This window comes from Heteronotia binoei, chromosome 12 (assembly GCF_032191835.1).
Source record: "Heteronotia binoei isolate CCM8104 ecotype False Entrance Well chromosome 12, APGP_CSIRO_Hbin_v1, whole genome shotgun sequence".
Taxonomy (NCBI): Eukaryota; Metazoa; Chordata; class Lepidosauria; order Squamata; family Gekkonidae; genus Heteronotia; species Heteronotia binoei.
This window is the reverse complement of record NC_083234.1, coordinates 45,207,358-45,279,446: the sequence shown is the minus strand read 5'-3', so window position 1 is coordinate 45,279,446 and position 72,089 is coordinate 45,207,358. Positions and strand designations below refer to the sequence as shown.

The 72,089-nt window shown below is 45.4% G+C and overlaps 1 protein-coding gene across 1 annotated transcript; it reads left to right on the top strand.

Annotated features, from left to right (window-relative positions):
- Positions 1-51,101: 51,101 nt before the first annotated feature.
- On the top strand, positions 51,102-71,805 carry PLAT (plasminogen activator, tissue type). Its single transcript, XM_060251203.1, has 13 exons — positions 51,102-51,243; positions 52,174-52,213; positions 58,747-58,878; positions 59,996-60,109; positions 62,445-62,619; positions 63,095-63,186; positions 63,801-63,972; positions 64,857-64,942; positions 65,319-65,514; positions 68,481-68,617; positions 68,725-68,865; positions 69,483-69,631; positions 70,690-71,805. Exons 1-13 carry the CDS (start codon positions 51,175-51,177, stop codon positions 70,846-70,848), a joined length of 1,662 nt encoding a protein of 553 aa, XP_060107186.1. The 5' UTR covers positions 51,102-51,174; the 3' UTR covers positions 70,849-71,805.
- Positions 71,806-72,089: the final 284 nt, after the last annotated feature.

The following is a 72,089-nucleotide window of genomic DNA, read 5'->3' as shown; positions in this document are numbered from 1 at the left end:
AAAGTTCAAAGAAAACTGAGAGCTCATTTGAAGATCTTTTAAAAGATTCTACATGAATAGCATTGCATGGAAATTCCAAATTAAATTACTAAATTGAAGATACATTGCAAGAGGTAGAATTATTGTTGAATACAGGTGCCCAGAAAGTTTGTGTTACTTAAAATCCTTTAAATAGAGTGTTTATTCAACAGTGGAGACAGAAATACAGGAAATAAGAATGACTGCATGCCAAGAAATTAACTTTTAGAACAATTGATATGAAGGTTAATCAAGGAGACTTGGGAAGTCACTCAGAATTCTGAACTTCCCAAGAAAAGGATTGCTCAGCTGAAAAATATACAAAGACAAACTAGCTCTAGAGATCTAACAATCAAAGTATAAACCTAAGAAGATGAGCAGTTTGGACTATTGTACTACTAGAAATACTGTCATACCAAATAAGCTTGGTAAAAGGCTTAGTTAAGCTAGGAACCAGCGGCGTCACTAGGGCGGGGCCAAGGGGGCCATCGGCCCTCCCCCAGAGCATTCTCATTGGCCCCAGGAAGGGGCTGGCCCTGGACAACGGAGCCTCCAGCAGCCCGCCGCATCGCGGCGTGGCTGCCGAGGAGATTTCCCCCCCTCCGGAGGAGAGAGCGGGCAAACTAGCGCGCTTTTGGCAGGGGGCGGGGCTTCTGTGTTCCTTTGGAAGCCTCCGCTGGATATCCGTCCTGAGGCCCGGCGCACCCCCGCCAGCGCGGCCCGGCCTAGAGGTGTGAATGCTGGGAAGCCGGCCGTGCCTCTCGGGCCGCAGCTGCATTTCCGGTCGGTATATCCTCTGATTGTGTGCGGCACGCCCCTGGGGCCTGCCGGGCCAAACAGGAACCCCGGGAGCCGAGAGGGGTTGTGTGCGGAGGGGGTGACGCAGCCCTCCAAAAGGGGTGATGCCCAATGGGGGGGGTGACTTTAATCAGTTACACCCCAGGGTGCAACACACCCTAGTGACGCCTCTGCTAGGAACATTAAAGACAAATGGTACAAAATCTGGAAGATGTATAATGAAATGAGTGCATGTTTACTCTGAATCCTAGTAACCTCACTTTTCTGGATTAAAGAAGATATATAAGTATGGTTTACAAAAAAAGCCCAGCAGGAACTCATTTGCGTATTAGGCCATACTCCCTGACATCACCTTGTTTTCACACAGGCTTTTTTGCTAGAAAAAGACCAACAGGAACTCATTTGTATATTAGGCCACACCTCCTGACACCAAGCCAGTCAGAACTGCGTTCCTGTGCGTTCCTGCTCAAAAAAAGCCCTGGATTCAATAATGTTCTAAGAGTTGCTGGCAGTCCTGCACGTGCTGTGGTTAGAGGAAGAGTACCTCTAGTTCTGAAGGTGTGGTTTCCCCTACCATCATCAGCATCCCCTCACCTTTAACCCAAGATTCCAAGTTCAGTGCTCACTGCACGGTGTTATGTCAGCTCCAGTTCAAAGGTCTGGCTTTAAATCTCTGATCCATTCATGTGTTAACTGTTTTATCTATTACTCAGTCTCTACAACGGAACAATGATGACACAGAAAAGCAGTCACTGAGGCAACTCAAAGATCAAATGTTGTGTTCAGTGAATCAAAGCACATTAAGAGAAAGAGCAACACCTGATAAGTCTCTGTACTCCAGTGGTTGCTAGCTCTGTAGTCAAGTGGCTTGGAATGTGGGAGGTAGAATACAGGCAGCTTTGTACTTTGTTTCTGCTTTCCATTATTCCTTATCAGGAACTTTATCCAGCCAATGACTGCATCAGTGCTATGGAGACACAAAACCAACTGTTTTCCACTACAGCAGCCTGGCGCTTATTCCGCCTCCCTGATATGCAGAAGCAGCCCTCCCACAAGATAAGGTGAAGTAGCTGAGAGGCTTTTGCATGTACAAGAGTGAGAGACAGGCTTGACTAATGGGGCATAATCTCCCATAAAATGTTGCTGTGCAAGCCTCAGGTGCTGAGCAAATGAAAGCATTGGGTTCACTGTTCAAAAGCAGGTCATTTATTTTGCATACTAAACAGAATCTGAAAACAGAGTTGGAAAGCCACAGAATATAAAGCTGCTGTGCTTCTCTTACAAAAAAACAAGACGAATGAAGGGGTCCTCTTTACCTCCTCCAGTAGGCCATTCCATAGAGTTGGTGCCACAAATAAAATGGCACTAGTCCTAGCAGAGGAGGATTGTACAATACCAGGAAGGGGAAATCTCAAGAAGTAGTTGGTTTAAGTAATGCAAAAAGCATATAAATTAATATAGGGAAAAATGGTCCTGTGGATATGTGGGTTCCAGGTTTGTAGGAGCTTCAAAAGTAAAAAAAAAATGGCAGTTTAAATTGAACTTTAAAACACATAGCCCACCAGTGAAGTTGCTTCAACAAATTCTACAGGAAATTACATTTTGTATGTTGAAGCTTCCAAGTTGTCTTTAAGAGTAGCTCCATATAAAGCTCAACCATGAGATTACAGAAGCAGGATCAGTGTAGCTGGATCAGCAATTCTCTTGCTGAAATGCAAGAGAATTGGTGAAAACAATATAATCAATCCTAGGCATTTTTAGTAACAGCAAAGGTGCTTTCCAAACAAGGTTTGGTCCCAAAGTGCCCCCAAATTTTTATCTGATCTACAAATGATAATTTCTTACCCCATCCAGGGTAAACTGACCATCCCCTTCAGAAAATTAGCCTTACCAGCTTTACTAGTTAGTATCACATCCATCTTGTACAGATTAAGCTTCAGTTTGTTATGTATTAGCCATGTGACTAGAAGCTTAAGGCACTGGTTCAGGACTCAAGAGCAAAACAGCAGCTGCTAAGGGCTTAATTAAAGAAACAGAGTTGGATCCAGTGACTGTGTTCCATGTGCACTGGACAACCTCCACTGTGGAATGTGCTTCCTCTCCTGCTAGCACTTCTGCTTGCACAAGATCAATGTTTTTCAACGAGCCCATGTGCAAGCAGAAGCGTCAGCAGCGAAGGAAGCACACTCCACAGCAGAAAGTGTCCAGTGTGTGGAAGATCCAAACCAATGAGCTGATGGCATTCAGCCCTAAAGCTCCAGATTATTTCCTTCAGCAGCTTCACATAAATATTAAAGATCACTGGCAACAACCCTAAACCCTGTGGATTCTCACAAATCATATCCCAAATAGTTAACTGGCTCTTTGTTCTAAATTCTTCACATCCATCCAGTTTTCCCATTGAAGAGGCTCAGTCATCTCTTAGGGATGCCAGCCTGCATGTCTCTTTAACAGACGCCTTATGTGATGTTATTTCCTTTCATGCCATGAAAAGCTTCACTTGCCCACTTCTACACATTGAGCTTCTATTAAAGGGAAGGACAGTTTTCTCCAGGCCTGTTGGCAGCTATAGACATGGTGTGTGGGGGAAGAACTGAAAGCATTGTGAAACCTTCTGCCACTTAAAACCAATGCCATTTTCAAAGGTATGGGCAGAATGGATTTGTCATTGAGTCAAAGGCCACAGACAGATCCAGTTGAATCAACAAAAGAACCACCATTATCAAGCTGTAAACATTCATCATAACAACCAAAGATGTCTCTGTTCCCAGACCAAGCTTTAAGCCTGGGTCTGACTAAGCCAAAGTACAAAGCTAGTCCAGTAGAGAATCAAAGGACTCAGTGACTGATCAATAGTTCTACAAAGTGGTAAGCAGAAAGTCCCAGGTTCAATCCCTGGCATCTCCAAAAAAGGGTCCAGGCAAATAGGTGTGAAAAACCTCAGCTTGAGACCCTGGAGAGCTGCTGCCAGTCTGAGTAGACAATACTGATTTTGATGGACCAAGGGTCTGATTCAGTATAAGGCAGCTTCATATGTTCAAGTGCTTATATCCCTAAATCAGGCCTGAAGACAGGTGGCTTCATTAGTTTAGCCAGGGAAGTAGTTTGCTCTGCTCAGCTGGAGTTGGGATCCAGTCTTGGAGAAATGTGTTTGTTTTTGGTTACTCTTGAAGTTCACATTGTCCAGTGGGAAGTGTTCAGGCTGCTGGTTGTAGACCCATACTGCAGAGCAAGCTCTTTGTCATTCTTGGGGCTCAGATGGAGAACTAAGTGGCTTGCTAGCCTGATGTGGTGTCAGATAAAGGGGGCAGGTGAATCTTGCCACAACCCTTCTCCTCAATGGCCTCTGAACAAGTGGATCTCTGCAGGTATTGGGGCTTCCTGCTCCCAAATCTTGATCTTGTTTGGACTTGACAGAGATGCCAGATGCTGAACTTGGAACCTTGTGAATGGAAGGCATGTGCTCTCCCACCGGGCTATGGGTCTTCTCCCAAACAAGGGGGAAGGTGATTCATGTTTCATTCTACTAATCTTCCATGGCACTGCTGGTTTCCTAGGAGAAAGGTGGGGAACCTTAACATAAGAACATAAGAGAAGCCATGTTGGATCAGGTCAATGGCCCATCCAGTCCAACACTCTGTGTCACACAGTGGCCAAAAAAAAAATTATATATATACACACACACACACACACACACACACACAGTGGCTAATAGCCACTGATGGACCTCTGCTCCATATTTTTATTCAGTCCCCTCTTGAAGCTGGCTATGCATGTAGCCGCCACCACCTCCTGTTTGGTGTAGTGGTTTGTTTGGACTCTTATCTGGGAGAACCAGGTTTGATTCCCCACTCCTCCACTTGCACCTGCTAGCATGGCCTTGGGTCAGCCATAGCTCTGGCAGAGGTTGTCCTTGAAAGGGCAGCTGCTGTGAGAGCCCTCTCCAGCCCCACCCACCTCACAGGGTGTTTGTTGTGGGGGAGGAAGGTAAAGGAGATTGTGAGCCGCTCTGAGACTCTTCGGAGTGGAGGGCGGGATATAAATCCAATATCATCTTCTTCATCTTCTTCTCAACAGATCCCTTTGGAGTGCCTCACAATCCTCTCTGGTTCTCACCACCCTGAACAATTTAGTGTCATCTGCAAACTTGGCCACTTCACTGCTCACTCCCAACTCCAAATCATTTATGAACAAGTTAAAGAGCATGGGCCCAGTACCGAGCCCTGCGGCACCCCACTGCTTACTGTCCTCCACTGTGAAGACTGCCCATTTATACTCACTCTCTGCTTCCTATTAATCAGCCAGTTTTTGATCCACAAGAGGACCTGTCCTTTTACTCCATGGCTCTCGAGTTTTCTAAGGAGCCTTTGATGAGGAACTTTATCAAAAGCTTTCTGGAAGTCAAGGTAAACAACATCTATTGGGTCTCCTTTGTCCACATGTTTGTTCACCCCCTCAAAGAAATGTAACAGATTAGTGAGGCAAGATCTTCCCTTACAGAACCCATGCTGAGTCTTCCTCAATAACCTGTGTTCATCAATGTGCCTACTCATTCTGTCCTTGATAATGGTTTCTACCAACTTTCCTGGTATTGAAGTCAGATTGACTGGCCTGTAATTTCCCGGATCTCCTCTGGAACCCTTTTTAAAGATGGGGGTGACATTTGCTACCTTCCAGTCCTCAGGAATGGAAGCAGATTTCAATGAAAGATTACAGATTTTTGTCAGAAGATCCACAAGTTCAACTTTGAGTTCTTTCAGAACTCTTGGATGTATGCCATCCGGACTTGGTGACTTATTAGTTTTTAATTTGTCTATCAGTTGTAAGACCTCCTCTTTTGTCACCTCAATCTGACTCAGGTCTTTCAACACCCCTTCCAAAATTAGTGGTTCTGGAGCAGGCAAACACTTTTCATCTTCCACAATGAAGATGGAGGCAAAAAATGCATTCAGCTTCTCAGCCATCTCCCTATCCTCCTTCAGTAACCCTTTGACCCCTTGGTCATCCAAGGCTCCACTGCCTCCCTGGCTGGTTTCCTGCTTCTAATATATTTGAAGAAATTTTTATCGTTGGTCTTTATGTTTTTTGCAATATGCCCCTCATAGTCCCTTTTTGCCTGCCTGATCACAGTCTTGCATTTGATTTGCCACAGCCTGTGTTCCCTTTTATTAATCTCACTTGGACTGGTTTTCCACTGCTTAAAGGAGTCCTTCCTACCTTTTACAGCTTCCATTACTTTGTTTGTTAACCATGCAGGCCTTTTCTTATACCTGTTTGTGCCTTTCCTAACTTGTGGTAGTTAAAATCACCTATTACGACACAGTTTTTACGTTTAGCCGCTATCTTTAATCCTTTCATCATATTATAATCGTACTCTATCTTTTGATTTGGTGGGCAGTCAAATTTCCTTTTGGGCCCTCTATTTCAACCCAAAGCATTTCTAGAAGGGAATCTAATTCTCTGACCTCAGTCTTACTGGGCCGTATATTCTCTCTGACATACAGAGCCACCACACCTCCAACCCTTCCCTCCCTATCCTTCCGATATAACTTATATCCAGGAATCACCGTGTCCCACTGATTCTCCTCATTCCACCAAGTTTCTGAAATTCCCACAAAGTCTGTTTTCTCCCAACACTAAACATTCCAATTCACCAATTTTACTTTGAACACTTCTAGCATTTGCATACAAATATCTATAATTTCCCAGGCAAGATAGGCCTGCAACCTTCCTCCTGCCGCCTCGAGACTTTGGCAGATAGTCCATACTGTTTGTCACCATCACAGTGGACAACTCTGATCCGTTACCCGGTAGAAAAGTAACAGCTAACCCTTCATCTCTTTGAGATGAGTCCTCCTGAACCAGAGACATTTCATCTCCTGTTGGCTTTCCACCAAGATTTAGTTTAAAAACTGCTCTGCCACCTTTTTGATTTTAAGTGCCAGCAGCCTGGTTCCATCTGGGGACAAGTGGAGACCGTCTCTTTTGTACAGCTCCCTCTTGTTCCAGAAAGCATCCCAGTGCCTAACAAACTTAAACCCTTCCTTCTTACACCATCGTCTCATCCACACATTGAGACTTCTAATTTGCGCCTGCACGTGGAACAGGTAGCACTTCTGAGAAGGCTACCTTGGAGGTCCTGGCCTTAAGTCTCCTGCCTAGCAGCCTAAATTTTTCCTCCAGGACCTCACGACTGCATTTCCCCACATCGTTGGTGCCAACACGCACCACGACCACTGGCTCCTCCCCAACACTGTCTATCAGCCTATCTACTACACACGTAATGTCCGCTACCTTCGCACCAGGCAGGCAAGTCACCATACGGTCAGTATGCGGTTTTGCCACCCAGCTGTCTACTTGCCTAAGGATCGAATCACCAACTACCAAGACCCCCCCTCTCTCCCTGCCCAGGGATGGTTCTTTGGCGCGAAAGGATTCCTGCTCACCAACTGAAGAAAAGGTCCCTTCTGAGGGTGCATTCCCCTTATCCTCAGCACGGTGACCTGTTCCCTCTCGACCCTCACACTCCCTGGCAGCAACGGGGCTGCCACATTCAGAGCAGGGCTCATCTAATACGTCCCCGAGAGTCTTCCCCGAGTGCCTAACTGACCGTCTCTGCTTCTCCAGGGCAGTCACCTTGGCCTCAAGGGTACGAACTCGTTCCCTGAGGACCAGGAGCTCCTTGCATCGAGCACACACCCAAGACTTCTGTCCTGTGGGCAGATAGTCATACATGTGACACTCAGTGCAAAACACTGGAAAGCCCCCACCCTCCTGCTGGCATTCTACCTTCATGATAGCTTTTTTTTTTTAAATATACAGTCCTCTTTAAATCCTGTTTGTTTAAGTGGCTCCCCTTCTGGAGAGTCAACTTACCTTATTGGGAGAACAAGGAAATTAGGGATCTGGGTTCCTGGTCCTTACAGAGCCCCCAGGCCAAGAGCCCTTTAGCTCTCGCCCTTCGGCTTGCGCCAAAAACAACAACTATTACAGGTTATAAAGTGCCTTTGAAATCAGAATTGGTATTGTTAGACCAATTATTGCTGTGAAAATGGTAACTGCCAATAACTGGAAATCTCCTGGTCCTCTTCATATAAAATTTTGGTATGCAAAAATATGGGAAGTTTATGCTATGGTTAAGATCTTGGGTAGTATAAAAGCAAGTTTGTCCTAGCAACTCTATAGATTTATTATCCAAATGGGAACTCTTTCTTGAATAATCTTTTAACCAAAGTTGTAGTGCACAATCATTTATTCCTAGTCATTATTATGATATTATTAACCTCAAATGAGGGTTTGTAAAGTCAATTATTTGTTGTTGCATGTCTTTGTGTAAGGAACCCAAAATGGAGTATGTTTATATTTGAATCTTTTTATCTTTGTAATCATCTATCATTCATGCTGCTAATTTGTTTGATGTTACAATTTTTAAGGTTTTAATAATTTTTTTTAAACTGAAAAAAGTAAATCTTCCCCCACCCAGCCATGTTTTATTAGATTTACAATGGAAAAAATACAGATACCTGATGTAATTTGCCTCACATGCAGCTTGGCTCTCATATACAGATTGTTGTCTTTTTCTTCTTATGGCAGGGGCTTGTATTAATGGGAAGGGCATCTCTTTGATTTTTGCCTGTGTCCTTATCATTGCACAGCAGTCTTTTGCTCTCACATTAGCAGGAAGGTTCTCACCATGCTTCCAGCTGTGATTGTTTGCTTATTCTCCCTAACAGCTGCACTGAACATTCATGCAATTTCATTTCCAGTTAAAGTCTCAGTCATCTGAATCCATACAAGACAGAGAGGTAATGGTGGTGGCTGAAGCTGATATTATAGAAGGGACTGAGTTTAATACCTGGATAGAGTAGAACTGTCTAGGAGACTCTTGTGAAAGATAAGTTCTTTAAGATCCAGCCTTCTTATTAAAGAAGCAGGCTATATTGATGGCTAGGGAAATTTCCTAATGGGCCACTGCCTTAAAGCACCACTGGTGGAGAAGGATAAGCAAAATTACAAACACCAGCAATGCTGCCAATGCCTGAGGAGCTATTTGTCTCAGATCCTCACAAGCAGCAATGATGACTGGCATCAGCTCACCAATTGCCTCTTCCTGAACTGCCACCAATTGTAGCAGGAGGCAATGGGCAAATCATTACCCATGGTTGATGATGCTGAACTGAGTGGGCTCCCCAGGCTGTGGCTTAAAGTGCAGCAAGAAACACTCAGTTTAGCTTGCTCCAGGGCTATTTTATCTTCCCGGTGCTTCAGGCACACAAATTATATCTCCCCCGTAGGGCTTAACTTCATGATACACTGTGAGTTCCAGGAATTCAGCTCCCACATATTTCTTCACTCAAAAATAAAGTATGCAGGTCCCCCTTCTGATATGGACTACTATGGTATAAGGGGAAGGGAGTTTTCCTAGCTGGAAATGGCCCCAGGAAATGGCTGTTTGCCTCAACACTGGGAGCTTTGTTCACCAAATTCCCAGCATCTCATATAGTCAAATTGCTAGATTCAGTTAATCTAGGCATCCATACTATTGTATCTTTGAAATTTGACTATTGCTGTGCACTTTATGTAGGATTGCTTTTGAAAACAGCTTAAATTTCAGTTAGTGCAAAATCCGGCAGCTTGTTTGTTGTCTGGAAGTAGTAGTTAAAATACCTGTGCTGAAGTACATTAGTAGCCCGTTTCCAGGTTCAATTCAAAGGTGCTGGTTCACAGCTCTTAAGCCCTTCATAACTTGGGACTCATATACTTGAGATCTTCATCTGCCAGAAAGTATTAAATGGCATACAGGAGGTCTCCTCCTCCCTCATGAATGGGATGTTAAGGCCCTTAATGCAGGGGTGGCCAACGGTAGCTCTCCAGATGTTTTTTGCCTTCAATCCCCATCAGCCCCAGTCATTGGCCATGCTGGCTGGGGCTGATGGGAGTTGTAAGCAAAAACATCTGGAGAGCTACTGTTGGCCACCCCTGCCTTAACAAATCCCTCAGAAGTAATATGACAGAATGGCAATTCCTTGTAAAGGAAAGGGGGAGGGGTGGATGGGGTAGTATCATTGTGGGCCAATATCCAGGCGTTGAAAAGCTGGGCTAGAAACAGCACAGATTGGCAAGCAGGAGGCACAAAATTCTGGAACTCAGGGCCTGAGGGAAATCAAGGAGTTAGGCAACTAGGCAAAACACAGGAATGGCACAGTCAAGGCTAGCTTCTGACTACTAGTTGACCAAACCTGACCCAGAAACTTATATAAGCCTACTTTGTTGTTTTACTGTCAAATCACAGCTGACTCATGGCAACCCTATAGGGTTTTCAGAGCAAGAGACACTCAGAGGTGGGTTGCCATTGCCTGCCTCCGCCTGGTATTCCTTGGAGGCCTTCCATCCAAGGTAGCCAGGGATGACCCTGCTTAGCTTCCAAGATCTGATGAAATTGGGCTAGCCTGGGCTTTCCAGGTCATATAGCTGTACTAGGACAGGAGAAACCAATGAAGTCTGGATGAACATATGAACATAGGAAGCTGCCTTATACTGAATCAGACCTCAATCCATCAAAATCAGTATTGTCTACTCAGACTGGCAGTGGCTCTCCAGGGTCTCAAGCTGAGTTTTTTTCATGCCTATTTGCCTGGACCCTTTTTAGTTAGAGATGCCAGGGATTGAACCTGGGACCTTCTGCTTACCAAACAGATGCTCTACTACTTAGCCACCATCCCTCCCCAAATGAATTAAGTCAACCTGGACAATGTGAACAATTGAGAATGCAGTCTGCATTCCTGAGTAGCACAGAGGCTCCTCCTACCAGGCTTCTGGGTTTGAAAATTTAAAAAGAAAATTCTGAGGGGCAGAAGACATTGAGGAGAAAAAGACCAATCCTGGAAAGCTAGGTGGCTGAGTGTGGGCATTAGAAGTTGAAAAATAATGCTAATTAAGGATGGGTAGGAGCTGTGACATTAAAATCACCATCCAATAGGTCTGTATAACACTAATGTCCATTACTCTCATAGTTCTTTAAGTGTTCAATAGTCACACAAGCAGATGTGGAAACACCATTTGTATAACAACTCAGGTTTGTGGCTTAACTGTTGGCAAGCCATGATTTTCCCCAAACAGATCTGTTGGCAGACATACAACTTGAACATTTGAGAAGCTGTTATATAATCCGTATACAGAAGAAATGGTTTCTGGAAAGGGCATCGAAGCTGGCAGGTTTCCTGTGTAACTATAAGGACCTATTATGTTGCTAAAGTATTGAATTAGGATGGCCTTTTCCTGTTACAGAAATGCAGAGTCTTTGTGCCTTGGTGTGATGTAGCTGACACACACTCTGCATCGCTTTCCACCAAGCATATGACAGACAGCCTCCCTATGCAGATAACTATCGTGTCCCTGATGGCCTGTAGCATCCTGTACAATCCCATTTTTGTGCAAGTGTAGTGCTTTACAGGAGTTTTTCACATGGGGACAGGCATGTGTAGTTCCCCAGTCGCTACTTTGGCTATCAGTATAGTGCAGCAGCAATGAGGCTTCCTAAATAGCGGATTTCCTCCCTGCCTTGCTCCCCCAGCAGCAACTGATTCTTTCCCCATCCCCACACATCATCAGGACTTTTCCAGTCCCCCTCCCATGGGCATCTGAATATCATTCTGAATATAAAATGTGATAGAATGTGTCATGGATTGTTCTGAAAGAGCCATGGCTCAGTGATAGAGCATCTGCTTGGCATGCTGAAGGTCCCAAGTCCAATTCCTAGCATCTCCAGTTAAAAGAGGTACTATTGTGAAAGACCCTGGAGAGCTGCTGCCAATCTGAGTAGACAATACTGACCTTGATGGATCAAAGGTCTGATTCAATATAAGGCAGCTTCATATGTTTAATGAATTTTCAGCTTTCCTTTTTAAAAAAGTATCTAGCCTTTTTCGGTGCAGAAATATGCCTTTTCCCCAATATCCTCATGTGGATGGGAAAGTGCACATTTTTGAAATTGCCCCCACATCAGTGCCATTTTCCTTGCCTCCCCCCCCCCGGATAGCTTTGTGTGGGGGCCTTTTAAAAATTTGTAATTGATAGGTCACTATGACATTATAATGATTCAGTGATCGTATTGCCATGACCTACTAGTTCCTCTGAATTCCTAGCTTTAATTGAAAAAAGGAGTCTCCATCTCTTTTTAATTATAGAAGTATTCGTCATATAATGGGTGGGTATAATTTCATATCTACCAGGGAAATGTCATCTCAGATGTGTAGTGCAGAGATAAAATGTCTTGATGTCATCATGTTGCTTAATGGAACGGGAAGTCCTAAAAATATCCCCCCCCCCCCCAAGTTGTCCTGTGTTATTCTCCAAAAACAGGAATGGTTTCAGGATAAAACAATGACAACTGAGCTTGACAGTACAGAAATTCATTGGTAGCAGTTGATTGGAATAATTAGAGTTTTAAATGCCTAGTAAATTAGTACTGATTAGAAAGTTGGGAGCTGGAAGCAGAAGGACACACTGGAAGAAAGCTCTGGCTTTTAATTAAGATTAGAAAGTTATATTTTTTTAGTGGGTGGAAGGACTTCTGTCTGATCTTTGGAAAAGGGGTAATATAAAATGTAGAATAAGGAAGCTCATCCGTTGACTCAGACCATTTTCAGTTTTATATGAGAGTAGGCCAAGGGTCTCTAGTGTCATGGCATCCACCAACACCATTTCTGGTGCCCTCTAAGTGTTTTTAGGAAGTGGGCAGGGCCAGTTAGGACTTTTCCCCAGCAAGTCTTTTGACTGGCTATGCAGATTTTTAAAAAACCGTTGCTTTGTTAGCAGCTGCTGACAGGCTCCTTAGCAGCTGTCCACAGGCTCAAAAAGGTTGGAGACCCCTGGTGTAGACATTAGTGCACAGTAACACACCAGTGACTCCTTGAGATGTATCAACTAGAGTGGTGTAGGAACAAGCCATGCCTGATGTTGTTGACATTGCTGCTGATAAATATGAATTAGCCCTAAGAGGGAGCCAGCAAGAATTCTGCTGTCCCTGGATAGTACAGGAACAACTTTGTAATTCTAGATAAAGCAAGAGTGGGTAAAAGGTACACCACAGCTTGCTAGTAGAGTGGAGATTGTATACACAGAAGCCATTGCATCTCCAGTTAAACATTCAGGAGTGGCTAGGGTTGCCAGCTCCAGGTTGGGAAATACCTGGAGATTTTGGGGTGGAGCTTGAGGAGGGTGGGATTTGAGAGGGAGGGACTTCTTTGGGATATAATGCTATAGAGTTCACCTTCCAAAGCAGCCATTTACTCCTGATGAAAGTCCTCTTGTGAGCCTGGATGGTATTACTGAGCTAGTTGGACTAGTGATCAGTATAAGAAACCTGCATATTCAGTAGACTGCTATCCATTTTCTAGACGACCACTTAACACTTGCTGGCTGCTGAATCTTTTAATGGGCAATAGAGTACATGTACTTCTAGATGCACTTCTGATGTTTTTAACCAAAAGTGTATCCTCAGCATCATTTCACACAAATTAGTTGTGTCAACTATTATGTGATCCTGAGCATGTCATCTTCTTTGTAAATGTAAAACACACCAGTGGATGATGGGAATTGGGGAGGGCGGGATTAGACAAGACCGATGTTAACCTGAGTCCATTCTTGGTATAATAAAGCAAAAATGCTAAGTACAAGCAGCTTAAGCACCAAATGCCCAAAGGCTTATTGATCATCCCAGTGCTATTACCCTCATCAACATTGCTTTAAAAAAAAAAAAAAATAGCAACAGCAGTGTCAAATTTGCTGAGTATCTGGATAGAATGCTGCCTGCACATTTCCCTCAATATCTTACTGAATAAAAAGACTAGAGACTTTTATTAAAATGAAGGTTGAAAATATAAGAGAGTCCTGCACTCCTTAAAAGATCTAGGCTTGCTTAAACAGAGTTAGCCTTAGTTGTCCAAACCCAAATAATATTGTCATGAAAGTGTAGCTCTTAGGGTTTTGGAAGGGATATTAGGGTGACTGAGCAGGCAGCATCTACATGACAATGTTGACATTTTCCTTCCAGACCTTGGAGGATACTGGGCAGAAACAAGTCCAAGCCTTCTTATGGTGGTTATCCTCAACAAGCCGTTCCTTCCCCCATCTTTGAGTCTCTCCTCCTTCCCTCAGCAGAATTTCAAATGGACAATTATTCCATTAATAGAAATTAACTTGCATTTAATAGTATAAGTCATCTCTTACTATGCTGTTTCTTACTGAGCAAAAAAAAAAGTTTTTCTTTCCTTTGCTCTCTCCTTTACTTTGTAAAAACTTGCAGTACAAACCTAAGTATGTATACTGTGAGTTCAATAGGACTTACTCCTTAGTATGTACAGTGGCACCTTTAAGACTAATTAAGTTTTATTCAAGGTATGAACTTTCATGTGCAAGCACACTTCTTCAAACTAATTTATCTGAAGAAGTGTGCTTTAGGGTTCCCATTTCTCCACCCCTGGCAAGGGTTTCCCCGATTTTGGGGCCTCCAACCAATTCCATGGAACTGGCCAGCAGAGGGAGCTCCACCTCCAAAGAGCACCAGCACACCCAATGTGCCCGGCATGATGTCATCACCTGGAAGTGACATCATCATGCTGGGCACATTGTATGGGGGACGCTCAAGCATTTGGAGAAAAACTCTGTGGTTATCATTTTCACCAAATGATAGAGCATCCCCCGCATGACTGTCAAGTGTGATGGCATCACTTCTGGATAACATCTTAGAGCTTCATGCATGGTCCATGCATGTCAGTCCTGAGGCCTCATCACAACACTGTGATATTCAATTCCTCTGAAGCAAATGGTCATCATGATTCCAGCTAACCCCAATAAAATACATTATCATTACCCTTAAACAATGATGATACTATGTACCTTCCAAAAACTTTGCTTTAAGACTGCAATCTCAGTGTTGTGATAAGGCCTCAGGACTGACGTGCAGGACCATCATCCCCCACTGGCAGCTGGGTAAGATCTGGCAACCCTAGTGGGTTTGCACATGACAGCTCATACCTTGAATAAAACTTTCTTAGTCTTAAAGGTGCCACTAGACTCAAACTTTATTCTAGTGCTTCAGACCAACATGACTACCCACTGGATCTATCCTTAGTAAGTACATTTAGGATTGTAGCCTTCCTTTCATGCCTCCCACATTTATTTGTCCATCTTTCTCCAGCTCCAATCCTTGCCGAATTCTCTGCAGGTTTTGAAAGTGCACTGAATCATTTCAAAAGGTCTATTATTTGAGCTCTGACATTTTTCAAAAGCATGTTTAAAAGTCAGAAAACTATTCAAACAAGAAATGGAGTCCTTTTGTTTGTTTACTCCCCTAACTTTTCATCAACAAATTTCTAGTTATTCTGCACAATTCCTCTGAAGCAAATGGTCATCATGATTCCAGCTAACCCCAATAAAATACATTATCATTACCTTCCAAAAACTTTGCTTTAAAAACGCTATCTCAATGTTGTGATAAGGCCTCAGGACTGACGTGCATGGAACGTTAGAAGGCTGCGCATGGAAACTGTGTTGCCTGTGGCAATGCATCAGGATTTCCCCCAAGAAAAAGTTGATGAGTGACATTCTGATCTCAGGGCACTGCAACTTTTCTCTGATTTCCTAGATGAGTAATTGATTCGCCATTTCTGCATCACTGCTGAGATCCAAAATATGATATAAATTTGAATCAGGTTTCCCGTCCCTCCAGTGAGGTTATAGCACTTATCTCATAACACTTATCTCATAAGTGAAAAGTTGGGTAGGAGAAGCAGGTCCTGCTGTTGAGGAAGAAGCATCTCTTCTTGGCAGCTTTGGATACAACACCGGCAGTGCCTCCCCCCAACACTTCCATCAATACACAGGTGAGAGGGATACTCTTGTGAATCTCTCTTTTTGCACCATCCCAAAGATGAGTGCCTGAATTCTACTGCACTCCTGCCCTATTTACACCTGACAATCAGTTTCAGTAAAGAAGAATAGACATTTTTGCAAGAAGCAGCAATGGGACAAAGGATGCACGACTGTTTCCCATTTCCCACTGCAGTTCCACGTCTGTCTGTCTGTCTCTTGAGCTTCCAGATATTTATGCAGGTAGAAAAAGAAGTCTGGCAGGAATGGGTTGTAGCAGAAAATTTACAAGCAGAGGAAGAGATAAACACACCACTACTCCTCAATCCTTTTGGTTCATTAAACCTGACCGTTGAGGGTATTCTTTGCCCCTTATTATGGAACAGTCTGTCTTGACTGGCTTGACTGACTTCTGGCTTCTGCAGAAAAATGCATTGACAATCAGAGCTTCCTTTCAGACAATTAGGAAAGTTGAATGCCATGTTTAATCTCATAATGGAGTTTGTTGTGCTTAATATAGAACAGCTATAATGCAAACACATTCAACAATATTTAGTATCCACATTATAATATAGTGGGTTCTATACATTAATAAGGCGAGGTGGTAGTGAACATAGCTCTTTTATTGAATACAGCATGGTATAGCGCTGCCTACGAAGACTGAAAACTAGAGCTGCGGGGCCCACTATATATACACACCCAAAGTTCCTGTGCTGCCTGTGACTGGACCATTCAAACCAGTCAGGGGCTCCTGATTGGAGCAGGGCAGCAGGATTCTGCTGCCTATTGTTCCCGAGTCCCCCAAGCTCTGTCCTTCAGGCCCCAGTGAGCCAGGCAAGAACTCCAGCTTATAGATACAATTCTAAGCACATATACAACATCCCTCCCCCCTAAGTTCGCAAGCCTAGCTGACGTAGTCATTGAGGCAGGCTGGCTTGCGATGCTCTCTGGTGGACCGCCTGAGCCCCGGAGGGGGTGGGGGAGTGGACGCAGCTGCAGCAGCGGTGAGTGGAGGGGCTGCTGCTGCATCGCTCTCAGCTGGCGGTTTCCAGGCCTCCGTGACCGCCGGCTCCGCCTGAAGGGCGGAGCTCTGGGCCCCTGCCTCCGCTGCAGCAGTCGGGGAAGGAGTGGAGGTGGTGGTCTGGTTGTCAGGACTGTAATTCTTGACTTCTACCTCGGGGCTCTCGTGGGACCTCAGCTGGTCAATGTGCCTCCTTATGGTGGACCCCCCCCCCTCTGTTGTAACCTTGTACATTACAGACCCCAGAACCTTGGCAACTCATGCTGGAATCCAAACGGCCCCCACCCAAAGTTCTTAGCCATAACCCAGTCCCCCGTATCTATCCCCCGAGGTGTTTGAATTGACTCTGGAACCTCCTGCAGGTCGAGGGCTCTGTTTGGGTGCAATTGGTCTAGTAGGGTGGCTACCCGGCGGCCCATGAGGAGTTCGGCAGGGCTGCGGCCCATGGCTGAGGAGGGAATACTGTGCTGTGGTAGTAAGAATTCTGCAAGGCGGCCCTCCCAGTCTCCCTGGATGATGCGGCGGAGTGATTCTTTAGTCATCCGCACCATCCTTTCGGCCTGGCCGTTGGTGGCTGGGTGGAATGGGGCTGACCTGATGTGCCTAATGAGATTGCAGGCGCAGAAGTCCTGGAATTCTCCCGATGTGAAGGCTGTCCTGTTATCCGAGACCAGCGTGTCCGGGAGACCATGTGTGGTGCACACCCGGTGGAGCCTGCCGATGGCGGCCCAGGAGGAGGTGGATGCCACCGGGAGCACCTCCAGCCATTTCGAGTATGAGTCCACAATTAAGAAAAACATTTGTCCCTGGAAGGACCCTGCAAAGTCCAGGTGCAACCGGGACCAGGGGTTTCATGTGGATTCCTAGTGCTGCACCGGAGCCCGGGGAGGCGCCGGCCGGGTCTCCTGACAGGGCTGGCATCGAGCGACCCAAGTCTTGATTGCATCGTCCATCCTGGGCCACCATACATAACTGCAAGCGAGTGCCTTCATGCGCACAATCCCCGGGTGGGTTTTTTGCAGCACCGTGAGGACTCGGTGTCTCAGAACCAGGGGCACCACCATCCTGTTCCCCCATAGCAAACACCCCTTATGGACAGAGAGCTCCTCCCTGCGGGATGCGAACCCCCCAAACTCCGGTCCCACCCAGCCCGTGGGCCATCCCCTCCATACCGAGTTCAGAACTCAGGAGAGTATTTTGTCCTTGGTCAAGCAGTGTGCAATGTCTTTCACGTACACTGGGCGGTCCGGGAGGGACTCTAGAAGCAGGATCTGGTGTGTGGGGACCAGATCCGGATTTTCCGACAGCAGTGGCAGGCAACTGAGGGCGTCCGCATGGCCCACGGCTTTACCCAACCTGTACTGAAGACCATACTGGTGCCCCGCCAAGAAAATGTGCGTTCCTGCTCAAAAAAAGCCCTGACTCTATTCCCCCTGACCCTATAAGAGTCTTCCTCACTACACACTCATGAGTAAAGGAAGTCCTCTCATGAGGCCTCCTCAACAGCAAGACAAGGCAGCTAGGAGATCAGGTCCTTATTGAATGATACCCTCAAGTATTTCTGCTGCCTGTTTTAGAGCAGAAATAGGGTTTATACGCATTTTTATCCCTGTTTTAGAGCACATTCCTACATTTTTATGACCGTCTTCCTATTACTTCAAGTTGCATAATTTGTCTGAAAATAGTTTTATAAAAATGCTTTTGGGAATACATGTTGACCCAAAATTATACTAGCTGAACAAGTAAGCAGCACTGAAACCAAAATGCAATCACTTAACAGCATCCATCAAAATGGAGTGGGGGTGGACGGGAGAGAAAACAGTTTGAGGAAGGTGTATTTTTGCCTGCGCATTCCCCCATTTTTATGACAGTCTTCCTGGATCACTTCAAGTTGCATAGTTTGTCTGAAAATAGTTTTATAAAAATGCTTTTGGGAATAGATGTTGACCCAAAATTATACTAGCTGGACAAGTAAGTGGCTGTGAGACTAAAATGCAATGAATTAACAACATCCATCAAAGTGGAGGGAAGAAAAGTTTGAGGAAGCTATATTTTTGCCTAAGCATAGGGACAAGTGTTTTTGTCCTTTTCTGCATATCTAATATAAGCTATCTTTTGGCCAGTAACTGGTACAAATGTTTTAAGGGCTGCCTCATTTTTACATCAGTCATGGAAGAAGTGCTGAAAAATGTTCTGTGTGACACATGCAAAGTTAACTTGAGTACCATTAAAATGTATCCAGTACCCACATTCTGCTGAACAAAAGAATGCTACCACTAAAGAATGCAGGTGTGTGAGTATAGCCACTTGCCAATCACAGCTTCCTCAAATTAGCTTTCATTTTAAATATAGTCTGTACTGCATGTCTGAATAGCCTCCAGGATAAAAGTCTATGTACATATCAAAACAGCCTATCATTGAGAAGGTGAAGCTGAGCTCTTTCCTTTTATATTCTAGTTTTCTATATGCAATAATTCTTTTTGACTCCACTGTTTATCCTTGAAACATATAACACTCCACTTGCAGCCACATATGGTGAAGAAGTTTACTTTTTTGTATAAACCAACAGCTAGGTATGTTTAGCCTTGCATCAGAGTATGTTTATGCTTTTTCACACTTATCTATATTTACATAAGATAAATATATTCTTGATGCCACAAAATCTAGATAAATTTTCAGAATTTCAATCTTTATACATTTTGTTTAAAGCAAAAATATGGTTGTTTCAAAGTAAAAGTACATAATTGACGATAACAATGATCACAGAATGGGTAATGACTACAACTCATTTTAGGAAAATCAAATGGCCATTAAAGATGACCACAATTACTAACGTCACAGGAACAGCTGACTGTTACAGTTCATGTAGGGCCACAGTTTTTACAGAGTTATTTGATGTATAATTCCTCTCTCAACTATTTTGTAATCAGCAGCCCTTAAAACATTTGTACCAGTTTCTAAACGAATTAACAACCATGCAGGAGTGTTCTGACTCCAATCTGCATTCCAATCATCCTGAATTTTACAATGTATGTATGCTATTCAGTCTAAAATAAGAACATATGAAGAGCCTGCTGGATCAGACCAATAGTCCATCTAGTCCAGCACCCTGTCTCACACAGTGGCCAACCATTTCCTCTGGACTGCCAACAACAGAGCATGGAGGCCGAGGCCTTTCCTTAATGTTGCCTCCTGGCTCTGGGACTCTGAGGCGTTGTGCCTCTGAATGTGGAAGTTCCCCTCAATTACCATGGCTAGTAGCCATCGATGGACATCTTCCATGAATCTACCTAATCCCCCTTTAAAGCTGTTTATTACTTTGGGCATCGCTACATCCTCTGACAGTGAATTCTTGTAAGCTGCTGGGGCACCTACTGCCCATCAGCTTTATTGGATGCCCTGGAGTTCTGGGATTTTGGGAGAGGGAGAAAAATTTCTTTTTGTCAACTCTTCATCCCATCCATAATTTTATAAACCTCTGTCATGTCCCTTCTTAACTGTCTCTTTTCTAAATCCCAGACTCTTCAGCCTTTCCTCATAGGGAAGGTGCTCCAGCCCCCTAATCATCTTGGATGCCCTCCTCTGCACTTTGTCCAGTTCGGCAGTATCCTTTTTGAGACTTTTAACTGCTCCAGGTTGTGAGCTTTCTGATGTGATAATCCTCCCCCTTAGTTTTGGACTATGAAAAGGGGGGAAGTAGGCTAAGAAGTATATATGCTAGATTAGGGCAGGAAAGGCTATTTCCATGATGCAGATTCTTCCCTCTCTGTGGTTTGTGCTCCGCATCCTCTTGAATGAGTGCTATTCCTTCCCTTTTTCAAACCAACATGCTAACACTACAATGAAGCCAAGAAGCATTCCCTCCTCCCAATTCAAAACAAAATCTGCTGGATCCATCAAATTTAAACCTCACCTTGAAGCTGAAATTTGGAAATTCTTAACAACAGAAAATTAAGAGCTCGCAATGTCTCCAAGCAAGGCAAGTCTGCAAAGAACAGGGTTATTGGAACACTGCCTGGAATCTTTCACAGACCATCCGGCCTATAACAACAACAACTTCCGAGATGACTGTGAATGGCCATAACCATGAGGGCTGCTGAGAACTACAGCATTTCACTTCTTCTTGTGTGGTCAACATAATATAGTCTTAGTAGAACTAGATGCCTACATGATCTGATAAGCCAAAGAAAACCCTTAGATCAAGCCTGGCAGCGCCAGCTTCACCACTTCACTTTCTAATCTGCCACAATGCCCGTGGAGATGCAATTTACTTATTTATTGAAAACATATTTTAAAAACCCCACACCAAAGGTGCCCCAGCAGCTTATAGGAACAACAACTTAAAAGATCCAAGTGGGCAGCCGTGTTGGTCTGAAGCAATAGAACAAAGCAGTAGACAAATGCACCTTTAAGACCAACTAAGTTTTATTCAGAATGTAAGCTTTCGTATGCTCTTAAGCAGACTTCATCAGACAAAATTCCACTTTGTCTGATGAAGTCGGCTTAAAAGAGCATATGAAAGCTTACATTCTGAATAAAACTTAGTTGGTCTTAAAGGTGCATTTGTCTACTGCTTTGTTCAACAACTTAAAAGGTTACAATACACAGTCAATGTCCTCAGTAGACAAAATCATCACAAAATGGACTTCTACAAAAGTACCACCTTGCAGACTTTTCTTAAGTGTAGAGATGCTCCTCCAGGGGGAGCCCATTCCTCAAAGGTTGCTTTCTAAGCAGGGGTGAATTTGATCTCATTGCTGCCCGATGTGATGCTGGGTTTGGGCAAAGTGGTCCGGACATTTGCACCTTCCTTCCTACATTTTCCCTAAGCAAGCCCAGTTTGGATATGATCTTCTAGGAAAGATTGTACTAAAAGCACATTTGGGAAATATAACAGTGAAGCTAGTGAAAACCCAGGAGGCGGATAACTGGATGATCATATTGTGTGGAAGCCCCTGGAAGAACCACTACTGTTAGGAAGGATGATCATCACCAAGACAATAGGTATATATAAAGTTGCCTTATATTGAATCAGACCTTTGGTTCACTAATGTCAGTATTGTCTACTCAGACTGACAGTGGATCTCCAGGTTCTCAAGCAGAGGTCTAGGGACTGAACCTGGGACCTTCTGCACACAGTACTGTTTCCTAATTCCAATCCTTGGGGGGTGGGGGGAGGAAGGGAAAAGGAGAAGCAAAGTTTCTTATTAATCCTTCAAGAGCCCTGTAAGGCACTGGGGCTTACCCAAAGCCTGCTACTGAACTTAGCAGGGTATTTAAATTTGGGCAAGTTCTGTGGTACACGAACCCCAGTCCTTGTCATTTAGCTCTTGTACTACACTTTTCTGCCGTGAAAACGTTGTGATGCGACATCACTCCAGAGTCAGAAACGACTGGTGCTTGCACAGGGGACACTTTTTATAGCACACTTAAAGCTGCCAACTTTCTTTTTCTAGTTTTGCTCTTGTGTCCTTTTGCACTAACACAACACTGAAAATTATAGCAACTTTTCCACTCATTTCTATTCTAAAGAAAGTCATAGATGGTTCATTTCTATGCATCAGACTGCTGTTCAGAGGTCAAAGGAGTTGGGAGTGGTAATGAAAACAAAAGTAAGCAGTTCTTTAATGGTAATTTCCCTCCCAGAGGACTAGCATATTGCCAAACTCAAGCCCAGAATGAATCTAGGAGCATTTCTATGTGGTATGTTTTGCCAGCTCATTTCCCTTGCTCCTTCTGTAGCCCAGCACTACAGACAAGTCACAAATGCTGCCTCTCCAGGGATATTTTAGCTTCCAAGTTAGACAAGACCAGAAGGATATCTCTGCTGACACACATGCTTCTGATGGTGGCGCGCTATGAACCCAAAGGGCATGGCTTTCCTGTTTGGCAGTTAGTCTGGACAGTCTATATGCCCCACCCGGCACACCAAGAATGACCTTTAAGACCCTTAACTTACGAAAGCCATTTTCATTGACCAGTCACTTTCAAGGTTGTCAAGAGCCACCATACTTCCTGCCCAAAATGACAACCACACCTAAAGCCCTCTCCCACTGTTGGACCATCCCTACCAACACATACAAAATTCTTGATTAGAAAACACATGCCACTACTTACCCCTAATAGTGCCCTTTTCTCCCTGAGACTTCAGGGTGATCCAGGCCCCTGCAGTTTTTTTTTATTATTTATTTATTTATTTTTATTTATTTAGGATTTATATCCCACCCTTCCCACAAGTGGCTCAGGGCGGCTTCCAAAAATTGGTCAACATAAAATTAAACACTTTTAAATATATAGGCAATTAAATATTTAAAACAGTTAAAACCTTAAAACCAATAAACATTCCAGTTACATATAAAACAGACGTCTGGTAAGCTGCATTGAGTTCTCATCTTAGCTAGGTGTAGGCTAACCGGAAGAGGGTCGTCTTACAGGCCCTGCGGAACTGAACAAGGTCCCGCAGGGCCCTCACCTCCTCCGGCAGCTGGTTCCACCATGTAGGGGCCATAACGGAGAAGGCCCTTTCTCTGATGGATTTCAAGCGGGCTTCTTTTGGCCCAGGGATAGTGAGGAGGTTTTATGTTCCCGACCTCAGTGCTCTCTGGGGAACATGTGGGGAGAGATGGTCCTTCAGGTAGGCAGGTCCCAGGCCATATAGGGCTTTAAAGGTAATAACCAGCACCTTGTACCGGACTCGGTATATCACTGGAAGCCAGTGCAGGGTCCGAAGACCCGGCCGAATGTGTCCCCACTTTGGGAGACCCAATAACAGCCGGGCCGCGGCATTCTGCACCAGCTGTAATTTCCGAGTTCGGGACAGGGGCAGCCCCATGTAGAGGGCATTGCAGTAGTCCAACCTCGAGGTGACCGTAGCATGGATCACTGTTGCTAGGTCGTCGCGCTCCAGGAATGGGGCCAGCTGCCTTGCCCGCCTAAGATGAAAGAACGCGGACTTGGCAGCTGCTGCTATCTGAGGCTCCATCTTTAGGGAAGGCTCCAATAGCACCCCCAAGCTCCTGACCCTGCCCGCCGCTATCAGCAGCGCACCGTCAAAAACTGGTAGGGGGATTCCCCCCCCCCCCGGGCTGCGGCGACCCAAGCAAAGGACCTCTGTCTTCGCCGGATTTAGCTTCAGCCCACTCAGTCTGAGCCACTCAGCCACGGCCTGTAGTGCCCGTTCAAGATTTTCCGGGGCGCAGACCGGCCGGCCGTCCATCAGTAGATAGAGCTGGGTGTCATCAGCATACTGGTGACACCCTAGCCCGTACCTTCGGGCAATCTGGGCAAGAGGCCGCATGTAGATGTTAAATAACATCGGGGAGAGAACCGCCCCTTGGGGCACACCACAGTCGAGTGTGCACCTCCGGGATAGTTCCCCCCCAATTGCGACCCTTTGTCCCCGACCTTCCAGGAAAGAGGAAAGCCACTGTAAGGCCAACCCCTGAATCGGCGAGGCGGCATGTCAGTAGCCGATGGTCAACCGTGTCGAACGCAGCCGACAGGTCTAACAGCATCAGCACCGCCGAGCCACCCCGATCAGATGCCGTTGAAGGTCATCCACTAGGGCGACCAACACCGTCTCCGTCCCATGTCCCGGGCAAAAGCCGGACTGAAATGGGTCTAGGACGGAAGCGTCCTCCAGGAAAGTCTGTAACTGCATCGCCACTGCCCTCTCAATAAGTTTGCCCAAAAAGGGCAAATTTGAGACCGGTTGATAGTGTGCCAATTGGGCCGGATCTAAAGATGGTTTTTTTAGGAGGGGATGGACCACAGCCTCTTTGAGCGGCGATGGAAAATGCCCTTCCGTCAGGGATCTATTTATATCCCGTATAGGATATCTGAGATCCCTCTGGCAGGATTTAATAAGCCAGGAAAGGCATGGGTCCAATTTACAAGTTGTTGGGCGAGCCGATAAGAGAATCCTGTCAACTTCCTCCAGGCTGAGGGGGCTAAAGCCATCCAGAGTATAATCCAAAGACAGGCTCAGGGCCTCGGTTTCGCTGACTGTCTCAAAACTGGCAGGGGGGTCAAGGCGGAGTGACGCGATTTTATCCGCAAAAAATTTCGCAAAAGCCTCACAGCCTATTTCCAATTCAATAGAATTTGGTCTGCCTTGCGGCAGCGTTGTAAGTTCTCTAATTATGTCAAACAATTGTGCCGGGCGCGAAGTTGCGGATGAAGTTTTGTACCTTCTAGTCACTTCTTGGCAGCCCTGTTCATTTGAACTTTAACTGATTAAACAGTTGGATCTTTTGCTGAAACTTCATTTTGCTAAAATGGACCTTTTGCTGAAACTTCAATGTGGAATTGGTTATGTTGAAGGAAATGAAAGAGAAAGGCAAGCAGGGAAAAGTGCTTTTAAAACGCTCACCTGGCCATTCACTTCCATCATGATTGGAATGATTTCAGCTGGTATCAGGAGTCTGTCATTGATCTTCTTCGTGGTCTCTGTGCATCACACTTGTGGGATACTGCGCCTGCGCGGGTCCCCGATCGGTATCTGTAAGAAGCCCGGGAATTTTCCGCGGTCGGCGCCACTGGGCATGCGCAGGCGTCCCATTGCGCACGCCCAACGGCGCCACCGCGGCAATCCCGCCAGTTCCTTTCTGACCGCTGCGCGAAGAAGCTGCGTTTTCATCGTGTTCCCGGTCGGTGAGCTTCGGGGTTTTTCACCCTTCTTTCCCCTTAGCCTCTGTATATATATTAGCCTGTTTATTGTTTTTTCTAGAATAGTAGTTAGTTCTTAGTAGTTAGCTAGTTAGTTTAAAAAAAAAAAAAGAAGTTGTTTTTTCTCAGGGTGCGTGTTGCGGGGTTCGTCCTCCGGGACTCCCCCCCCCCTGCTCCCTAAATTTTTCTCCTCTCAGAGGACTCTGAGAGGACCCTCCTAGCGACCACTGTCTATGGACAGTCGCTGGGGTTTTTTCAAGAGGTGCCAGGCCTGCGGGAAGAAGATCGCCCCCCCCGACGGCCATTCCCTGTGTCTTCTTTGTTTGGGAGAGGCGCACCGCGTGGACACCTGCCCACACTGCCAGCACTTCTCCAAACAGACAAGGAAGAACAGGGCGGCAAGACTCTCGGCAGCGCTAACCGCCTCGGCACTGAGACCTCCAGTTTCGGCTTCGGTACCGAAAATGGCAAACGCCCAACTGTCGACGGGTCCATCGGTCGATGCCCCCGTAGTCGACACGGGAGCGCTGAGAGAACAGCAGTCGGCGAAACGGTCCCTCGAGCTATCGACCGAGAAGCCGTCGAAGAAGCGACGCGAGGAAGCGGGCCGCGAGTCCTCCAAGAAGGAGAAGAGTAAAGAAAAGAAAAAGCGACCTCGCTCCTCTCCTCCGCCACCGGACACGGCGGCATCGACCGCCACCGAGCCGCGCAGAAGGGTTCCTCCCTCTCCGCTCCGCAGCCCCTCGACCCCAGCGGTCGGCGCGCATAGGTCGCACAGCCCTACAACTCAGAGGGCTAGCGTCCATCGGCCGCGCAGTCCCTCAACTCCGAGGGCTAGCGCTCATCGGCAGCACACCTCGCCGATCCTCGACCCGAGCGCTCAGAGGCAGCAGATTCCAGCACCAGAAGCGGAGATCGACCTAACCCGTCGATCCCCTTCGGTGGCCTCCCGTCGGAGGAGCATCGACTCGGCATCGGACGTCGAGCCCCTACCATCGGCTGACGAGGCGACGCCTGCAGCGCCCAAGCGACCGAGACGAAGGGACCCGTCGGTCGAGCGCGTGAGGCGAAGGGACCCATCGGTCGAGCGTGTGAGACGAAGGGACCCATCGGCCGACCCGTGCCGCTTCCCATCTATGCCCCCCTGGGAACAGCACAGATGGCAGCCTTCGTATCCCTGCTGTCCGCCTTACCACTGGTACCAGCCACCGGAACACCAGGAATGGGAGCATCGGTCCGATACGTCCTCGTTCTCTAGGACATCGCACCGACCCAGGCAACCATCGGCATCACTCTCGATCCCGCCGGAGCGACGCGCCGCCGCGACAGACCCCCCGACCCGACCGCTGACGCCGATCCAGCACCAGCAGAGGGAGCCTTCACCACCTCTGTCGACACACTCGGACCGTGAAGAGTCCGAGCCATCGGGTTCGGAGAGCGACGAGGGGAGGACCTGGGAACCCTCGCCTGACCCAAATACTGCGGAGGACCTCCCGGTTTCACCCTCCGAGGACCTGAGCTCCTATGCGGAGATGATCAAGAGGATGGCATCGACCATCGCTTTACCCATCTCGCAACCCAAGCCAGTGGTGGACAATAGCGTCTTCGATATCGTCCAACGCGACGCCTCCACAGCCATAGCCCTACCGATGACCAGGGTCATGTTGCAGGCACTCAAGGACCCATGGAAGAAGCCATCATCGGCACCGGTGTCCTCGAGGAAGTTGGATCACATATACAAGATCCAAGAGGCGGGGGCTGAGTTTTTATTCACTCATCCAACACCCAACTCAGCCATCGTCTCGTCTTCCTCGAGGTCGCGCAAGGTGCATTCTGCCCCCCCTGACAAGGAGGGGAAGAAACTAGACTCCATGGGCAGGAAGATCTACTCTGCAGCATCCTTGGGTGCCAAGGCCTCCAACTACACAGCCTGCATGGCGAGATATCAATACGCCATGTGGGAACAGTTGTCCCCGCTCCTATCCACCCTGCCTGAGGACAAGAAAGCGGCTGCCAAGAAACTGCAGCAGGAGGGCCTGAAGGTGGCCAAGCAGCAATTGACAACTGCAAAGCACCTAGTGGATGTCTCTGCCTCACACATCATGTCCGCCATCGCCATCCGCAGGCATTCCTGGCTGAGGTCCACCGCCCTGCAACAGGACACCAGGGCACTCATCGAGGACCTGCCGTTTGAGGGGGACGGGCTCTTTAGTTCCACTACAGATAACGCCCTGCAGGAGCTAGATAAGAACCTTAAGATCTCCAAGAGCCTGGGAGTGCAGGCACCCTCCAGACAGCCCAGGGCTAGACAGTGGAGTAGATCCTGGATTAGGAAACCCTCCCACAAGCCGTCCACAGACCAGCAGTGGCGCCCACGCCCTTCGCAGCCCGACAAGCAGGCCTATTCGGGCAATAACACCAACAGGGGGCGCTACACCACCCAGCATTCAGGCAAACCTAAGGGTGCCCGCCCCTCCAAGCAGGGACTTTGACTTTTCTGTCCCACGCATCGTCGCCCCCGCCCGCTGCACCATCCGCCTCCGCCCCTTCCTCCCTGCCTGGGAGCAGGTCTCCTCAGACAGGTGGGCTCTCTCCATCATCAAAGAGGGCTACAAATTAGACTTTGCTCAGATTCCAAACCAGTCCGTGGTGGTTACCACCCCCCCCTCCCCACCGCTGCTGGCAGAGGTGGCCACCCTCCTACAGAAACAAGCCATAGAGGAAGTACCTCCAGAGGACAGTCCCGGGGGTTTCTACTCTCGTTACTTCCTGGTTCCCAAGAGGGACGGGGGACTGAGACCCATCATGGACCTTCGGAATCTGAACAAGTTCATCCTATACCGCAAGTTCCGGATGTCCACACTGCAATCCATCCTGCCCCTCATCAACCAAGGGGATTGGATGGCCACCCTAGATCTCAAGGATGCCTATTTCCACATCAGCATCCACCCAGAGTTCAGAAGGTTTCTAAGGTTTGCGGTAGGCCCACAGCACTTCCAGTTCACGGCCCTACCATTCGGACTTTCCACAGCACCCAGGGTGTTTACAAAAATGATGAGCGTAGTGGCTGCCCACCTCAGGCTACAAGGGGTGATGGTCTTCCCATACATAGACGACTGGCTCCTGGTAGCCAGTTCAAGGGAAAGCCTATCTGCTCACATCACGTCCACGCTACGCCTTCTGGATGCCCTGGGCCTACAGGTCAACCTAGAAAAATCGAAACTCACCCCATCGAGGTCAGTGCAGTTTATAGGAGCAGTGCTGGATACAAACCTGCACCGAGCGTTCTTACCCGCCCAAAGGGCAAAAGACATTACCAGCTCTGTACAATTGCTCCAGAGGCAGGGATGGGGCACAGTCAAACAGATCCAGCGGATGCTGGGCCTGATGGCAGCGACGACAAGCGTGCTTCTCTTCGCGAAACTGAGGATGAGGAACATGCAGCTATGGTTCCTACGTCAGTTCCGCCCAACCAAGGACTCACCTCGAAAGAGGTTCACTATTCCTCCCATGGCGCTCCACTCGCTTCACTGGTGGGGGTCAAAGGACAACATCTGCCAAGGAGCGCCCTTCCACCTTCCGGCCCCCACAGTGACCATCACCACAGACGCTTCCCAGTGGGGATGGGGCGCTCACATGGAAGGACTGTGCGTGGGGGGCCAGTGGCCACCCAAGCTGGCCCTGCAACACATAAACTACCTGGAACTGTTAGCAATCCACTTTGCTCTGCGTTCATTCCACCCGAAGCTGACAGGGAGGACGGTGGCTCTGCTCACAGACAACACCACCGCCCTGGCATACATCAACAGACAGGGTGGAACAGTGTCCCGTCGCCTTTGCGCACTGGCAATGGACTTATGGGCGGAATGCATCCAGCAGGACATCTTTGTCAAGGCCGCGCACCTCCCAGGGGTCCTCAACATACAGGCGGACTCCCTGAGCAGAGGGGGGGCCTCACTGCACGAGTGGGAACTCCAGTGGCGCTTCCTGCAGCCAGTCTTCCAGCTGTGGGGTTACCCACAGCTGGACGCCTTCGCCACAGCACACAACAAGAAGTGTCCCAGGTTCTGCTCCAGAGGGGGTGCCGACCCGGCATCCCTGGGGGATGGCCTTCTCATCTCCTGGGAGGGCCGCTTCCTCTATCTCTTTCCGCCCCTCCCCCTTTTGACGAGGGTACTCAACAAGATAGCCAGGGGCAGGCCACGCTGCATCCTGGTGGCCCCCTGGTGGCCACGTCAGAACTGGTTCTCCTCCCTACTACGCATGTCAGGGAGGAACTTCTACCACTTCCCAGCGGACCCAGACCTCCTGTCATCTCAAGGGGGGCTAGTGCTGCACCACAATGTGCCACACCTGAAACTGACAGCGTGGCTCATAGACCCCTAGACTTCTCCAGCAGGGTCCAGGAAGTCCTACTAAATAGCAGAAAACCCTCTACCAGGGCTTCCTACGATAGAAAGTGGAAGAAATTCTCCAACTTTCTGGCCGACCGGCCAGGCACACCACAGAGGGCAGGCCTGCCGGCAATCTTCGACTTCCTATTGTCTCTAGTCGACGCAGGCCTAGTCTTCTCGTCCATCAAGGTCTACTTGGCAGCTATATCTGCTTTTCACGACCCTGTGGGCGGATACTCAGTTTTCGCCCACCCTCAGTCCAAAAAGTTTATGAGGGGACTGTTTAGACTACATCCACCATCTAGACCTCCCACTCAGCTGTGGGATTTGACTCTGGTCCTAGACATGCTAACCAGGCGTCCCTTTGAACCTATGGCCACGTGCTCTCTGCAGCTCCTGTCCTGGAAGACTGCCTTCCTGGTGGCCATCACCTCTGCTCGTCGCGTGGGGGAACTCACGGCGATGCGCTGTGACTACCCCTACCTAGCTTTTACAGAATCTGGTGTCTCCCTGGCCCCAGATATCAACTTCCTCCCCAAGGTACCCTCCCAATTCCACCTCAATCTTGAGGTTTGCCTACCCACCTTCTTCCCTAACCCCTCCTCGGACGAGGAGCGGAGGCTGCACTCCCTAGACGTCAGGCGTGCCTTACTTTTTTACCTAAAGCGCTCTAAAGCCTTTCGCAGGGACCAACACCTGTTCGTCTCATATACTTCGCCCAGGCTAGGGTCTAGGATCTCTTCACAGCGATTCTCGAAGTGGCTGACGGAGACCATCAAGACCTGTTACCTCCTAGCAAAGAGGCCGCTGCCGGGACCTGTTCGCGGACACTCCACCAGAGCAATGGCGACATCGGTGGCGTTCCTGAAAGGCGTATCCTTGGCGGACGTCTGCAAAGCTGCTACCTGGTCCTCCCCGCATGCCTTCATGAAGCACTACGCACTGGACGTGCATGCTCAGCAGAGGACTCGGTTGGGGACTGCGGTGCTGCAATCTGTCGTCTCCGGTTGACCGTCTTCCCACCTCCAGGTATGCCTTGCTTGCTAATCTCCCACAAGTGTGATGCACAGAGACCACGAAGAAGATAGACAGGTTGCTTACCTGTAACTGTAGATCTTCGAGTGGTCATCTGTGCAGTCACACTACCCGCCCTCCTTCCCCACTGCTGACGGTCTCCCTCTTATGGGGGGCTTTTTTTCAGCGGTCATGAAGGAACTGGCGGGATTGCCGCGGTGGCGCCGTTGGGCGTGCGCAATGGGACGCCTGCGCATGCCCAGTGGCGCCGACCGCGGAAAATTCCCGGGCTTCTTACAGATACCGATCGGGGACCCGCGCAGGCGCAGTATCCCACAAGTGTGACTGCACAGATGACCACTCGAAGATCTACAGTTACAGGTAAGCAACCTGTCTTTATTCCAGACATTCTGATTATAAGGGAAAGAATAAGAAATTGATATCTCACTACACATGCTAATATTATTAATTATATTAGTCACACTACCCGCCCTCCTTCCCCACTGCTGACGGTCTCCCTCTTATGGGGGGCTTTTTTTCAGCGGTCATGAAGGAACTGGCGGGATTGCCGCGGTGGCGCCGTTGGGCGTGCGCAATGGGACGCCTGCGCATGCCCAGTGGCGCCGACCGCGGAAAATTCCCGGGCTTCTTACAGATACCGATCGGGGACCCGCGCAGGCGCAGTATCCCACAAGCGTGACTGCACAGATGACCACTCGAAGATCTACAGTTACAGGTAAGCAACCTGTCTTTATTCCAGACATTCTGATTATAAGGGAAAGAATAAGAAATTGATATCTCACTACACATGCTAATATTATTAATCTGCTATTCACAGGTCTTACCAATTGCCTTTATCCAATCTTAGCTCTAAGAACATAAGAGAAGCCATGTTGGATCAGGCCAATGGCCCATCCAGTCCAACACCCTGTGTCACATAGTGGCCAAAAAATTATATATATATACACACACACACATATATATATACACACTGTGGCTAATAGCCACTGATGAACCTCTGCTCCATATTTTTATCTAACCCCGTCTTGAAGCTGGCTATAAGCTCTAATTGAAGCTCTAATTGGCTTTTACTGGCAACATCTTCCTCACTTGCTTCCTATATATATATGGTTGGTGAATTCTGTTTCAATGTATTTGAAGAAGCGTGCATGCACATGAAAGCTTATACCCAGAATAAAACTTTGTTTTAAAGGTGCTACTGGACTCAAAATGTTGTTCTGCTGCTTCAGACCAAGATAGCTACCCACCTGAACTGGTGTGGTAGGTTAAGCTGAGAGAAAGCTACTGGCCTAATGTGAGCTTTATAGCTAAGTGGAAATCTGAAATTTGGTCTTCTTGCCTTTTAGCACCACACCATGCTAGTTCTTTTCTTAGGAGTTTTCAACAAGGACATAAGTACTAGCCAGCATTATGGCTACAACCAGACAGGGTTTTATCTACCTTGGCTTCCAATTCCAACCCACAGCAGGTTTGGGGTTTTGTTTCTCTGTTTAAGCTTCCACACAGTCATCTCTGATCATTAATTTTCTAAGGTTTTTCCTACCACTGGCATGTTCTTTCTCAAACCTGGCTTGTTAAGATCTTTTGGTAAAGAATGTAGTCTGAGCATGTTAGCAAGGTGTCTGAATGGAAAGTCAGGGGTCCTCGCCCACATTGGTACTGTGTTCCTTTCATCAGCTACTTACTGCCACTATTTTAATACTTCTGCAACAAAGAGTACTAGAGACTTGAAAAATGAAAGCTAGGAATTCTGAGGAGCTAGTAGATCATGGCAAAACAACAGAATTTTTAAAAGGTGCTCGATGCTTAGGTGGCACACCAGGGGTAAAATGCATGGAAAATGGCAATCAACAGAGGAAAGCGCCCAGAACTTTGATGCAGATGTTCCATCCACCATCAGTGCAAATAGTTCTTCTGCATTTGTGATAGCAGTGACAGGAAAATGGAAAATCCTTGCTATGTGGATGCAGCCTGTGTCTCACATTATCTATGCAGGACAGCTTTGCCCTTTGATACTGATCTTCACTGTCTAGACCCAGACTAATGGTCTTGTTAAGCTTTCCCTCTAACCACTGGCAACAATAAGGCCCAGCAGGCTTGGCCAGTGATCTGAATGAACTGAGTATGTACCCTGGAACATATCCCATAAGAACATAAGAACATAAGAGAAGCCATGTTGGATCAGGCCAACGGCCCATCAAGTCCAACACTCTGTGTCACACAGTGGCAAAAAATGTTATATACACACATACACTGTGGCTAATAGCCACTGATGGACCTGTGCTCCATACACTGTGGCTAATAGCCACTGATGGACCTGTGCTCCATATTTTTATCTAAACCCCTCTTGAAGGTGGCTATACTTGTGGCCGCCACCACCTCCTGTGGCAGTGAATTCCACATGTTAATCACCCTTTGGGTGAAGAAGTACTTCCTTTTATCCGTCTTAACCTGTCTGCTCAGCAATTTCATCGAATGCCCACGAGTTCTTGTATTGTATTGTATCCCAGAATCATCATCTGTGGTAGAAGTATACAAGAGTTCTTCGGCAGACAAGTAAACATGGAAAAGGTTTCCTCAAGACAGCAAAACAAATCTGAATAAGAAGTAATGCTAGATGCAGGTGGGCGGCCATGTTGGTTTGAAGCAGTAGAACAAATTTTGAGTCCAGTGGCACCTCTAAAACCAACAAAAGTTTATTCAAGGTATGAGCTTTCATGTGCAGGCACACTTTCTCAGATACATAGAAGATATCAGAACATCTTCGTTAAGTTGTACACTAATTTGCTGTCCATCTGGGAGGCAGATTGCCTATATATGTGAAATGTTAGCTTCCATTTCTATGTACCTGAGGAAGCATGCCTGCACAAGAAAGCTCATATTTTGAATAAACTTTTGTTGATCTTAAACGTGACACTGGGCTAAAGAAATAATGCTGCACACTAGTGAGTAGCTTTCTTTCTCTTCTGCCAGGATAGTCCATGAGAAAGGTCATATCATGGAGGTTACTGAGCTTGAGGTAGGAAGTCCAAATAGCAGCCTTCTGCTAGTTCATATGGCATAATCCACCAGGAAATTTTCCTCATGTGCAGAAGAAGAGTTGGTATTTATGCCCTGTTTTTCTCTACCCTAAGGAGTTTCAAAGCATCTTACAATCACCTTCCCTTCCTTTCCTCACAACAACCACCTTGTGAGATAGGTGGGACTGAGGGAATTCTGCGAGAACTGTGATTGGCCCAAGGTCACCCAGCAGGCTTCATGTGCAGAAGTGGGGAATCAAACCCAGTTCTCCAGATTAGAGTCCACCACCTTTTACCACTACACTACTCTGGCTCCTACAATGCCCCATTGAAATAAACAGCAACTATACAAGAGCATGTTTTCTGCTTGTGTGCAGGTCCGTTAGAGAACTTTGTGGTGGACTGGGCCACATAAGGTAGCTATGTCTGCTTCCCAACTCTATCACTCTTAAAAAATGCCTTTCTGGATACAAGCAAAAGTTCATTTAGCCAAGCAATCATTTTTCAACAGTGGCCAGCCCAGATGCTTCTGAGAAGTTCAAAATCTGGGCATTTGTCCTCTGCCTTGCACTTGTTATAATTCAGAGGTACCCTGCTTCTGAACATCGAGGCTCCGCTTAGCTATCATATCTTAGTAGCTACTGAAGGGTCCTCCTATCCAGGAACTTGTCTCATTTCTTTAACAAGTTAGTGGCTATTGCCTAAACCCGTGGGGGGCAAGGGGAAGCAAAGCTGGAGTATCATGCACTGGCTGAAGAAGTCTTTCCTTTTGTTTGCCTGAACTTGACCGCCAGTCTGTTTGATTGGTTGTCCTCCACCCCTTTCCCCAAATTAACAGTCCCTTATGAAACGTGTTGCCTGGAAAGTCTCTGGAGAAACATCACTGTGAATAGCTGATTCCTGGCTGACTTCACCAGAACAGTTTCCTCACCCTCCTCGACAGTTCGCTGCTCCCTCTTCTCCTGCGTATCCCCCCTCCCTTTCTCTACTACTACAGATCTAGTCGCTTTCTTGGCCCCGCCTCCGAGGCCACAGTGCCGGCCCCGCCCCTCGGCTGCAGGTTTTTAAGCAGAAGCTGATACTGAATGATCTTTAGAGAGAGAGGGACAAAGGAGGGAGATCGTTTGCTGGCTGGATGCAGGAAAAGCATCTCTGCAGGAAGGAACAGACTGGGACGACGTCCACCAGCAGAAAGTGAAGTGGGAGCGCCCATACAAGGTACGTCTCGTTGTGCTGTGAACAATTTCTTTTTGTGACGGTTCTGTGGGGGGACAGATTGAAGAGAGGGGTCGGCGTGCTTAAAAGCCACGCTGTTAAGCCCTCCGTCCTAACACGGGATCTCATCTTAGTGTGCTTATGCGAGGAAAAGATCTCTGCAAGGGCTCAGATCCATTCTTTGTTGTTGCTTGTCTTTATTCCAGAGATGAACCCTAGTGTAGAAGCTAAACCTCGCTGTGGAGCCCCGGTTGAAACGAAACCTCTTATCTAGAGAGTTTAGAAAGAGTGCATCAGCAGGCCCCACTTCTACCCACAGATGTTGGCACAGGGAAGAGGCTGTGCTTGCATGCCATTCTCTGGGTTCCTGTGCCCTGACCATCTGTTAAGATGTGGTACAGTTTGGCTTATGAAAACCTTTCAAAAAGTCTGTTTACAGCCATGATTTGTTTTACTCAGACTTAAATTCAGTGGGGCTTCTTATTGAGGAAGTGTGGTTAGGATTGCATCCATGTATCTCGTACTAAATTCACTGAGGCTTCCTTCCAAACAGACTCGTAAAGTGTTACAGTTGCAATTCATGTTAACAATCCACTGCAGTCCCAAAAGTACAGAGCAAAGCAGTAAAAGAGTCATTTTATTCTAGTTTGGCCCCATCTCCCCTCCTCCATTCAGGAAAAGGGGAGGTAGTGCAGAACTCAAGGAGAAGCTGTTCAGAGAGAGGGAAAAGAAAAGGAGCCAGTTGTTAAAAGGAGAAATATCTAGGACAAGTGGCTTGAACAATGTTTTGTATTGTTCCTGAGGGAAGTCAGCCCTCAAAGGGATTGGGGAGGAAGGGGGCAGCTCAGATCTAACAGGGTTTCTCTGGTTCATGGAACATGAAGTCAGAGTTTGGCTCTCACACCTCGGGGCACAAGAGAGAGCGCGACACTTGCAAGCCAAAGGAAAAAAAAATGTAAATCTTGTGTGGATTTCCCTGGACCTTGCAAAGGTTTGTGTGCATGTGTGAATAATTCTCAGGAAGAAGTCTAGGCTTTCTGTGTGCAGAGAAATTGACAGGCATGGGATCCTCTTTTTTTCCTCTACTCTCTCCCCTCCATCAGTAACCTGTTGTGCCAATATCAGAAGAAATCTTCACAGATAAGTTGTACTCTAACATAGATCACATGCATCTTAACTCCCCTGCCCATGCCTTTGAAAGACCACAGATGAGGATTGTACAGGAGTGGGTGGCTATCTTGGCCAGCATATTATAGGAAACAACACTTGAAATGCAAAAGGATGCACAACTACACCCTTCTAAGTCCATTGGAGTCAGTAAGATACACCTCTGCTTAAGATTGCATTGCTAACAATATGCACTGTCTTTCAGACTGTTACTGAATTTGTATGGTTGTACAAAGTCTTAAAACAATAATGATTAAGCTTTTGAACTTGCAGGGAGGGGTGGACAAAGAAGTGCCAGCTATGTACGGGTCTGTATTTTGAGCGGGAAGTTTCAAATAGGATATAACTATCTGCCCAGCAACTCCATGTCAACATATGATGTTTGTTAGATTCACTGGTATAGTAAATTAGGAACCTGTATCAATTTAGAAGAGTTCATCAACAGGCTACACACAGCAGAGCTTCTTTGTTCTGGATGTGCTAGCAAAGTTACGGAATTACACAGAGCCACTTGGCAGTTTCAAACTAATAAAGAATTCTTTATTTAGTGGACTCCTTTCTAGATAGGGTAGATGAGGAATATGAATAAAACCTGTTCTAACTACCTGGATGGATGCAGATGGAGATTGCACCCATGGTGCCAAAGATGGAGAGTAAACGTGCATGTGTGAATGGAAGGAAGGCAATTTCCTTGAGTCTTTCTCCATACATCAAAGGGACAGAGGCAGAAGAGTAAACATGAAGGAAACTCACAGTTTACCTGTCTATCTGACTCTCTTGTAACCTCTCCTCTGGAGGCTGAGGCTAAGAGACAACGTATGGTCCTTCTCTTCCAACCATGTTGCTGAGGGTAATGCAGGTCAGAAGTGTTTTGCAAGGGTTTCACATTATTGTTGCCTGTCCCTGTCATATTGGACATCACAGTTATTAAACAACAAGTTGCTGTGTCAAAACTGAGTGCAGATCTTTTCTAGATTTTAATCCCTGATCTAGCACTGTCTCACTGTTTTTGAGTATAAATAGCTGTAAAAGGCTGTACATTTCATTCATCAGATGTATGCAGTGAGCTCTGATTCATGAAAGATGATGTTGTAGTCTTTAAGATTTCACTAGACTTCTTTTTAATTGTTACTCTCTATAATTATCGTTGCTAACCTGTAATAAATTTCCCCGTTCCCTGTTGTGGTATTACAGAGGTATGCATTAATGGTTTCTTTGTTAAAGGTATAACAGTCAAAAGCTTATGTTTTATTTATTTATTATTTACTTCATTTACAACTTGCCTTTGGGACTTAAAGTGGATCACATTGTTCTTCCCATTCCATTTTAGCCTCACAACAATCCTGTGAGGTTAGGCTTACAATATGTGACTGGCCCAAGGTCACCCAGTGAGCTTCCATGTCAGAGGGCGGATTCAAAATCAGGTCTCCCAAATCATAATACAACACTCTAGCTATTACATGCATTATTTGTGTGCTGGACCACACTACATGACACAATGATGCAAATGTATTTTCTCTGTCCGGTTTATAGTGCCTTGTTATGAAAATGATGGCATTAGCCTATTAAGTGCTTCCCACCTTCCCTGAAAAATAAGGGAGAAATCCAGATGCAGCACTAGAGGAGTTTAGTTTCCTTTGGATGAGAGTCTATTGTAATATTGATTTTATTTGCAAGTATGAAGCAGAGCAGCAGAAACCAGACACATAACAGCAGGCAAAACAGCACCAGAGTCCCAGACAGCAACAGTGTGGATTCCTGCAGCCTCCTCCTGTCTACTTCCAGCTAATTTTTTTTTGCTCTCTCTGCCTGTGACTGCACCAATTCAAAGCTGCTTCTAGCTGTCTCTGCCCATTCCCCAAACTCTGATGGATGTCACATTCTCAAACCTGGAGTAAGATTCCCAGTCATTTGATTATATTCTTGGTTATCAAGCTTGTCTCACATAATGATACAGCCTATTGATGTTGAAATAGGTAAAAGTCTGAGCCACTTGCCTGTCTTGATTGGTGCTACAAGTGGAATGGATCAACAGAGATTTCAACCAAGTAAATCTCAGGGATGTTTTAGGCCCTTTCTCTGAATCTTCAGCTTTTTTAAAGTGGAGAGACCATATCAAATTTGAGCACTTTGCCTTTGGTGGTGGTGGAAAATCCCATCAAGTTGTAGCTCTCTTATGGGTGACCCTGTGGGGTTTTAAAGGCAAGAAACGTTCAGAGGTGGCTTGCCATTGCCCACCTCTGCATAGTGACTCTGGACTTCCTTGATAGTATCCTATTTAAATACTAACCAAGGCTGACTCTGTTTAGCTTCCAAGATCTGACAAGGCTATCCTGGAGCCATCCAGGACAGGGCACTTTCCCTTCACTGAGTTATTAAACTGTCGTGTGCCAATTTGAGACTTAGAAAAGTGTAACTCTGCTTAGGATGGCACTGGCAAAATAGCAGTTTGCATGGTAGCACTACAACCTTTCAGTCATCTTACCTATCTGGGGCAGTCCTCTTTTAAGGTGGCTAAGGATCTAGACAGACATCATTACTCTGTGTTCTGCAGTATCTCCAAGCTGATCTTTGCTCACAACCTGATGGGCAGTTTAGAAGAGCACCGACTATGTTCCTGGCATCAGGAATGCATAAAACACAGGATTGCAATGTTGTGTCCTAACAATAAGACTAAGATTGGCAAGAATAGCACGTTCCAATATATGATCCAGAAACGACGGACATAACCAATTCATAGAAAGAAAGAAAAAACAACAACAAAAGGGAGGAAAATGTCTTTGGGTTCCATGAAAGGAAACACAAGAAGATCCCAGCAGACGTCTGTGGTACTGTAAAGCCATCTTTGTTTTTGCTGCAACAGACTAATACGGCTGCTCCTCTGAATTTTCAGACAAAAGAAAATAATTTCAGACCTTAGCAACATAAAGAAAAATACCATTTGATAAAGAGTAGGGGCTTGAAACACATTTGGGTAAATTTAAAAAGTACATTTCCATGGCACTTTGCATATTTTACTCCTGCTCATTCTACTCCAATATATGAACAGATGCAACAAACCAATAAATAGGACAAAATTTGTATACTGTGAAATTAGTTACAAAAATAACTGTTTAATAACTTTTATAAACTGGCTATTTGTAAAATAAATAAATAAATCCCAGTACATTCTCAATTATGGTGTGCTTTCACCACAGTTTATTAATCCCCATGTGACCTTACTGGAAAAGCTGGAATTAAAATCTGCTTTGTGTATATTGCATTTTTCACAGTTCATTAATTCTTAGTGCTGGTTAATACAGTGAATTCCAAATCCTCTTTGCATATTCTGTATAGGGTTGCCAGCTCTGAGTTGGGAAATACCGTACTTGCAGATTTGGGGGATGGAGCTTGGAGAGGTGGGGTTTGTGGAGGGGAGAGACCTCAGCATGGTAAAATGCCATAGAGTCTACCCTCCAAAGCAGACATTTGTGAAACTGTTCTCTGTAGTCTGGAGATCAGTTGTAAAAGCAGGAGATCTCCAGGCTCCACCTGGAAGCTGGCAACCCTAAAGTTTTGTACCTCTCCTGTATAAGAGCAGAATACAGAGTGGAGGCATACAGTGTACTTTCACAATATTTGGGGGCAGGGGACATATTTAATCATGGTAGGTTGTTCTGTATTAAGTACTTCCTTGTCCTACTAAGCTATCTGTTATTCATTGCAAAAAGAGCAACCTTTTCCTACCTAATGACAAAATAAACTACACAGTGGCACTATAGTGGGGAGACAACTCTCTGCTGTTGGTGCTTCTTAACTTCAGAGCAGAAACGGGTTCCTACAAAGCAAATCCTTTCCCTTCAGTTTATTTATGAGCATCTCCAAAAATGTCCAAGATATTTTAATTTCCTTTGAAATTCAGCCAAGCAGCACTTTACAGGCAATACCATTACGAAGGGAACTGTGTGCTCCAGCTTATTAGCTGTTGAGGCTTATGTAGCTGTTTTCCACCCTTTTTAACTCTGAATTATACTTGGACCATGGGGAGGAAAGCCTTGCTAAGAAAACCCAGAGCAGCAGCCAAAACTAGCAAGCCAAGAGCCATTGCTATTACTGCGTGACTGAAGATGACCTTGCCTTGGTGCAGATCCCAGCCTTCTTGTGCATTTAAGGGTCTATAACTCAGCATGGAGAGCACATCCTTTGCATACATAAGATGCACAAGCCCCTCACCCCCTTCTGTTTGGTGTAGTGTTTAAGAGCCAGAGAGAACCAGGTTTGATTCCCTGCTCCTCCACATGAAGCCAGCTGGGTGACCTTGGGTCAGTCACAGTTGTCTCAGAACTCCCTCATGGAGTGTCTGTTATGGGGAGAGGAAGGGAAGGTTATAAGAGAATCCACTTTCAGAGAATCCTTCTTCAGGCAGCTCACCAAGGGACTGACATGTCACAAAATAATTTTTTTTAGTTAACAATGTATTAACGTTAAGGATTCTCTGAAAGTGGGCAGAAGCAGCAGTCCAATTGCAGCCACACCAGTTTGGAAACTGCAATCACACCTGCATTGGTGACTTGGACTTCAGGGAGTCCTACAAATGAAGAAAAACACTGTATATTGTAAAATGGACTGTAAAATAATTCCAAATTAATATGTGAAAAATACTGTGGTTTAAAATATTGTTTTCAAAATATTACTTAAAGCTCTCACGGAGTGTTCTCAGTTTTATATCCACCTGAATTTGGCAAACCTACCTGGTATTGAGCCCTGGAGGTGAGTGATCAATAGCCCCTGGTCCAGCAAGGTCAGTATTGTTTCCTCAGACTGGCAGTGGCTCTCCAGGGTCTCAGTAGAATTCTTTCCCATCACCCACCACCTTAGTCTTATATAGTTGTCTCCTTATAACTTCTATGGCCTACTCTGTAGATGTATTATTGAGGTGCACCTTTTATATATCTGTGGGATGTGGTAGCCTGGTCCCTATGAGGTTTGAGCAGTTATGCATTGGGAATTGGCTGGCATGGGGGGTAGGGGATCCCCCAGTTTGGAGCCCCTCCCCCCGCTTCAGGGTCGTCAGAAAGCGGGGGGAGGGGACGGAAATGTCTGCTGGGGACTCTATTATTCCCTATGGAGATTTATTCCCATAGAAAATCATGGAGAATTGATCCGCGGGTATCCTGGGCTCTGGGGGGGCTGTTTTTTGGGGTAGAGAGAGGCACCAAATTTTCAGTATAGCATCTAGTGCCTCTCCCTAAAATACCCCCCAAGTTTCAAAAAGTTTGGACCAGGGGGTCCAATTCTATGAGCCCCCAAAAAAGGTGCCTCTATCCTTCATTATTTCCTCTGGAAGGAAGGAATTGAAGAGGTGTGCTGTCCCTTTAAATGTGAGGGCCAGAACTCCCTTTGGAGTTCAATTATGCTTGTCACAGCCTTGATCTTGGCTCCACCCCTAATGTCTCCTGACTCCACCCCCAAAGTCCCCAGATATTTCTTGAATTGGACTTGGCAACCCTAATGGGGGGCAGGGAAGAGAGGAGATTGAACTTGATGGTGTTTTGATCTCTTCTACTTCTGTGTTCCTGTGAGCTGTGGCTGCCAAACTAGCTTTCCAGCCATGTAAACACTGCAGTATTCTTCATACAGCAATGGCTGTGTGGTTCCCATTAGATACAGCTTATCGTTCTGAACATCCATGTTGACAAGTAGGCTGGAGCCAGGGCCTTGTGACCATTAGATCTGTGCTGCTCTGGAGAGATACAGATAGGGGGGATTATTTATACTGAGCACAGGGAAAGAACTGGGCTTGTTTGGGTTTTATAAGATTTGTTAATCACCTAAAAGCTTGAAGTAATGTACAGACATTTAAGATAAGCTGCTCAACCACACAGAAATAAAAACAGGAGGCACAAGGGTGAATTCTGAAGCAAATGATTTTAAAAAAAACATTCTATGCCTTTGGTGAAGTGACTTGGTAGGACGGAAATGGATCACAGAATAATAGAATCAGAGTTGGAAGGGATCTCCAGGGTCATCTAATCCACCCCCTGCACAATGCAGGAAACTCACAAATACCTCCCCCTAAATTCACAGGATCTTCGTTGCTGTCAGATGGCCATCTAGCCTCTACTGCCAAAGCTACTGTATCATCTCAAAGAAGGATCATAGGAAATGGATGCTTAAGTTGCCATGCCACCTCAGAGAAGCATTTGGTGACAGACCTGGCAAAATGTAACTTCCTCTGTAGACAGAATCCAAACTGAGACCTGTCCAGCTGATCTTAAAGAACAGGGAGATTCATATGAGAGGAGTTATAAGCTGATTCTCCAAAAAAACAAAATAAAACACTCAGTGAATATAGAAAACCTGTATTTGAGAGGAAAAGGTTTAGTGGAGCCCTCTTCCTGATGTCCCAGTTTAATACATGTAGGAACTCTGCATATTTAAATTGCATTTATACCCTGCCTTTCTGCCAATATTTGCACCCAAGATGCCATAGAATTCTATACAAACCATTTAAAACAAATTATTGGGGGGAGGGGGAGTTGAGGCCAAGCTACTTCTAATCTTTGCAGCACCACTGGAGGGCAAAGCTGGTAAAAGATCTCATCTTGTCCCTCAGAGTCCTGCTACTACAGATGGTCCCTACAGGCTGCAATCAAACAGATGGAGATAGCCCCTCTCCTATAAATCACCTAAAAGCTGCTATAAAGTTGCTGGACAACCTCAGCAACAGATGTCAATACTGTGTGTGTGTGGGGGGGGGGGCTTCTTTTCTTCTAGGGCACAGCTTTTAAAATAGCCCCAGCTGTTCCTCTTCCTTCCTTTTCATCATGGCTCTTCACAGGCCACATTGAGCCATATGAATACTTAGATGAACATTCAAAAATAGGACCCCTTTAAAACTGGTATGATTTAATCTGAAGTTCTCCTTCAGTGGGGGGATGTCAGGTGGTCCCCGGGGGAGTCAACATGCAGTATCAACTGGCTGGAGTTGAGGGCAGTCAGATTAGCTCTGACCTCAGGGACCACCTGCCTTGTGCTACCAATTCATGGGTGACTTGTCCCACACTGAAGAGAAAGAACCTTCAGATAGGTCCAATGCTTCGTTCTGCCACTGTTTTCTAGGTAACCTGCAATGCTGCTGTTAGTTTCTCTCTGCTTACTGTCAAGAATTCTGGGCTGAGTTCTGAGACACCCTGTTGAATCCCTACTCCACCATGGAAGCTTCCTGGTGGTGACCTGCCTCAGCCTAACCTTCCTTACAACGTTGTTGTGAGGTTAAAGTGGAGGAGAGGAGATGTAACCCACTTTGGGTCCTCACTGGGGAGAAAAGTGAGGGTATAAATGAAATAAATGAATGAATAAATCCACACAGCCCTTTTTCTTTTAGAAAACCTCTGCTTTATTATTTCTTATGGCAGCCAAAAATTTAATTGCTTTGCAATGGAAGAATACTACACCTCCTACCATCAATCAGTGGTATATAGAAATCTGGGACTATTTTATCTTTGATGAAATTGCTGAAAATATTAATGAATCAGAAAGCAGTTCTGCCTCCTACCAAGAAAATGGCTTCCATTTTTGGAGAAAGAACAATCTCATTGTTAAGCTAATCTAGACAATCACATCCTTCACTCAATGTTTTAGCCCACTTCTGACTTGATAATTATTATTTATAGATTATAAATTGTTTGTATTTTTTTAATTATAAATAAACATATATATATTTTAAAAAAGAAAACCTCTGCTTTGTTATAATTAAGCAGCAATTTATTATCATGTATTTCCTGAAGACAATACAAATACTTTATTAAAACACTTATGCACAGCTTGCCTTTCTGTATGCTGAAGTCACAGTGGGAAAAATGAGATACTTTCCCAAAGCATTGCAAAAATGTATTTGTTATCTTGGACTTATAACCCGCCCTACCTTGCATAGCATGGCTCAGGGTGGGCAACAATAATAATGTACCTGCCTAAGTGATTGAGTAATTTCTTTTATGCATAAATGGAAGGAAACATTTGCTAGATGTAGGGCAAGGAGTTACCGAGTGAAGCAGAAAAGGTCTGCTCTCTTGATTCCAGCCTCTCACCTTGAGACTTTCACCTGGAGATTCTGCAAAGGCTGAAACCCTGAAACTTCAGGTCGAACCCTGAGATCCCTTCACTCCTCCCTTTTGTGTGCAAGGCAGAGGGTCAATTATGTTTTTTGCCTGAAGGATTTTCTCCATTGCTTCTCCCCATTCTAGTTGTATACAATCCAATGGGAGAGGTGCAAGTATGTCTAAAGCAAGCCAACAATTTTATCTGTTTGTAAGGGGAAAGTGTAGATGACTGGGGAAGTCAATGGCAAACCACCCCATAAAAAGTCTGCCACGAAAATGTCATGATGTGACATCACCCCAGAGTTGGAAACGACTGGTGCTTGCGCAGGGGACTGCCTTTACCTTTTTAAGGAGCAGGAAGAAAGGTGCTGTATTTGCCTCCTGTATCTCAGACCCCAGTGCCCAAATAGATGTTCCTCCAGGGATTTCAGGTGGCTTGGAGCCTTTGGACTGCTACTGCCGGAGGCAGACTGTTAAATCTCCCTTGTTGTCCTGGTTTTGCCCCACATGACCTGAGTATTCTGCTATTTGATTTTCTGTCTTGGAAACAGGGACATTCTTGGCTTAGTGATTCATACAGAACTCTTATCCTTTGAACCAGAGTGCAAACAGCTGAGCAGTTATGTCTCTTGTTTTGCAGTTAAGTCCAAATACTTCATTGTTTTCTTGACTAAGAGCCATCTCCTATGTATCATTAGCATAAGAAGGGCCTTGAGAAGGGATTTGACCCTCTGTCTAGCAAGTGGGTGAAAACATCTTTGTGCAAATAGTGCTAGCATCCAGACTAACAGCTGTGGGAGAGGCAGAATTAGCAGATGCAGGATTTAGCACTGTAGAGGGAGGGAAATGCCTTCTTTTCTGAGCTAGTGTGGTATCGAGTGTTGCATCTGAATCAGGGGCACCCAGGTTCATCTCCTGTTCAGCCTTGAAGGTGGCTTTACGACAGTCTCCTTTCCCCAGTTTTGCTTGCTTCCAAAGGGGGTGCAAGAATGTACTTCCGCTATGGCAGCAGCAGCCAATGATGTGACAGTGGGGGGGGGGGGGGGTTACAGCATCCACCCCATCCTGCCCACTGCCGTTGCTGCACCCCCTTTTCCTCTGTTGTGTTTCTACAGAAGCACAGATGTGACAGAGATGACATTGCCCCCACTGGTAACCCACTTTCCCCTCCCTTTCCCAGCTGAACTGTGCTTTGAGGGGGAGGAAGCCTGTTAAAGGGCCAAAGGCAGTGTGGGGTGGGAGAGGGGAAGGAAAAGCAGAGTTTAGGTCTGTCCCTTTTCTATAGCGGCTGCTGGTGGAGTGCCCTAATGGATATTCCACCCACATCTCCCTTACAATTTCCCTGTGAGCTGGATCAAAAGAGGTTTTTCTTGGAACTGATTTAAAGGACAAAGCCCCCTCTGAGACTCACGAGTAATGCTCAGAATACGATATTGTGTGGTTGCTCCCATTTAAATTGGGGGCTTCCTGTGTTCCAAGGGGGGAATACCATTGTGGATGCAACCTCACAGAGCTATTCTCAAAGAGAAAAACGCCTTCTGAGTAGAGCACTTTCTCATGCTGCAGCTGGAAAGGTTTTTACCTGTTCTGGAATATTTACATTTTTTGCTACAGATCTTTTATCACAAGTCCAGGCTAGTCCAATTTTGTCAGATCTTGGAAGCTAAGCAAGGCTGGCCCTGTTAGTAACTGGATGGGAGACCACCAAAGAATACCAGAGTCACTACTCAGAGGCAAGCCATGGCAAACCACCGCTAAACATCTCTGGCCTTGAAAACCCTGTGGGATCACCATAAGTCAGCTGACATGAGGGCAAAACAAAACAAACCTTCCTGAAGTTTATTTAAATCCATGCAGAACAGGTAGGGGAGGGAAGGCAGCATGGTATAGCCTGATCTTTTTAACCCTCTCAAGCTAACCAGGATTGGTACTTGGATGGAAGACCACCAAGGAAGACCATGCAGAGGAAGGCAATGGCAAACCACCTCTGCTTCTCATTTCCCTTGAAAGCCCCTTGTTGGAGTTGCAGCAACTTGAAGCATTTACAAACAGGCATATCACAGCAGAATACCTCCAGTATACAATGGGTGTGACAGAGGAGCCTTGCATTGTATGTAGTAGGAAAGGAACTGGGTTGCAACAAGGGAGAGGGTGTGAAATAGTTAACACCAGTCTCAGGCTTAAACAGAGGCTCTCTTTATTTATCCTAAAGCAGCTTTTGTTCTTTGTTTTGCTTTCTGGCCTCTGGTAATGACTAATTGATTTGTTATGCTTCCCTGCTCTAGCCGTTATCTAATTGCCTTCATCAGCTTTGCATTAAATAGCAGAAACTGAATTCTGTCTAGGGTGAAAGAAGAAAAGTCTCTTAGATTGTTGGCCTGTTGTCGAAGGCCCCCAGGCAGAGATATACATTATCTGCAACCAACTGGCTTTCCCGCAGAAGAAATACCACAAAGTGAGAAAATGATATAAAAGATGCAACAAAAAAATGAAACAATGTAATAACTCAATGAATTTATATACCAATAATAAATAATTAATAGCAATCAATGAAATGTCCTTTCAGTATTTTTTTATAAATTTAGTGTGTATTCAAATTATTTAGCCAAATGATATGAACAACAAGCTTTCCCTAACACCACAGCAATCCTAACCGATTTAAACCTCTACACGATTGAAAAAATGACTCAGTCACTGAAAGAGCCAACAAACCAGTCCAATGTCCAAACTACTCCCTGTGGTAATATAATCTGAAGTTCCAATACCACTGGTGGTTCACACAGCTTATACTTTCAAAATCCAACCGGAACCAATACAGCGGTACGTAGTGGTGAAAGTCTTGCAGTCCCAAATTGAAAGTCTCCAATGGCAGTCCCGACTACACAAGCAAGTGAGCTGAAGAATGCCTTGTTTCAACCACCTTCTTCAAAAGATGGAACCATTCTCTCCTAATGTGGTCAGCCACAATTCTGAAACTTTCATTATATCAAAAATTTCATACATGTAGCATACCGCTCTCACATCAAAACCTTCAATAGGAATAAACACATAAACTGGCTTTTCCTGAAACTGGATTTTAAAAATGTTCATCTTGCAAGTGATTTTAGCTCTTTATTTGATTGATGTGAGACCTGTTCAAAAGTGCAAGGAAAGCGATTGCTTTGTATTCTTGTGGCACCCCTCATTATGAGCCTCATTTATATTTAGGTAAATAACATTAAACTGCCATTGTTCTTGGATTTACAAACTGTTACAGGGTCACTGTCAACTCAGGCTCAAAGAGCTTTTTTCTGGCAGACTTGAGGTGGAATATTGTGGGTCTTAGAGGACCTATTTTGATGAGATTTTGAGGCACTCCCCTTTCCAGTATAGTGTGTCTGAGTTTTGTTACTCAGTCGCACAGTCGAGTCCGACTCTTTGCAACCCCATGGACAGAGTCACGCCAGGACAAAGTCTTCCACCATCCTCTGAAGTCTGCTCAAATTCATGTTTGTTACATCAGTAACACTGTCCAGCCATCTCAACTTTTGCCGTCCCCTTCTTCTTTTGCCTTCCTGTCTTTCCCAGCATCAGGATCTTCTCCAGCGAGTTCTCCCTTCTCCTTTGGTGGCCAAAGTATTTGAGCTTCAGCTTCAGCATCTGACCTTCCAGGGAACAGTCAGGGTTGATTTCCCTTAGGACTGACTGATTTGATCTTGCAGTTCAAAGGACTCTCAAGATTCTTCTTCAGCACCACAGCTCGAAAGCATCTATTCTTCTGCGCTTGGCCTGTCTGAGTTAACAGTACATATATAATAGACTTGTAGTTACACTGCATCATGGGCCTATGACACATGCCTATTTCTAAAGTAGTGATGAAGGTACATGTGTGCAGAATTTCCCTTATAAGTGTTGCCCGTCTAATTATAAACTATGTTTTTAAAAAACAATTTTAACTTTTTCAGAGGCAGATAGTATGCTACAATAAAACTAATAACATGTTTAATATTTGTTCTGTAAAATCAGATTGCAAATGAATGTTTCCATAATGATGCTTTTTATAAAAGTCAAGATGCAAGATGATTGTAATGCATATGAAGCATCTATACAGCACTTCCAGAGTTCAAAACAATTTGTCTTGTGTTTTTTTACTATAACTTTGTAAGGCTGGTCAATATTATTATCCTCACATTGCAGGTAGGAGCTAGTTAGAGCCATCTTGTGAGTTCATGGCAGAGTCAAGATCTGAACTGGGTACCTTCCACATCATTCCGTTGTGTCTTAACCACTATGCCAAGTAGGGCTGCCAGTAAGGTTGCCAGGTCTGACTCAAGAAATATCTGGGGACTTTGGGGGTGGAGCCATGAGCAAGGGTGTGACAAGCATGATTGAACTCCAAAGGGAGTTCTGGCAATCACATTTAAAGGGATTGTATTCCTCTTAAATGCCTTCCCTTCACCTTCTTTTGGAGCTCATAGAACTGGACCCCCTGGTCCAATCTTTTTGAAACTTGGGGGGTATTTTGAGGAGAGGCTATGCTGAATATTTGGTGCCTCTGCCTCAAAAAAATAGTGCCCCCAAGCCCCAGATACCCATGGATCAATTCTCCTTTTATACCGTATGGACATTAGTCTCCATAGAATATAATGGAGTGCCCAGCAGACATTCTCCCCCCCCCCTTTCTGATGTCCTTGAAGCAGGGGGAGGGCCTCCAAACCAGGGGTTCCCCTGCCTCCAGCTGAGGATTGGGAACCCTTGTTGCCAGGTCCAGCTCAGGAAACCTGGGGACATTGGGGGTGGAGCCAGGAGACTTTCCCCATTCCCTTAAATAAATAAATAAATAAACAGCATCACAGTTCCCCTGAATAGTCTTCATTTCCTCATTCCCCCAGCTGCTGCACTTCCAGTAAATGAAAGTGAACACATGCACACACACACACTCAGCCAGAATAAACCCAGTTTGCAAGCACACACTTTAGTCATCTCACTAGGGCAATTTACTCATGAGAACTGCTGAATGTAACCATCTGCTGTATTTCAACCAACTTCTTCAGATCAACACAGGAAAATGAGAGGTTCTAGTTTACCCTTTACTATATTACTATGCAAACAACTTCTGAAAGGAATGTAAAACAAATGGAAGGACTGTGCTGGCTTCTCTTCCTTTCTCACAGCTTTAAAGGCTCACTTGGAAGAGCCAGGGGACTCTGCTGGCTCACTCCACCCCATTCACTTTGTTCCTACTGAGATTTAAAGGCACATACACATTCCAAGTTTCAAGCTTCTTCTATGGAAGGCACATAGTGGCTGTTGGGGCACGGCTTCCCTGCACTGGCTGGCGGTGGGGAGGAGCCTGCAAAACTGGGTGGTTCCCTGCTGGGACCTGGGGAATGGCAAGCCTAATGCTAAGCCAGCTCATATCTAACACAGAGGAAAGAGTTTATCTGATGCTGTTAGCAGAATGCAGTTTCCACTTCTTCATGGGGCAGTGTTTTGTCAATAAACTAATCTGTAGCATCCTGTGATGTAAAGAGCATGGGCATCTTCCACTCATACTCAGGATAGAGGATTCCTATGCATAAATTAATTACTATATGCAAATAAACAATAATTGGAGGGATTTTCCCCATCCCAAGAAGGGTGCCTTCCTAAACCGAGCTATGCCCTTCTAAACCTATTGACTTCTGTGGCCTTAGAAGAATGTAAATCCGTTTAGGTCCCTTGACTTTTAATTAAAGCTTATGCATTAGGCTTCAAGTATATAGGCGGTATTTAATTAATACCAACACTGACAAGCATGTATGTTAATTAGGTTCTTCCTCCTAGCAATGAGGGGCAGTTCTTACCCATGGTTGTAATATTACTGCACTAACAGCACTTTCATTAGCAGAGGTTCCCCTGACTGGGAGGGAAGGGAGAATTTGATTAACAGTTTATAATGCAGATTAAATATATAATTGCCCCAGTCAGTAAAAAACAGTATAAATATAATTATTTAATTAAATTTATTTTTTTCATTTTAGTATATTTATATTCCTCTCTTTCCCATAGGTGGGCTCTGGGCAGATTACAACAACAAAAAATAACAATTAAATAACAAAACCCAACAATAAAATAATAATAGAACAGTATCAAAGGAGAGTGCCGATTATCCCACATTACTTTTGAGAGATCTGCAAGCTCTGGTGGATTTGTGCATAAGGGTGTTTTTGCCACTACAGGCCCTAGAAACGTGTAGTCACATCTCTGTATAGGATGGTTTTTGGAGATGGAAGTGCAAATTCTTGGAAGAAGAAGGACTAACTGGCAGCTGCCCCAAAGATGAGTTGTTTCCATGGCTGTGGGGGAACCCAATGAAATAATGATGGCAAATAGTGTAAAAATGCAAGGGTAGGAACCGAAAGAGCTGGAACGGGCCTGACTCCTGGAACTACTCAAAGGGCTTGGTAGGCAGTTGTGGTTACAGGGAAGTGAGTCAAGGAGGCCAAAGCACCAATGACCGAGACAATCCACAAGCCAGATTTCTCAGGCCAAGTAACCTACTTTCCGCTGCCAGCCAAAGGGAGGGGACAGAATGGAAACTACAAGCCTGGGGCAACACTACAAGATGGGGGTTAAATGACTTGAGCAGATGAGTCTGGCTTTAAATCCACCAGTAAACATTTCTGTGCTGAAGGTGCTGCTTTGCTGGCAGCCCTTGAACCGGCAAATCTGCTCGCAGCCATCTGCTGTGTGTTCTATTAATGCAAGCAAAGCTCTCCCAGGGAAGCCGTTTTGTTCGGTTCATGTGTTTGCGGTGCACACCCACTATTCCCGATGTGGACCTGAGATTATTATATTAGGTCTTTATTATGTGTTGACTTCTTCCCCTTTTTTAGATCTTTGACTTTTGGGGGGAAAGCATTACCATGAGACTGGAACAGGGACTCTTCACTCTTCTGCTGCTGTTGGGAGCAATTGCCACTTTCCAGGGCCAGGTAAAGCTTTGCCAACATGCCAGTGTTTTTTGCTGTGGTTTCTCTGTCATTCTGCTGCCAGATACTTTGGCATAACAGAAGGAAAATGCTGTTTGGGCTGCAGAGTTGGTTTTCCCCAAATGGTAGGCTGGGATGAGACATTTTTGTTGGGAACCCCCTATTAGTTGTTGTGTCTAAATCTGGCCTTATGATTTGAATTAGTGAGTGAAAACTAGCCTATTCAGAAGGGCATTTGTCGGCTGCCTCTGTTTTGTGATTTTGTTGTATTTAGCTAAGAATTTCCACAAAATTTTAAAGCCAAGGAGGGAGCTTCTGCTTGAATGGAATATCGAAGGAACTTTAGGGGACACAGAAATGAGCAAAAGTTCTCCAGAGACCTCTAGGCATCCTTGACTTTTGTATCTGCAGTACTAAGAGCTTTAACTCATCTCAGGTGTACAACTAGACTCTTTGTGTAGAGGGGGCCAAAAGGGTACACCGGTAGTGGTGGTGGTGCTGAACTCTGTGACAATCATAATTTAAATAGCCTGATATGTAAAATATGGTCCTAGACTTTGGCAGCTATCCAGCGAAAGAGGACTAGAAACTTAACTTTTTAAAATAAGAACTGAAAATTCAGGGAAAGGCCCTGGAATATCACTGAGAGGATAGGCCTCCCTTATAGATATAGCTGTAATTGATTGTGCTATAAACCACTTTGGATTAATTTTTAAAAGAGTGGTATACGAGATGGTTAAATAAAAAGGTAGTTTGAGGCCTGTAAACTGCTTGTGCTTAGCTCGAGGCCAGCTACATGTTTCACTCTGATGTTTCAGATCTATGGCTGCAAGCTCCTCTAGAGCTTGGGAAATACTGGTTGTCTGTAACTGACTTTTTTATGGTACCTGCTTCCTCCTCCTTAAAAAAAAAATCTCATTTCTCTCCCTGTAGGAGTTTCCTGTGCGCATTAAAAGAGGTGCTCGATCAAGAGGTAAGGAATAAAACTTACAGCAGGACAGGGCTTTTTTTTTTTGTAGCAGGAACTCCTTTGTATAGTAGGCCACACACCCCTGATGTAACCAATCCCCTGGAGCTTACAGTAGGCCCTGTAAGAAGAGCCCTGTAAGCTTTTGGAGGGTTGGCTCCAGGAACTGTGCTCATCCCATGTTCCCAAATAAAAGACAGTTCAAGAGGTGGCTCTTGACAAGGTCTGTTCTCTTGCAGTAAGGCAGAACGCTTGAAACTGATGGTTCCTGAATTGAATTGAGCCAATTCAATTCTGCCCACAGGACAGAAGTCTTGGGTGTGTGCTCGATGCAAGGAGCTCCTGGTCCTCAGGGAACGAGTTCGTACCCTTGAGGCCGAGGTGACTGCCCTGGAGAAGCAGAGACGGTCAGTTAGGCAATTGGGGAAGACTCTTGGGGGCGTATTAGATGAGCCCCACTCTGAATGTGGCAGCCCCGTTGCTGCCAGAGAGCGTGAGGGTCTAGAGGGAACAGGGCACCTTGCTGAGGATAAGGGGAATGCGCCCTCAGAAGGGACCTCTTCTTCGGTTGGTGAGCGGGTATCCTTTCGCGCCAAGGAACCATCCCTGGGCAGGGGGAGAGGGGGGGTCTTGGTAGTTGGTGATTCGATCCTTAGGCAAGTAGACAGCTGGGTGGCAAAACCGCGTATTGACCGTATGGTGACTTGCCTGCCTGGTGCGAAGGTAGCGGACATTACGCGTGTAGTAGATAGGCTGATAGACAGTGCTGGGGAGGAGCCTGTGGTCATGGTGCATGTTGGCACCAACGATGTGGGGAAATGCAGTCGTGAGGTCCTGGAGGAGAAATTTAGGCTGCTAGGTGGGAGACTTAAGGCCAGGACCTCCAAGGTGGCCTTCTCGGAAGTGCTACCTGTTCCACGTGCAGGGCAGGAGAGACAGGCGCAAATTAGAAGTCTCAATGTGTGGATGAGACGATGGTGTAAGGAGGAAGGGTTTAAGTTTGTTAGGCACTGGGATGCTTTCTGGAACAAGCCGGAGCTGTACAAAAGAGACGGTCTCCACTTGTCTCCGGATGGAACCAGGCTGCTGGCGCTTAAAATCAAAAAGGTGGCAGAGCAGTTTTTAAACTAAATCTTGGGGGAAAGCCGACAGGAGATGGAATGTCTCTGGTTCGGGAGGACTCGTCTCAAAGAGATGAAGGGTTGGCTTCTATTTTTCTACCGAGTAACGGATCAGAGTTGTCCACTGTGATGGTGACAAACAGTATGGACTGTCTGCTAGAGTCTCGAGGCGGCAGGAGAGAGGTGGCGGGCCTAGCTTGCTTGGGAAATTATAAATGTTTGTATGCAAATGCTAGAAGTGTCCGAAGTAAAATTGGTGAATTGGAATGTTTAGTGTTGGGAGAAAACATAGACATTGTGGGAATTTCAGAAACTTGGTGGAATGAGGAGAATCAGTGGGACACGGTGATTCCTGGATATAAGTTATATCGGAAGGATAGGGAGGGAAGGGTTGGAGGTGGGGTGGCTCTGTATGTCAGAGAGGATATACGGTCCAGTAAGACTGAGGTCAGAGAATTAGATTCCCTTTTAGAAATGCTTTGGGTTGAAATAGAGGGCCCAAAAGGAAATTTAACTATGGGAGTTTGTTATCGCCCACCAAATCAAAAGAGAGAGGACGATTATAATATGATGGAGGGATTAAAGATAGCGGCTAAACGTAAAAACTGTGTCATTATAGGTGATTTTAACTACCCGCAGATTGATTGGGTCAATATGTGTTCTGGTCGAGAGAAAGAGATTGAGTTTCTTGATGCTCTCAATGACTGTGCTATGGAGCAGATGGTCTCAGAACCTACCAGGGGTGGGGCGATCCTGGATCTGGTCCTAAGTAATGCCCAAGACTTGGTGAGAGACGTAAAAGTGATTGCGCCGCTTGGGAACAGTGACCATAATGTTATTGATTTCACCATTTGTATAAATAGGGAGTTGCCCAAAAAGACCGCCACAACCACATTTAACTTTAAAAGGGGTAAATTCTCTGAGATGAGGAGGCATGTGAGGAGGAAACTGAAAGGAAAGGTAAATACGGTCAAAACCCTTGGGGAAGCTTGGAGACTATTTAAAACTATAATCCTAGAAGCTCAGATAAAATACATACCACAAGTTAGGAAAGGCACAAACAGGTATAAGAAGAGGCCAGCATGGTTAACAAACAAAGTAATGGAAGCTGTAAAAGGTAAGAAGGACTCCTTTAAGCGGTGGAAAACCAGTCCAAGTGAGATTAATAAAAGGGAACACAGACAGTGGCAAATCAAATGCAAGACTGTGATCAGGCAGGCAAAAAGGGACTATGAGGAGCATATTGCAAAAAACATAAAGACCAACAATAAAAATTTCTTCAAATATATTAGAAGTAGGAAACCAGCCAGGGAAGCAGTGGGGCCCTTGGATGACCATGGGGTAAAAGGATTACTGAAGGAGGATGGGGAAATGTCTGAGAAGCTGAATGCATTTTTTGCCTCCGTCTTCACCGTGGAAGATGAGAAGTGTTTGCCCGCCCCAGAACCACTAATATTGGAAGGGGTGTTGAAAGACCTGAGTCAGATTGAGGTGACAAAAGAGGAGGTCCTACAACTGATAGACAAATTAAAAACTAATAAGTCACCGGGTCCGGATGGCATACATCCGAGAGTTCTGAAAGAACTCAAAGTTGAACTTGTGGATCTTCTAACAAAAATCTGTAATCTTTCATTGAAATCTGCCTCCGTTCCTGAGGACTGGAAGGTAGCAAATGTCACCCCCATCTTTAAAAAGGGTTCCAGAGGAGATCCGGGAAATTACAGGCCAGTCAGTCTGACTTCAATACCGGGAAAGTTGGTAGAAACCATTATCAAGGACAGAATGAGTAGGCACATTGATGAACACGGGTTATTGAGGAAGACTCAGCATGGGTTCTGCAAGGGAAGATCTTGCCTCACTAACCTGTTACATTTCTTTGAGGGGGTGAACAAACATGTGGACAAAGGAGACCCGATAGATGTTGTTTACCTTGACTTCCAGAAAGCTTTTGATAAAGTTCCTCATCAAAGGCTCCTTAGAAAGCTTGAGAGTCATGGAGTAAAAGGACAGGTCCTCTTGTGGATCAAAAACTGGCTGAGTAATAGGAAGCAGAGAGTGAGTATAAATGGGCAGTCTTCGCAGTGGAGGACGGTAAGCAGTGGGGTGCCGCAGGGCTCGGTACTGGGTCCCATCCTCTTTAACTTGTTCATAAATGATTTAGAGTTGGGAGTGAGCAGTGAAGTGGCCAAATTTGCGGATGACACTAAATTGTTCAGGGTGGTGAGAACCAGAGAGGATTGTGAGGAACTCCAAAGGGATCTGTTGAGGCTGGGTGAGTGGGCGTCAACGTGGCAGATGCGGTTCAATGTGGCCAAGTGCAAAGTAATGCACATTGGGGCCAAGAATCCAGGCTACAAATACAAGTTGATGGGGTGTGAACTGGCAGAGACAGACCAAGAGAGAGATCTTGGGGTCATGGTAGATAATTCACTGAAAATGTCAAGACAGTGTGCGTTTGCAATAAAAAAGGCCAACGCCATGCTGGGAATTATTAGGAAGGGAATTGAAAACAAATCAGCCAGTATCATAATGCCTCTGTATAAATCGATGGTGCGGTCTCATTTGGAGTACTGTGTGCAGTTCTGGTCGCCACACCTCAAAAAGGATATTATAGCATTGGAGAAAGTTCAGAAAAGGGCAACTAAAATGATTAAAGGGCTGGAACACCTTCCCTATGAAGAAAGGTTGAAACGCTTAGGGCTCTTTAGCTTGGAGAAACGTCGACTGAGGGGTGACATGATAGAAGTTTACAAGATAATGCATGGGATGGAGAAAGTAGAGAAAGAAGTACTTTTCTCCCTTTCTCACAATACAAGAACTCGTGGGCATTCGATGAAATTGCTGAGCAGACAGGTTAAAACGGATAAAAGGAAGTACTTTTTCACCCAAAGGGTGATTAACATGTGGAATTCACTGCCACAGGAGGTGGTGGCGTCCACAAGCATAGCCACCTTCAAGAAGGGGTTAGATAAAAATATGGAGCAGAGGTCCATCAGTGGCTATTAGCCACAGTGTGTGTGTGTGTGTGTGTATATATATATATATATATATATATATATATATATATATATATATATTTGGCCGCTGTGTGACACAGAATGTTGGACTGGATGGGCCATTGGCCTGATCTAACATGGCTTCTCTTATGTTCTTATGTTCTTATGTTCTTAATTTGGTGTAGTGGTTAAGTGCATGGACTCTTATCTGGGAGAACCGGGTTTGATTCCCCACTCCTCCACTTGTACCTGCTGGAATGACCTTGGGTCACCATAGCTCTGGCAGAGGTTTTCTTTGAAAGGGCAGCTGCTGTGAGAGTCCTCTCAGCCACACTCACCTCACAGGGTGTCTGTTGTGAGAGAGGACGATAAATGAGATTGTGAGCTGCTCTGAGACTTGGAGTGGAGGGCAGGATATAAATCCAGTATCTTCTTCTTCTATCAGGAGTGTGTGGCCTAATATGCAAAGGAGTTCCTGCTGTAGAAAAAGCCCTGCCTGAGCAGAGAGCTGTGCAAGCTCAGCAGAGAGTTGTGCTAAATGGACCCATCTCCCACCATTGCAAAGAGGACCCCATGCAGAGACTGCTCTGAGCTTGATCTAAGTGTACTGCATGCTCAGAACATCTGCAGCTAAGTTCTGTGCTAGGACAGGCCTGGTTCTGCAACAGTCATTCAGCAATTGAGCAAATGTGAAAATCTGTAGCCATTAATTAAACCTGGGCTTTTAGTAAATGTGGAATTCTTTTAACAAGAGCTGGGGGAATGGGAATGGACAGAGAAGCTAGGGAGAAATGAACCTTGTAATGGACAGGCAAAAGTATTGTGGACATGGCAGGGCCAGCTGTATCTTGTTATAGGATACAGTCACAACTGGAACATGTTCCCAAATCAAAGAATTCAAGAGGTGGCTCTTGACAAGGTCTGTTCTCTTGCAGTAAGGCAGAATGCTTGAAACTGATGGTTCCTGAATCATCTTTTTACAAATGTATAAACAGAACACCTTGAAAATAAGCAGGCTCCTAAAGTTGACAGCATAACAATTAATCATGCTGTAGGTTTCCCAAAAAGCAGTAATTGCAGCCACATCTGCCAAGTTCGCATCCAAGATTCAGCACTGTTAGATTTTCCAGCATTCCTTTTCTGTCTTTGTTTGTACTGTTTCACTAATCCTTCTGGTAGTTGATGTGTGTGACATTCCAAAAGCTGTAGATCCATGTTCTAGCCATTAAGGTGTCAGGTTATGCAAAACTACAGTGATAGGCACCATTACACTAATCAAGACAACTGAATTTAAGCACCAGATTTTGGAACAGCAGGTTTTTAGACTGATAGAACATTTCTGATTAGTTGTAGAAGACATCATTTTGAGATACAGATACACTCTTAACATTATGCAGACCAACATACATTGTGGGGAGGAATGCATACACTCAGCTCACCCTGCCACAGTAAAACACAAGCATCCATGCAGAATTTTAATTTGTAGTATATAGGAAAATGGTATTCTTGCAGACCCACAATGGATAAAAAACTGCTCCCCCCCCCCCCCAGTGTTTCAGCTTGGGGGAAATGGTTCAGGGAGGAAGACTGGAATCCTTCCTTGCCTGGTGCTGTGGTTCCAATCTGAATCATGCCCTGCAGTGTTGAGTAAGTAAATTCCCCACAGCTGCCATTGGGTCTGTGAGGGAAATGTTTCAGCACATGGAAACTCTGACCCAACTCATGGACAAACATATTTGTGTAGTTTAGCTCTAAATGTCTGTGTCGAGTGGTAACAAGAATCCACAAAGATAAGCTTGGTGTGTTTTGGGCTGTTTGAATAGTGGTGCTGTATGTGTGTGTTCTTTGTGCAAGGGTGCATCCCTATATCTGAGTCTTCTCTTCTCGGGACCCTGACAATGCAATTCGGAGCAAAGTTAGGCCCTTGTGAATTCATGGAAGTCACTGAACTTAAAAGGGTATAACTCTGTTAAGGATTTTTCTTTAAGACCACTAGAAGAACTTCTCCTGACCAGCTTTGAATTTCATTCTTTTATCTGAGGTAATGAGAACTGGAAACTTGCTTTGTTAAAATACTTTGATCTTAGCAGAATGCAAAAATTTGTGTTTGCGTGACTATTCAAATTAAGAATAGACCTTTGATTATTATTTTTGGATATTTCATAAGGGTAATGTGACAAAACCTGTGAATCTTGCCAAGAATTTAGAAGAGAAGGCGTTTCCCTTCCCTCAGAACAGCACAAATAACCCTGGAGGGACTACAAATCTTTTTACACCCCACATACAATAGAGAGAGGAAAGAGCAAGACAAAGAAAGAGAGGGCCACTTGGAGGCACAGATTGTTGAGAAGGAAAAAGGGGAGGGTGAAAATGGTTTGCAGGGTCTCTCTTCTCACAAGGTTTTTCTGTTTCTTGACTGCAGCCATATGTAAAGACCCATCAACCCAACAGATTTACCAGCAAAGGGAAAGCTGGCTACGACTAGCAAACAGCAGAGTTGAATACTGTCGGTGTGAGAATGGCCGCAGCCGCTGCCATGCAGTGCCTGTCAAAGGTAGGTCTGGATTGTGCACGAGACAGAAATTGGAATAAACTGAGATTGGTTGGAGAAGGTGTAGGGGTGAGAAACTGGCATGGCTTCCTTCAAAGACTCCTGGGAAATGTAAGAACTGTACAGAAAAATAGTTTCAGCAAATATTCCTTCCACACGGACATTTTTCTTTGGATTTACTTCCAAGCTTGAGTGCTGTTTTTGAGAGCACCCACATGACATTGACCTCTAATCATCCACTTTCCAGGTTTTCCCTGTCTTTGGCGTGCTCTTTCTCAAAATGGCTTTTTACAATGTTTTCTGAAAGAATGTAGCTAAAGTGCATTTGCATGCCATCTGAATGGGAAGGAGCATACTTTCAAAGGTTCTGTCCACATCAGCACCATTTTCCTTCCATGAACTCCTTGCAGTTGTCATTTTCTCCTTCAAGATGGTGATGAGCTTCTTTTTTTAAAAAAACTGTTATAACAGTATAGTGCTTGTTTCTTGAAATGACACTATCAGTATATATTCCACACAGGTAACCATAAGAGTTTGTCAGGACAGAAATAGCAGGGCCCTGTGTAACTTTGAAGCCTGAAAGGTTATTCTGGCACAGATGTTTACAATAATTTTTAGAAGGGCCACAAGACTGTCTCAACAGTATGAAGAGCTAGTATTGTATAGTAGTTAGAGAGCGAGATTATAGGTCCTGGTTTGAATCCTTACTCTGTCATGGAAACTCACTGAGTGACCTTGGGCCAGTCATTCACTCAACCTACCTCACAGGGTGGTTGTTGTAGAGTTCAAATGGGGACAGGAAAATGATGCTGTGAGCCCCTTTGGCTCTCTGTGAGGAAGAAAACTGAGATATAAATATCTAAATAAAGTATTCTCTTAAAGCACCACTTATGTTTAAGTCAGACAAAAGAAGTTCTGCTCTGCAGAGCTTACAATCCAAATTCTAACAGGAGAGAAGGCAATCTAAGAGCAAGGATCAGGAGGAAGTATAAGTGCCATAATGTATTCTTAGGCTTTGTTCCCCTTGAGGGTGAGGACTAAGCCAGTGTAAGTCTGCAGTAGAACCTAAACTACCATGGAAGGCGGAAACTGAGAATCTCCATGTTTGTTTTTCTGCCAGCCTGTGCCCAGCAGCAGTGCTTCAACAGGGGCATCTGCCAGCAAGCATTGTACTCCCCCAGCCATTTCATCTGCTCATGCCTCCCGGGCTTCTCTGGGAAGCAGTGTGAGATTGGTAAGTATGCCTTCCTGGAAAATGATGAATGGGTGCAATACAAGGAAGAGGACTACCCTGAGTTTAGCGTTATGCAGTGGGTTCTTGGCTGAGAGCTTGGTCACCTCTCATTATTCTGTAGTGAATACAGATGCTGCTGGGCTATAGCTAGGGAAGGTGTACAGGATAATACATACAGGGCAGGACTGGGGATGTGTTCCTGGCTTTTCAAAGCAGTTATGAAATCTGTACCAAGAAAACTGACCTTGATAAACTCTGTGCAGTGAAGATGCTTCACAAATCTCTGTCTAGTTTTCATGGCTGCTTCTATTAGCTGGGGGAAACACACAGGGAATCTGAACTGCCATGGAAGAAGGAAAGTAAGAATCTCTGTTCTTAAGTTTTGTCTCACAACCTGTACTGTACTCAGGTGTGTTTTTTTTTTCTGAAAGCTTTCTTCCCCCCAACCTTTTTGTCTTGAGACTTCACCATATATTGACCATTTGCCTTAAGGAATATAATATTCCTAGTAGAATATTCACTTTATTTTTGAAAATATTGCCTGGTGCAATCCCAGATGCGGTGCAACTCTAAGGTTATGTTATTTTGTGCAAGCCTTGCTTCCACTTGCACTGCGTTGCAGGAGTGCTCCTGTTCTGTGGAGCTTCTCCCTCCAGCCCCAGGAGCTTTTGTGCTTCTTTCAATGAACCAAAATACACAGCGTGAGAGGGAAGCTCTGTGCAACAAAGGCCCAAGACAAAGAGAGGTGCAAACAGAAGCAGGGCTTAAGATGAAGTCCACGCTTATTATGAGAAAAACATTTTTCAAAAATCTGGTCTGTATGGTTATGAAATTCAGCAGATGTAGTATTTTCTCAAAACAAAAATAAGACAGATGGAGAAGAGTTGCAGAAGCCCCATTAGTCACCAGAGGGGGCACCATTTCTTTCTTTTTTACAAACGTACAAAGAATTTCTTACAAATATACAAAATATTTTAGAGGGGTGTGTGTATCTGCACCTGGAAGTCATGTTGGCCTTTGGTGACTGACCCCTAGAGGATATTCAGAGAGATGGCTGAATAGAGCCTGCCCCGTCCTCTCAACTGGAAATTTAATGGAAGTCTCCCATCCAAATACTAACCACAGCAAACCCTGCTTAGTTTCCAAAAACTGATAAGATTGGGCTTTCCTGAACTATCCAGGCCAGAGTGGGAGGGTGCCATTTCTGTTCCTTACCCAGTTTCAAGTGCATTGCTCTGGATCTTCATCTCTGTATTCTTGCTGCCAATAGACCACTTTTTTGTTTCCCTCCCTTCCTCCTCTTCCTTCTTTTGATGCCTTAGTGCCTGAATCTTTTGGCATTCTGAAAATCCTTAGCTTTGCCATCTGCAGAAATTAGGAAGTTGAAAATAGGCCACTGAGTGTAAAGGGCATGACTAGAAGAAGTTATTCTGAGTGTAAGTAGTATGGTGGTTTCCCCCATGGAAGTCAGAAGTCATCTTGGTGCAGATTTGCACTGTAGTGGCATAGAATACACTGTGTTCTCTGGACCATAGACCAGGGTCTCATATAGTAGCTCCAGATTGCATGGGGAAATTAGCTTCTGATCTCACACTATCCTTCTCTCCAGACATTTTATAACATTTGCCTGCCCTTTCTTGCAAGGTGCTTAGGATGGGGTAAATGTTGATTTCCCTATTTTAGCCCCACAAGGACGAAAAGAAACTGGAAACGTAACAGAACCAAGGTCAGCCACTAAACATCATGGCTGGGATAGGATCTGAATCTGTCTCCCTACTTTAAGTCCAGCCTACCCAACACTGAATTTCATAATAACATTTGGTGTTTTATATAGCATTTTAGAGTGCTCAAAGTGCATTTTAGTAATCTTTACAGTGTCTTCATAAAGTAGGTTAGGATTATTACCCTTATATTGCAAATTAGGTAGGAGCACTAAGAGTTGCTTGCGGACAACACTATTGAGAGTTTCCTGCTTTCACTGCTCAGTGTGTAGGCTACACTAGCTGTATTGTGCGATACCTCCCCAGTCCCCACCAAGGGAGGACAGAAGGGAAGCAAGACTTAGCAAGCTAAATAGTTATTATGGGCTATGAATGTATCTCCTGCTGCTATGAGATAATTGGGTATAAGTTTCACTCCAGCCCCGTGCAGACCCCAGCAGCGATGGCTCATCCAGTCTCCTATTCTAATTTCACTCTTCATGATGTGCCAATGCAAAGCTGACTCAAGAGCTGTTGCATTTGCAGAAACGCCCTTTGTGCTAGGGCTCTGCTGCATGGAACTCATGACAACCAGGAGGACTAACAGGAGTGATTTTTTTTCTTATCTGGTACAGATGCTGAAGCCACGTGTTACAATGATGCAGGAGTAACGTACAGGGGAATGTGGAGCACAACGGAAAGTGGAACCGAGTGCTTAAACTGGAACATTAGTGCCTTGGCGCAGAAGCGATACAACGGGCGCCGGGTGGACGCCATGCAGCTGGGGCTCGGCAATCACAACTACTGCCGGTGAGAGGAGGGACTTGGGCTGGTCTGCAGTCCTTGCCTGGCAAATATTCCATCCTCTTTCACAGATACACCTGTCTCCAGAGTGATCCCCAATATCTTAAGTTTGGAAGCAGCAAAAGCTGCAATTTGGTAGTGTGGTTAAGACTCTAATCTGAAGAACCGGGTTTGAGTCCTCACTCCACATGTAGACAGTTGGGTGACCTTGGATCAGTCCCTTCAGAGCAGTTCTCAAAAGATCTCTCTCAGCCCAACCTACCTCACAGGGTATCTGTTGTGGGGAGAGGAAGGGAAAGAGATTGAAAGCTGTTCTGAGACTGAGTGAAGGGCAGAGTATGAGCAAAGATACATGTACATATATTTTTTCTGCTGTATAAAATTTGGCTTTTGGGAGGCTGCAGGATTTTTTTTTAATGTTGAATTTCCCTTTTTGTTGATGGTGCTAAACCGTGGCTTCATGTTTTTTCTCTCTCTCTAGGAATCCAGATGGGGACTCCAAACCCTGGTGCCATGTTTTCAAAGCAGGGCTGTATTCCTGGGAATATTGCAGCATCTCTTCCTGCCCCAAGAGTAAGCGCATGGCTCCTTCTGAAGGGAAGGGGAAGATTATGCCTTGAAAATGGCATGCAGGGCAAGAGAGTGAGCAGATCAGCTTCTGGTCTGTGACTCTCCAGGCTTTCACTTACAAGGGATATATAGACTAAGTCACTTGCAAGCCGGTGGTGGTGGTTTGCTTTACTGTAAGGTTGCAGGGGAAGTTTGGGCTGCATTTGGTCAGAGGTGAGGGAAATACTTTTGCTTGTGCTCAGAGACATTTTTCTTCAGACATTCCAGGATTAAACCCAAATACTGTTCCTTGTATGTATGCAGTCTTTGACAGGATACCATCACTGCTGTTGATCCATTTTAAATACATAACTAACAAATGGCTGCTGAGTCTAATCTTGTATTTCCGCTCTTCTTTGATAGCACTGGCTTAACAAATGGTGTGCCCATGATACTTTACAGAATTTTGTAAACAAGTAGACAGGTCCTCACCCCAAGGATCTCATAATCTGACACTGACGGTGAAGGGGACAACAGAGGGAAGGAGGGAGAGGCTGACTGTTTACTTCTGTATCATTCCATTTTCATGACTAGCTATTTCCAATTTAACTTGCAACTTTTTCTCACTTTTTTCACAGGAAATGGTGACTGTGTTTCTGGAAGGGGCACCGATTACCGAGGCAGCCATAGCCGCACAGAATCTGGTGCCACTTGCCTGAGATGGGACTCCAAAATCCTTACTAACAAGTTCTACACAGCCTGGAAGACCAATGCACAGCAACTAGGCCTTGGCAGCCACAACTACTGCCGGTAAATGGAGTCCCCACTTTTTCTCTGTCGAGGTCCCATTGAATGACCACTGAGTAGCCATCTGGCAGGTTTTCCTTCTTTGGCCTAATAGGAGATCATGTTTCTAGAGACCAAGCTATCCAGCCAAACTCTTCTGTACAGCCTCTGAGAGCCGGCATGACTGTGAAGTGCCCCACTGAGTTGGAGTTCATAGAAGCCCAAGCCATTTCCTTCTCCCCTCTCAGGGAGGGCTAGATAGTGCACAGTGTGAGGAAGAGTGAGATTTTAGGTCAACCTGATACAGGGGACTGCTTCACATGATAGCCATAAATCTTCCAATAAAATGACATGCAGCAGGAAGCCACAACTGATTGGAAACTCTCAGTTGCATAGCCACGCATTTTTTTTAGCAGGAATGCACAGGAATGCAGTTTCCGTTGGTTTGGCATCAGGGTGTGTGGCCTAATATGCAAATAAGTTCCTGCTGGACTTTTCCTACAACAAAAGCCCTGTGCATAGGCATGTATATGCCATTTTTAAAAAAGGTCAAAACACAGCCTAATGCAGATCTATAATTAGGATCCCCTGAAGAGGTGTGTTAATAGTGAGCTGCCCAGTGCTGCTGTTGTGAAGTCTGTGAATGTGGGGTGCATGTTTATGGGAGGGGGATTCTGACTCTTTTCCTATACTTTCTTCAGTATAAATGTGTTCCCCCAGCGGCAGCTAATGCATGATCCAACTGAAATTTTCTTCCCTGCCCAAGATAACCGCAGTTGTGGAGATCTTTTGCATGCCAAGTAGATGCTATACTCCTGGGCCATGGCCCTTCCCATCACACACCATTCTATAAATGGCACCTGGGAGAAGAGTCAACCCTGAAATATTCTCTCTTCTATATATTGCAGGAATCCTGACAATGACACCAGACCATGGTGCCATATCCTGAAGAGCAGCAAGACACACTGGGAATTTTGCGATGTGCCAGCTTGCTGTAAGGAAATTCTGTTGTCGTACCTTCTTTGCCAAGCCTGAGCCATAACTGCTAGCTGGCTACAGTCAGGCCTGATGCTGTCAACACTAGAGCAATGGTGGAGTCTTGGGGACAGACCTGACATTATTTTTATGCTGGTTTAATGATGGCTTCTCCTCTCTAAGGAATCTTGGGAAGTCTGAGCTAGCCCCCACCAAAGAACTACAGTTTCTAGAGCTCTGGAGAGAACAGGAATCTCTATTCAACCTGTTTAACGCTGTGGCCTAGAGATCCACTCCTCCTCTTCTGCAGTGGGTTCTATCCTGACAATAATATTAGCTTCAGGGAATGGCTTGTGCCTTGTGAAATGTCTTAGTTTCTTTTTTTACATCTACAGCCACCTGTGGATTGAGGAAGCACAAAAAGGCCCAGTTCCGGATCAAAGGAGGCCTCTATTCACACATCCAGTCACACCCATGGCAGGCAGCCATTTTTATCCGATACCGGAGAGTACGTGGAGAGCACTTTCTCTGTGGTGGGATCCTAATCAATTCTTGCTGGGTCCTCTCGGCAGCCCATTGTTTTGACGGCGGGTAAGGAACAAATGCAGCTGATGCATCTTCTCTGAATTTCCTGCTATCTAGTGGGGCAGCAGGGCAATCTGTCATTCAACTTCCATTTGCCACCAGAATTTCATAGGCTGAAATGGAGTAGGACCCATAGAGCAACATGGAAGAGTTGACCCAGTGCTCCTGGAGGTCTGACTTGCAGGAATGCCTTCCAGGGACTGTTGCTGTCCATGGCTGTTGAATTTTCTAACCTCCCTGATGGAGCAGCAGCTGTCTGATGTGTATCTGTAACATCCCCTATCCTGCAGTGACTTTTGCTAGCACAGGGGGCACTGTGAGTCCAGTTTTGGGTCCTTATAACTGATGGAGACTGGCAACACAGGCCTGTGGTCCATCCAGAATCTTAATCCCAGGGTCTCAAAAGGTAGTCTGGGCTGACTGCAGAAGAAACAGAGCTGCTTACCGTAACAGAAAGGCTTGATGTTTCACTCAAATACACAAAGCTGTTTTGTAACAAGTCAGAACAGAATGTTGGTTTGTTAATGTCAGTATTGTCTAATCAGACAGGCAGTGGCTCTCCAGGGTCTCGGGGAAAAAAGACTACCACCATAGTGTAGTATAGTGGGCAAGAGCAGGGGACTCTTAACCTAGAGAACTGGATGTGATTCCCCCACTCCTCCACATGCAGCCTGCTGGGTGACCTTGGGTCAGTCACAGTTCTCTCAGAGCTCTCTCAGCTCCACCTACCTCACAAGGCGTCTGTTGTGGGGAAAGGAAGGGAAGGTGATTATAAGCCACTCCGATACTCCTTCAGGTAGTGAAACATCAGGGTATAAAAATCAACTCCTCTTCTCACTTATTAGCAACACTCTGAACAGGCTGCATAAAAATCTCCCAGGCAAAATAAATAAATAACACACAATCCTTTAAATGGGAGATGCCAGGGACTTAACCAGGGGACATTCTGCATGTAAGGGACATCCTCTGCTACTGAGCCCCAGCCCCTCAGTTTCTGTATGCTATTAAATGTACTGTGGAAGAAGTTTGTTAACTTAATATATTTTGTAAAGACTGCTTTGTTCTTCAGACTTTATAAGAACATAAGAGAAGCCATGTTAGATCAGGCCAATGGCCCATCCAGTCCAACATTCTGTGTCACACAGCGGCCATATATATATATATACACACACACACACACACACACACACACACACACACACTGTGGCTAATAGCCACTGATGGACCTCTGCTCCATATTTTTATCTAACCTCCTCTTGAAGGTGGCTATGCTTGTGGCCGCCACCACCTCCTGTGGCAGTGAATTCCACATGTTAATCACCCTTTGGGTGAAGAAGTACTTCCTTTTATCCGTTTTAACCTTTTTGCTCAGCAATTTCATGGAATGCCCACGAGTTCTTGTATTTTGAGAAAGGGAGAAAAGTATTTCTTTCTCTACTTTCTCCATCCCCTTGTGGTTTGAATAAGCTTGAAATGATATGGTATCCTACCGTTTTCTTCTCCTTTGGCAAGAGATTCTGTTTCCTAGTCTCAATGCAGGCAGCTGCTTGATAAGTCAGAACAGTCTAGGCTTCAAGACTTCAAGCAAGGATCCTTTCCAGCCCAGCTAACTCGAGTTGCTAGAAATTAAGCCTTGGACTTTCTTCATACCACATATATGCTTGACCTCTGAGATATGGCCCTGTCCAACTGCTGAGTCTCAGCAAAAGAAAAAGACCAATTTCACACTAGGGCACGTTCTGGGTAGAGAGCCCTTTTGCCCCCAGGCTTCTCTCCATCTTCATATAAGCTGCCGCAGAGCTGCTAGTTGGTGCGCCACTTTTCTGCAGCAAACAAACCACTTGTCAGAGGATCTCGCTTGCTGCAGAATAGCGGTGCGCCAACTCGCAGCTCCAGGGCAACTTGTGCAAAAATGGAGAGAAGCCCCAGGAGCAAAATCCACCCAGAACAAGCCTAGTGTGAAACCAGTCAAAGTTGTCATCAGGAGGGCTTTTTGTGGCTGCTGCTGCCTGGGGGCACAAAAATGCACCCCCCCTCCATGGTAGCAGTAGTTTCGGGAATGGTGGAAATGGCATCTTTACACCCCATGCTGCTTGCTGCTGCCTTCACTCCCCTCATGCCCTGCACCTTCCCCTCTCCTCCATCACACCTGTGTAAAAATGTAGACACTATGATGATTGTGCTGCCCCCCCCCACCATTGGCCCAGAACCCTTCACTTTCCCTACTGAACCATGCTGTAGCTTTAGTGCAACTTGGCAGAGAAAATGGGAGAAAGCCATTGAAAGAGCCAAAGGGGAGGGTGGCATTCTGCCCCACACCGTTTTGGAAAGTAGAGTTTAGCTCTGTTCCCCACTGCCCACAGTGGTGATGGCTGGAATGCCCATACTAATGTCCCATCTGCTGTCACTCTGCAGTTTCCATTTAGATGCAGAATTTGGTTTCTTAGTAGCAGAATATAGTTTAGAGCCCAGAGATTCAGGTTTTCTAAGACCCATTGTGCTTCACATATGAAGAAAGTTTGAGTCTACTTCTGAAGAAGTGTGCATGCACATGAAAGCTCATACCTTGAATAAAACTTTGTTGGTCTTAAAGGTTCCACTAGACTCAAACTTTGTTCTATTGCTTCAGACCAACATGGCTACCCACCTGAATCTGCTTCTCACATGTTAATAAAGAATGCAAGAAACTTCTGTAAGTTGGCCAGTATTATCTCTGAAGTGTGCACATAGAAGGGGGAGAGGAGACTTGCTGAAAGCCAGCCCAGTGTGTTTGTGGCCATGCTGAAAGTAGAAAAGCTTCCAGCTCAAACTTTCACCCTCTGTACTATGTTAACTTTAGAAATCATGGTTGTAAGTGGGTCTTAAAGGCCTTTATTAGATGATCAAGGAAAGTGGAGTCTTCACTTTCGAATTAAGAGGTTTTGCACATGAGAAGCTTGCTGACTACCGTGGAATAATCTTCCATTCTGCAGGATCATCGTCAACCGCCTGAAGGTTGTGTTGGGTAGGACTTACCGTATGGTCCCTGAAGAAAATGAGCAGCAGTTTGAAGTGGAGAAATACATTTTGCATGAAAACTTTGACCCAAACACATATGACAATGATATTGGTAAGACTCACCCCTGCTTGCTTGTGGGAACAGATGCACATATGGGAACAACTGGCAACATTTCCATTTTAATGTCTATGCACTCTCTTCTCCCCTCCCCCAAACAGTTTTGCTGAAGCTGAAGTCCAGCTCAGAAGAGTGTGCAAAAGAAACAGACACAGTTCGTGCTGCCTGCCTCCCAGAGCCAGGGCTGAAACTGCCTGACTGGACAGAGTGCGAGATCTCAGGCTATGGCAAGCATGAGGAATGTAAGAATGGCTGTGCCGCATATCCTCCCTTACAATAGTTGTGCTGTGGAAAAGTTCTGTAATCAACAGCTGGAGTCTCTTCCTAGACTACTTCTAGGTTTTATGTCATCCATCACTCACTCTGCCACCCTTTATGGCTCTCGCAATTTGCCATGCAAGGTGGTTGTCTTGTGGCAGGACTGGAGGCACTCTAGAATGGATTTGATACTAGCTAAAATTCAGGCCACTTGATTAGATGGAAGGCGATCAGCGGCTGCCAGGTCTCGTCCCTTTTGCAGCTGGAGAAACGGCCTTGGCGATAGCAACTCCCTAAGCAAGCCTCTTTCCTGATACCCATGAGCTGCATTCCTATCTGATTACTTACTGTTTTGTGCGGCTGAGCTGTTGAGGCACCAGAAGTGCATCTGGCTTCCATTAGAGCAAGTCAGATCATCTGAGTCCTGAACTTTCATCTCCAAGTACACTTTGCTTCTCAAACTTTCATGTTTTGATTTTCAGAACTAAACAAGGGGTGGTGGTGGTTGTGAAGAGAAAAGTCATGGGATGTGAGCAAGGATGGGCACTTCACACACACACACAGTTCTTACTAATTTAGCATAATCCACCTCTCTCACCAGTTTCTCCCTTCTACTCGGAACGCCTGAAGGAAGGTCACGTGAGGCTGTATCCAGACAGCCGCTGCACACCCCGGCAGCTCTCTAACAGGACTGTTACAGAGAACATGTTGTGTGCAGGAGACACTAGGCAGCTGGATGATGCCTGCAAGGTAAACCCAAGTTCTAAGAATATGAGAATCACTTTGCAGGACCAAACCAAAGGTCATCTAGTCAAGCACCTTGTCTCTAACAGCAGACAGCCAAGGGATTTCCACAACACATCAAATAGCCCCACCTCCTGGACCACTTCGGGTCAGGAAAAGAGCATGGGGGGGGGATGAGATTTAACCCATTTCTCCATGTTTGTTGTAGTCTTAATCTTAAAAACTCATATCTTGCTTTTATGCAGAGTGGGTACCCCCAGGCCTAACCTGCATACTCCCTACTTCTGTGAGAGCCCTCTCAGCCCCACCCACCTCACAGGGTGTCTGTTGTGGGGGGAGAAGATATAGGAGATTGTAAGCCACTCGGAGTCTCTGATTCAGAGAGAAGGGCGGGGTATAAATCTGCAGTCTTCTTCTTCTTCCCTAATGTGTGAGTTCTAAGATCTCCCTCTGCCTGTACGTGGACCGTTTTAGCAGCAGCCCATTCTTTAGAATGGTCTTCATAAAGAAGTCAGAAAAAGCCCTTCCCTTGCAAATTTTTCTTGGGAGAGGGGGGCAGCAGCTTTCACAGCAATGTTGTTTAGAATGGCTTTTGATAGAAAATAATATATAGAGTGTGGGTTTGGACTACAGAGCCTTTTCTAATTTATAGTGGTTTATTTTGCATGCTGTCAGTTTGTTTTTAGTTGTGGTGGGTATCGTTCATTTGCTTACCGGTGATGGGAAGTGCTATCAAGTCATGGTTGACTTATGGCAGCCCTATAGGGCTTTTAAAGCAAGAGACTTTCAGAGGTGGATTAATATCTGTTCATTAAGCTGTCTTGAGCCCCTAGTTGGTGGAAAAGTGGTATAAAAATATTTTCATAAGTAAGGAACCAACCTGGAGCCCTATTAAAGGAAAACAAATGGCCAAATATGTGTTACATTTTTCCTAGTGTGCGCATGCACTATTTTGGATTTTCCTCATTAGGCAACAAAATCTCACGGGCTGGTCTTGTTAAAGATTCCAAAGGAATTACTCCGGTCAGTCCTTCTCACTGTCTCGTTTTTCTTTTCTGCTGCAGGGTGATTCTGGGGGCCCCCTGGTTTGTCTGAAAGATGGCCACATGAACCTTGTTGGCATCATCAGCTGGGGTGATGGCTGTGGGAAGAAAGACACACCTGGTGTATACACAAATGTGGTTCGCTACCTGAGCTGGATTCAGGAGAAGATGAAGCCTTGATGGCATCAATGAGCCACGTTGAAGCCTCCCTCTTGTTCTCCATTCTGGAATCTCCTTGTATCAGGGAGATGTGGTGGATGTCAAAACAAGAAACTGTTCTTGTGGTTACCAAGATAGGCTGGCACGACTGACAGAGGGAGGGTATGTGCCTTTCATACCTCTTCAGAGGTGATTAGTTTAGGTGTTTGGGTTGTGTATTTTTTCTGTGCCTGTTCACCGAGTAACAGAGATACAGTTGGTACCAACAACACCCCTCCCCAGAAAGCTCTAGAGATTAGCAGGAAAAGCGTGTGCAGTGCTGCAGGAGCATCTGGAAGATCTTCATCCATTCTGGAAGAGTAGTGGCTGAACTGTGAACTTTACGTACAGAGAAGCATGAATACAGTCTTGGGTTAACTGGCTTACCTCCTGCAGCACTCCCATTTGTGTCTGAAGTTATAATGCCAATGGCTCCAGAATTAGGGTGGGAGAACCTTGAGCAAAGACTCAGTGAGAATGTTTAATTTTTTTCCTATGATCTTCTTGGGTATTCCATGTTAAGTGATAATAATGGGGCTATTCTGAGGTAGTGTGTCCTTCACAGGTCCTGCAGTCCCTTTCAAGCTGGCATTGTTACCAAGAAAAGAAGTGAGCATTTGGAAAAGAAGTTCCTGCTGTCACCACAAGAGAGAACTAACTAAACAGAACTAAAGCGGAACTGTCAGAGATTCAGATGGTGTCACAGTTCAGCCTTACTTCTAACCGAAGTTTTCTTGAACCAAACATCTTTGACATCTTCTTTCTTACAAAATTTGAAGGATTATTTTTGTACTTTGTATGTATTTAAACTTTCCTACTATGTACTTGAATAGCAGAAGCTTTTTTTTTTTACTGTTGCACAGTGAGACTGATAACTTTAAATTGTCACTGGTATGTCCCTCATTTATTAAACTGTTATTCTATTGGTCTTATTTTAAATTAATTGGTGAGCGCTGCATGAATTCTTTTCAGACAAATGAAAGATTTTGTGAAATTGAAAAGATCACAGAACACACTGGGAGGGGATAGGTGGGCGAATCAAAATGCGGGCCCAGCATCGAACTCCAGTGAAAGCAAAAAGTACTTTCTCCTGCATAATACCTGTGCAAGTTGGGCTTGCACAGATGTTCCTACTGAATCTTGCCGAATTACTATGAAAGTAGTTGTGCCTAAATAAAGTATGGAGCATGAATTGTTAAAATGGTTTGTTACATAGCTTCAGT

Bases quoted from the DNA above. Each gene is read 5' to 3' on its own strand.
- PLAT (XM_060251203.1), top strand. From the start codon at position 51,175: ATGAGACTGGAACAGGGACTCTTCACTCTTCTGCTGCTGTTGGGAGCA. The intron at 58,879-59,995 runs GTAGGTCTGGAT...TTTTTCTGCCAG, and splicing joins CCATGCAGTGCCTGTCAAAG to CCTGTGCCCAGCAGCAGTGC. The intron at 65,515-68,480 runs GTAAGGAACAAA...TCCATTCTGCAG, and splicing joins GCCCATTGTTTTGACGGCGG to GATCATCGTCAACCGCCTGA.